Source organism: Coffea arabica, chromosome 6e (assembly GCF_036785885.1).
Source record: "Coffea arabica cultivar ET-39 chromosome 6e, Coffea Arabica ET-39 HiFi, whole genome shotgun sequence".
NCBI lineage: Eukaryota > Viridiplantae > Streptophyta > Magnoliopsida > Gentianales > Rubiaceae > Coffea > Coffea arabica.
The window spans coordinates 54,022,102-54,094,190 of NC_092321.1; the positions used below are offsets into that span (position 1 = coordinate 54,022,102).

A 72,089-nucleotide genomic window follows, 5' to 3' on the forward strand; every position below is an offset into this window, starting at 1 on the left:
CTACTCCATTACCAACTCAACTGGCTAATTAAGCTGGTGCTCTCTTTTTTCTTTTTCTTTTTTCTAGTAGAGTAAGGGTGAGATTTAAGTAGGGAGGAAAAAGGGAAATTAGAACCCAAGATATCTAAATTCTGAGATCTCAATTTTAGTCATCAGACCAAAATCTCATCAAATCTCGTTTTCATTGATAGTTGAATACCAATGTCGAATGGGAATTTAAAAATGAGGATTCTAAAATATAAAAACGAAAAAAAAAAAAAAAGGACGAGGCGTTTCTGGGTAATGGCGACAGATGAAAGTGTAGATTAAGCTCTCAACCACGTTTGAATTGTCTTTGTTCCCTTTGGGGGAAGATTTCTGCACTTCTTCTATCATTATTGCTTGTTCATAAGATTTTTATTTTTTTTTCCCACTTGTTGAAATGGTGTTTCGGTTATTGCTTGAATTGGAAGAGGAATGATTCAAGCAACTATTATAAGGTGGAAAAGTGACGGATCCTTATGATTGCTCCATTTCAAGAACACGAACCTATTATTTCTGATACATGTTTGAGACAATATAGCAACTTCTTATGGTTGCATTTGATTTGAAGATTCGAGATTGAGACGCCGGTTTCTATCTAAAAACCACTTCAAGATAAATTAATCTATAAAACACAGTTAATTTAACATGATTAAATGAACTTTTAATGCCATGCAGTAACTTATATGGTAAATCCTTTTGGCATGTGTCCATCACTCCTAATTCCTCTTGGTTTTGAAGGAAATTGCTTTAATCGAGAGAAGATGCTTAGCAACACATTTAAGCTGTGTTTGATAATGATCAAACTATCCATTTATGATTTGATAAGTGGCATCCACATGGGGAAGGAACGAGTTGGGTAATTCAAGAAACGAAATGTAAAAGAGATATCCTGAATTTGGGTCTTCCTACTTACACTTAAAAAAAAAAAAAAAAAAAAAAGTGGCATCCACGTAGCCCTTTAATTGATTACTGTGGAATTGATATTCGTCAATAATTTGGTAATACTATGAATGCAAGATTAGTATCACCAGTGATGGTGATTGGATCTGGCCTCGAGGAAGGAGGAGGTCTCAAAAGGTTGAGGGTTGACACATTCCCTTTCTGTTACTTGTCTACCTTTACCTCATGTACATGACTCTTTTTACTGGATGTTGATTAAAAAAGATAGTTTCACAAGTATTTAGAGGTTCCATGGTTCTAGTTAGTGAGGCTCAAAGGATACATTCTCATGCATGCATTGATAGTCTAGTTGGTATGTAAAAATAGATTAGCAACAAAGGACAAATTAATGAAATGGGGAATAGTAGTGGATGGATGGTGTGCATTATGTTCAAGAGCAAATGAATCAATGGGCATCTCTTTCACTTGTGATTATACTACTTGTCTTTGGGGAAGAATACAGTAGTAGTCTTTTTTTGTATAGGAGAATATATGGGCGGTCTAATGAACTTCAATGGCAGATTCAATATATTCAGCAAGACACTTTAATTAGCATAGTGCGCAAGCGTGCTTTTACAATAACAATTTATTCGTTGTGGAGAGAAAGGAATAGAAGGATTTTTTATTTTTTTTTTTGGCAAAATGGCTACTATTGAATTGCTAATTCAATCCGTTGTGTAGAATATCTAAAGCATTGTTGCTAGGTGGAGAAAAGTTGATAGAACCAAACAAATTGGAAATTTTGTTTAGAGTGAAATTTTGCTCCTGAAATTTTTTCTGTTAGCTAGAGTGATTAGTAGTATAGTATTAGTTATATGTAGTCAGAAAGCTATGTACAGTGGATTACTTTTTTTTTTTTAAATGTAAGCAGGAGGACTCGAACCCGAAATCTCTTGCTTACACTCCCTCCCTCCGTACCGCCCAATCCAACCCTTCCCCTATGTACGGTGGATTACTTTGTGTACTCTTCATGCTTTATTCTTAAATAAAATTTTTAGTTTATTTGCAAACCAAAAAAACACATATATGGTAATTTAGCTGAATTGAACAGAACCAAATTGGGAGATGAATTTTTCCAACGAGTGGACACCCATTAACACACCTAATATTCACTTAACCTACTATATATATACACACATACTAGCAATTATTATTTTCTCTTGCATTTATATATTTTTTCTATTTATTCTTGTCTACCCTCCCTTATATTTATTTACATTTCCTATTTAATCTTATATTTCTAAAAATATATCACCTGAAATATATCTTAAAAGAATTTCAAAAAATGTTATCCAATTGCTTGTTTAGCACATGCCAGATAATACCATTTCTACTCCTTATAGTATCCAAAAATAGGAGCTACGAGAAAAATGCGGACATAGAGGGCAAAAATGAAAACCATATAACACTGAAAATTTTCCAATAATTCTAGATTTGAATCCTCCACTCATTTATGTGTACCCAGTAATAAGTACACCAGAAAAAAAAAATTATGATCAAGCTACCCTTGGAAACTCTTAACAGTTAACGGGATGGTAGTAATTCCATCTGTTATAAACCGCAACTTTGCTGGACAAAATGACAAGGAACTCACAGGACCTACTATAACAAATCGAATTGTTGAGTCCGCGTAACTCGCTATTCTCCGCGTTTAGGGCATTCCTTGCTCTCAACACCATTGAGTCCCAGTTTATTTTGAAAAGTCTTAGCAACATTCCATCAACCCAGAGCCAGCATTGCTCTTCGCTGCCGGTTTTGTTAAAATATCCCACTTAAATCTCCGTCATTAATATGTCGAAAAAGAAAGTCTCCACCAGTTGCCGAGCTAATGGGATAAGAGTAGTATTCAGACAGAGAGCCCTCCATGGATGATGCATACTAATATCTTCTCATATTTTATTGGAAACTTCAACCAAAAAGCACAAAAACTCCCAAAAATTTCAAAATCTCAAGGCAAATAAAAGAATATTTAATGTTTGATGGCCTAAAATTAAAAAAGAATAAGTTCATTTGGATGTAAAGAAGCGGGAAAAAAAATGCAGCTAAGCTATTGGACATCACTAGAGACTACTACCTCTTGACCATGGTTTGAAATTAGACGCAACAAGCAAATAAATAGAAGATAGGAAGGCAGGAACTGACCGCAAAAACCACTTCTTTAAAGATATCTTACGTCAATCTGATACAGGACTTCTGGCAGCTTATAAATTAGACTCTTGATTCAATGCTCTACAGGAAGTTTCTTTGAAATGATCCTGAGGAAAACCTAGAAGACAAACCCTGAGCCATGTTTTCAGCATCCAATTTCACACTTTGCCGTCCCGCTGTCAAATCCTTCTCACGATCCCATGGTCTCCATGGATGCTTTCCCTCCCATTCTTCTTTAACTGGTTCCTGCTTGGATTTTTTCTTTGATCGATTTTGAGCTAGCTCTTGATGCTTGTCTACTAGTGACTTTGACCGCTTCGATTTGTTGTATTCATCTACCAAATGTGCATCTGAATTGGATCGTTTTCTTTCTTGCTCATTTGAAGCAAGTGCTGAAGCCTCATTATAGGCTTCCAAATAACTGCAATTGCAAAAGTGCATTAGTACCAAATGTCCAAGACCTCCAAGTCCAAGAGCATCATTTTCATCAGAATTCATACATACTTCATTTTTGCTTTCTGGGCTCGGTCTGATGGTGTGTCAGTCCAGACACTAGTATCCCCGCGCCCCTCCTTGGAGCTTCTGCTGAATTTTGTTGATTGCATGGTCATCCCAGGCTGAGAAAGACAAACAAACAGCAGATTTTAAGCGCAACAACCCACACTAAGAATGATCGAAGATAAGGGTCAAGTTCCAAGCTAGAATATAGTGTTTAAGGAAGCACCAAACAACGATCAACAGCTGTCAATTCTACGGGTATTACATATGGTAACAGACTTCAATGATGTATACTTGGATCATTGATAAGGTATCCTTTAAAAGCCCAGACCATCATGGCCAAAAGCCATTTCAAATTACCAGCAAAAAAAATAATGCCATCCATAGAAACCCCATGCCATGGTCACATTGACTTATTTAGAGGCAGAGTGGGGGTAACATTTTGATTACTACTTAAATCAGTCTATGGTATCTTTTTTTTCAAAAAAACAATTATCTCAAGTAGTAAGTTCATATGTAATTACACCAAGGTATACCTTTTTTTAACAAATTACAATTTTATATCCACCTAATATCAATCAACATTCTCATCCTAAATCACATTTGTACTCCACAGCCTGCATTCCATTTATCAGAATTCAGGTCAAGTCAGTCATGGAAAATAACTAGACAAATAAGCATAAACCCAGTGCCAGAGCACTAGTCCACTACCGGCATTAGCCCTTTCAGTGTAAAAGCCCAAGTCATCTATTGTTCAGCTTATTTTATCATTATTCGCACTAACACGTTATTCTATTAAACTGAAACTGGTTTGAGCTCTATTTCCAATATGAGGACTTCAACATGCATCAGAAGCTGTCTTTGGCCTGCTTAGTGATTTCTCTATTATAAGGCGTCTATTTATTAAGCAGGTACAGCATTATTCGTGATTCTTATCTTCTCCACCTTTTCATAAATTCAAAGTGAGAACATATTCAACCGGAATGATGCTAATAATATAAAGAGGGAAGAAAAAGGTCCTTACTTTTCTTTCAGGAGGTAGTGTTGTCATCCATTCATCTCTTTTAGGTTCCACCTTAGCCTCCATGTCAGCTAAAAGTATATCATCACCCTCCATTGATATACCTGCAGTTTAAGTGCTCTAAGAATTCAGTGTGCAATGATAAACAAATATTTTGTTTCTTGGATATATGAAGTTTTCATGCACAAAATCAGCCCAGTGTGCCTCCTTTCAGCAACAAGAAGCAGGCTAGTATTACAAACTAATTTCCTTCAAAATATACTGTGAAAGGCTTTAATCCAACTCTCCATCCCATCAATAGCTTAACGATGAGACAAGCAAGACAGTAACCAAACAAATATCCACAGTAACTAGATTTACAACAAAATAATCAACAATCATTCTCAAATTTGGTCAACACAGTGAAAAACAAACAACTAGAAGTAACTGCGACATAATAATTGCACATCTGAAGCATAAAAGAAGAGAAAATACTCTTGTATCAGTCTTCAGCTAATGCTAAAACATTTTAGCCTTGTGAAAGATGAGTCACAGCGTAAAAAGGCCCTTTTAGGGTGCATTTCCTTTTCACGACCATAACATAATTGCATACAGAAGACATACAGCAGGAAATACTAGGGTGAAAAATGTACAATAAAATCGATCCACCACATGTCCTGAGTCTTCAGCTTTCTCTCGAACATTTTATGCTTCTAAAAGATGGAAAGCCATACTATAAAGAGGCTACATGGCGGCAAATAGACTATGTGAAAGTGTAAGTAGAACAAAATTCAATTGTAATTATATGGAAAAAATGTCTGTGCAAAGATAGCTCAGCCATAAATAAGCTTTAGTCTTCAGCTTTTAGTCACACATCTTAGAATCGTGCAAGATGAGACAGGGCATAGAGAGCCTTAGAAGCAAGCTCCATCCTTGTGTACCATAACTTGATTTTAGACAATATAAAGTATCAACTACTAGTACTGGAAAAACTAGAGTCAACGAAACGTAGCGCAGCCTCAATTAATCTTAAGTGCAAGGAAATTCAGAATCAGTAATGTCTCACTAGTCCAATTATTCTTAAATGATTTTTCTAAAGCATTATCACTCCCCAACTGTCCCTCCATTAGGCAGGAATATGGTAGCCCAAACAAAAGTTTGGGATCCAATTTGGAGTTCTTTAATTATAAAAAAAAAAAGTGTTATTTGTTGCATTTAATCATCCTTTGAGCCAGTGATCCTTCAGTCAGACAAAGCAAAGCACATTGGTTCTCTTGCCCTGATGAAATATGTAGTTCTGGACATAAACCCAATATATTCAAATTCTGGAATGGATTGAAATTATCATCTTTTCTTGTTGTAATAGTAAAGGCACCACAAGTGTGAGGCGACCAAATATGCATGTCAGAGAGAAAGAGAGGCAGACAGCACATTTTCTTATGCGACCAAAAAGAACAGTGATCATAATATTCCCCAAAAAACAAAAAAAATAAAAAACACTTACCTTGCAAACGTCTCCAGTGTGCAGCTTCTTTCATTGCTTTCAATTCCGCCTGTATTGATAATAACCTTTCTATCAATAATACGATTGGAAAGGAGAAAGTACATTGACATTGCCAAGATCACTGCAAAAAATGTACCTTGAATTCCTCTTGTTCCTCTTTGAGCTTTATTTTCTCATCCAATGCTTTTCGCTATAAAAAAGATGATGAAGTGGAAACAAAAGACAATATCAAATCTTCTTCACGTAAAGTTACATGCAGTAGAAAATACAAAGTCCTGAAACTACATCAGATAAAAAGATATAAATACACGCAAGGTTCTTCTCAAAAATAATTCGCACAACTTATGAAACACAGTAGAAGCAACCAGTGACGTTTATCAGCTATCTCATCCCTATTACTGTCAATGAAATTTTCACTCATTGGCAAAGGCGCTTAGTTAGATGTATTCAACAAAATGACAGACTGAAAAAATCAAAACTTCTAGCAAGTAAAAGAGTGTTACAAGGTGCAAGAAAAAAAAAGTTAAGTTTCGTAATAGTTCCCCTTATTTTTCCTTCAACGAAAACTTTGGGCCAAATGCTCCATCAAAACCACATCACTGAAAAATCATCACATAGCTAAAGTAGAACGCCATGGAGAGCAAGAGTGAGAGGAAAAGACAGAGATCGTGTAGAATGTACCAAAAAGTAAGTAATAGAATAAAATTCTCTTGAAGCACTACTATTGTACAACACTCACTTTATCTGGATCCTGCAAGTCTTTAAAAGCCTTGTTCAACTTCACAAATGCTTGGTGGGCCTGTGGATGAGAGCATTTGTCCGGATGTACCATGAGGGACAATTTCCAGTACCTACAAGGAGAAAAAGAAGACCAGTTGACATATAAAACAAGTCAAAACAATCAAATTTGTCAATCTCAGACATCTAGCAGTGGACAATCCAGCATGCATTTGCAGAAATGCAAACCAAGACCCCACCCCGCAACCCCTCCAACCCTCCCCGCCCGACAAAACAAAAAAAAAAAGAAAAAAAAAGTCAAGAGAACCTCCCATACCAAGATCTATACAAGAGGCATAATTATACTGCCTCGCAATACCATATTTTCTGCATAAAAGGATAAGTTCAACAAGGATAACTATCTCCACATCCTGAAAGTTGTTGTCTTGATGAGGCGGAAGCACAAAACAAATCAAAAAAATCAATCGTGTCAAAGTTATAGGTTTCTTAAGGGGGAAAAAAGCAGGGAGAAGGGGGGGGAGGGGAGTTCATGCCTAAGACAAACTTTATATGCCTGCTGGTTGAGTCATTCCCTTGTAAGCAAGAACTTTTTTTTTTGCCTAACAGATTGGAATTCTATTTGCAAGTAACTAAACGAAGGAAACTACTAACAAGACGATCAAGCACCAAACTAGAAAAGGAAATTTAACCCAAGTCCTGAAATTAAACTATAGCAACAGTCACATAACCAATCTACAGCACATGACCTGAAATTCTTTTGCATTTAGAAACAGAACCAACAGTAGATATCATGGTATATAGTCTCACAAATAGACTGGTTGAGTCCAAAAATGTTGTAGTTCATGGATTAAGACAATTTTTTACACCAAAAGTATTCTTGTAGACTTCATGTCTTTCTTGAGGATTGCATAATAAAATCATGCAGCAATGCCTAAAGTTTCCTAGAAGAGATTCCTAGAGTTCCTGAGTCGTTCTCATTATCAATCTTAAATTCTTGTGGTTTCTCTTTACTTTTCTATTCATGTCTTGTTGAACTCTATTCCTCAGTTTTTCTGCCAATGCATCTAAAATGACTGTCAGCCTACCAACAGTTTTCAATGCTGCTTCTTAACGATTATATCATTCACAGAAAATTGAACAGTCGCATTCCAATAGATCCAAACAACACATTTAAAGGTAAATTTTAAAAATACAGACAAGAAGGTACCTTTTCTTCATGTTTTCGGCTGACATATTCTTGTTCACTCCCAGAATATCATATGGACTATCCACCTCAGCTCCCATAATTCTTGTAATCTGGCAAATGGAAATAACAATTGAAATGAAGAGATAGCATCCCTGATTCAATGACAGCATGTAAGCAAATGCATTATGCCCTCAACACCCTCACTGTAAATATGTATCACCATTTTTATGGAGACTGGCCACGACAAAGATAAAATTCCTGCAAACATACATTCTACTATATTAAACCTATATCTTTGTTACATGCAATATGCAGCAGCTAAAGCATAAAAGAGCTGCACTATCCACATGACAATAAATTTTTGACTCTTTTCGCATTAAAAAAAGTCATACCAATAATGAATGCAGAGATAGAAAGGGAGACAGGGAGGGGGGAGAGAAAGAGAGAGAGAGAGAGAGAGATGGAGGGAGGAAGAGAGAGAGAGACTGCACTAAATATCTTTAGAAGCTCTTCAAGCTTTATAATGTGCTTAGAATACTTGCATATTAGTATTATTTTCAAGGTTCTGAAAAATGCAATGTGCAGGTACACTGTTCTTAGCCAAAACAGACACCATAAAGGGGAAACCAAAGGAAATCATCATTTGCAAAGCTTCCACAAGATGGACTAAAGAAAGACCCATATGTACATTTTCAATCAGCAGCTATCAATCTCTACATATATTCTACCATGCATTTTTTACACCCTGTGCAGTTAAGAGACTATAATTCAAGTTGTTGATAACAGAACCCTTTTCTGTTGGTAAAATATACTGTGACAAGTGCTTAAAAGCTCTATACTCAACCTACAAAAATAGATATGTGTAGTGGTCAACAAGTTTGACATACTCAATTTGATCATGGGTCATAAAAACTTATCGAACCTACGTAACATAGCAATGTTACAAAAAAACTCATGACATGAGGTAATGTTTATTGCATGGTATGATAATAAGAGCAACATGCATAAGAAACCTAAAAAAACAGCACAAGCGTGAAGAATTTGTATCCTTGTGATGGAACTAGCAAAAGGTCTTTAGAATGCCCTAAAACAGAAGCATACAAACCAAACAAAAACTGCCATAAAAAAAAGTACAAAATAAAGAGACTATGGGATGATGAAACAAGGGGAAGAATTAAAATCTGTTAATGGTGACAAATAAATATGTATATGGAGTGAAATATATAAAAAAAGGTATATGGAGTGAAATATATACAAAAAGGTACCTCTTCAAATCGTTCTGCTTCATTTGATGATTCAACTTCAGAAACAAAAGCGGCGGGAGGAGGCCCTATAAACAATTCAGAATCGTCCACTAACTCAGCCTCTCTAATTTCAACCATCAATAAACATAAATAAGTTAGCAATGTTAGTAGCTTCAGAAGTTCACCGTAAGATGGCAAAAAATGCCTAAAAGCTTGACTTCCACAAGGAAAATCCTTCTACAGAATACAAATGCAGCCATTAACTCTTAAAATTATAAAATTCAGCAATACCTCAACTCAGCTTCTGCTTCAGTTAATTTGGCTGCAGCTGCAAGTAGTTCAGCAGATGGCATTTCAGGGCCAATTACCCTAAAAGAACAAACAAATTTGAAAACAATGGATTCAGAAACTTAAAGAAACAAGAATTGTACCAAAAAGATGAAATTTATTTTGCACTTATAGAGAGTATGCTTTTCAAACTTTTCAATGCATATCAAAGCAGGCACACCAAACTGAAGGACAACTCAAAACAAAAAAGTTTTGAAAGTAACAATAATACAGCATAGTAAGTTAACATCACGCTGCATATAACATCACATAACTCAAAAAAAATATTTATTTGATTAAGCAAAGAAAATAGGACCATAACCATTTCCGAATGCTTGTTCAAATATACCAAGAAAGCAGCACATTGGATATGCTGCAGAATTTGTTACACAAAAATAAAAAGGAAAGTTGGATAGTTAAGATATATAGCAAGGATATCGAGATACCTTCGTCTAGGACCAATGGCACCTTCAGATGATTTAGTCATGTTGGCATCTGGTCCATTTCTGCCATCTGGTGATACCGAGAGCAATTCGTTCTCCAATGTACAATGATCAAGCTGCTGCTTTGAAGACTGTCCATAGCCATGAATGACAGGTCTACAAACCTCCAATGTAGGATGGCCCTCTGATTTCAGTAGAAAGATATTATCACCAGTTTCTTTAAGGTTCAGACATAGAAATAGCCTTCTCAGGTGCTTCACCAATGTTTTTTCTGACAATCCCCTTATATCAACTGCTTGACCATCATCTATCATGTGTAGAAGCTGGAAACACAGTATTTTGCAATAAATTTAGTATCATTCACTAGAACCTTTATCCTAACCCATTACATGAACATTTCTCAAAAGGGTGGCACTTCAACACAAAATAAAACTTTTCCAGTAAGCCATTATATGGAACACTTCCTAAGAGGGGGCGGTTCAACACAAAATTTACAAAACAGATGCGATTGTTTTAGCACAGATCAATCATAGTAAACAGCATTTGTACAAAACAAATGAAAAGGGTAAATTTGGCACATAAAGTAGTAGATGTTCACAATTGATACCGTTAACCAATACAAATTGCCCAAATATTCAACAGTTCAATATACAAATTTCAACAAAACTTCAACTAATAAGTAAACAAATAGATAACCGCTATACCTGTTCCAAATCTCTGGAGACAGCAGGAAACTCCTTCAAAATACATTTGACAACGTCCTCCGGATTCTCCAATCCAGAATCATCATCATCCCCATCTGACCTAGGCAACGACTCTGCCACTTCGGACTCATCCAAATAATATTTATCCTTCTTTCTCCTCTCATACTCCTTCGATTTGTGCTTACTTCTCCGTTCCTTTTCCTTTCTTTTCCTCCTACTGGATGATTTTCTGTCTTTCCTCGAAGAGGATTTCCTAGGACCCCTATCGTCGCCACGGCAGCATTTGTGGCTTCGCTTATTATCATCATCCTCTTCGGAAGAAGAGGATTGAGGTGATGATGTTGAAGCGTCGTCGTATTTCTCTTCATCTTCTTTTGTATGGCGCTTTCTTCTGCTACTGCTAGTAGATTTAGCCATGGATACTGGAAAGAACCGAAGAGTATCGAATGTGTAGTTTCGAAATTGGGACTCGAATGATAAACAGAGGACCTTAAATTTAGGAATATAAAATTAGGTTAATTACATTTACCTACCCTGTGGTTCAGCCAATCTATGAATCAGGCCTTAAAGTTTAATCAAATAACAAAAAGGATCCTTAAAACTCAAAATACTTTGGAAGAGAAATAATATGACTCAAAGGGGCAAGCTTATACAGATTGTCCTAATTAATGTCAGAAAATGGAAAAAAATTGGGCCAGCCACAGAGTAGAAGTGTCTGATACATCTGCACATAATTAAAAAATAACTAGAACTTGTCCAGTTTATTGATTTGACGCATCCAGTGATCTACTCATGGTAAAGAAGAACACGTGCAGCAAATGCTGAAGATCTCAAAAACTTGTGCAGACCCACCAGATTGTGCACAACAAAATCCAATGCATCTATCTCTCTAGGTACATGTGGCAAATAGTAGCCAAAGAAGCCCAGAATAGATATCTCTCAAACACAAGTAGAATCTATTAAAAAAAATATATTCCAGTAGAAATTTAGGGTATCAGCAACTAACCATGAATTAGCAAAAAGCTAGGTCACTCAAACACCAGCCTATTTTCTTTTGGTACGTGGACCAGTTATTAAATAGTAATCTAACTTTAATCTTCCAAAAAATTTTGTTCATTCTTTCATCAATAACAGGGCTCAGGAGCGCCCACAATATCCTCAATTATTGAGGAGCCATTTAAGATTTCAACATTGATATTGGACACACAAATGAAGCAAAAGCAAATTACAGACGCCACAAGGGTGCAAAAGTCCAGAATGCTGCAAATTAAGCTTCAGCTATTCCACAAGACTTTCCACCTTAAGAAAAGGTGATAAAAGGACTCTTTTACATATTGTTCATCACAGTGGCCGACACAAACATTCATAGTGAGATGCCTGTCCTAAAAACAAAACCCAATTTTGTGCATGATCTGATAGTCATATTCAAGCAAACTTTTCTTTTGTTCCTTCCCAAGAAACACAATGTCATACCAAAAAAAAAACCAAAAAAATGAAATTCAAGGCAAGTTCCTCCTGCAAAATTTTCTTCGATGTCGATACTCCCACCAAATAATTCCAGAATTTAGGTAGGGGGAAATGCCAATCAACAGTATCTTCCACTCAACAATCAGTTTATCATCACAAACCTTGTATGCAAAATCTTGAGTTTCAGTGTCACAAAATTTCAATACAGATGGAATGACATCATCCTCAACAAACTACCAGCTTCCGAAAGACATAATGACACATGCAAAACCTGATCACAGAAAACCATAATTGTTTGGCCTATAACCAATTCATTTTTCAAACACATTTGCTCAGATTTTGAGTACATTTTTAACTGCCATTTCCTATTTCTAGAATTAGAAACAAGTATCAATACAATAAAGGTAACATAAGCACTAATCCAACTCAAACTACAGCAATCACAACATCAGAATATGGAGATTATAACATAATAAACAGCACCTTTCAACCATCAGATACAAGATTAAACTTTCTGACAGCAATGCTTTACAATCCAAATTCATTCACGAAAAAAGAAGCATTCTTCTCGGAGTCAAAAAGATACAGGACAAAGAACATAACAAATGAAAATCTGAATCACAATATGCTAGCTCCTCACAACTGACCGTGCGGGATTAGAATATGCTCCTGATAGCCCAAAGATCAATTAAAGTGCCCCATGAACGTGTCACAACACCAATTGCCTAATTATTTACACTCTCCCCTTCCCAAAGAGGGAAATCCATAACTTCTGCCGTAAGACTAAAACAAAAGGGCTAAGATAATCAAACCTTGATCAGATATTTTTCACAATCCAAAGAAGCAAAATCCATAACTTTTCCCCCAGGCACAGGAAAGAGCATTTCCCTATATGTCTTAATAAGTGAAACCCAAAAAGGAAAAGCAACAAATGACCAATAAATAAGTCGCCTTTTAGAATCAATCAAAACAACCCAAAGATGTAAAAATCAAAATTAGGCACCTCCACCCAAAAAATAAATAAAACTAATTTTGAAAAACCCACCAAGGTAGTACCTTGCGGAAGGAATCACTAGAAATTATGGTAATAACAGTAGAAATAAGACTCGAGTCACCGCCGCCGTCAGCTAAACTGTTCCTGGTCGTGCTCAAAGGGACAGACCGCATGTGCTGACCGCCGCAACCACTTTTCCGAACAACAACAATCCTCCGATGATGACTCTCACCTTCCCTCTGTTGCCTCCCATGCATAATAACATTCGACTTGCATTTTCCCCAATAATACCATTAATACGAAGAAGGGTGCAAGACTTCTATAATTTAGATATAAGACTTCTGTAATTTAGATACAAGGCTGTAAAAACAAGGAAAATTAATTAAAAGAAGAGAGACACAGAAAAAAAAAAGGAGCAAAAATGAACGAAAATTACAGGTATTGAACAAAGAGTATGCTTATTTGTTAAGAGTGCGGCCACCTCACGACACGGATCTCGCATAAAGACAACGAAAATGACCCTGCAATTGACTCCAACATGAAAACGGCGCCTGAGCTCATCTTAACGGCCTTATTTGTTTTCCCACATCAGAAACAGAGAATTGGATTGATCACGCTTTTTTTAACTGAAGCCCGTCTCAAACATCCGCACCCAAATATTGAATATGGTGTATACAAACACACACCCCAAAAAAAAAGAAATGTTAAAATAAAAAGTCCAATTCTCATCAAACTTTCATTCTAGAATCCAGAAGCCCAAAAAAAAGCCAATTTCTAACTATTTTGCACCTGTATATACGTATATATAAGTCGCTGTATCTATATACTCTTTGTATTTTTCTCAAAGTCGATTTTTGATTTGCCCTTTTCTTTTTCTTCATTTTTTTTTGTTTGTTTTATTTTAATCTAAATTTGATCAACCTTCTTTGTTGATTCTTTAATCACAGGTATTGAAAAATTAAAAAAAAAAATTACCTGTGATTGTGAGAAAGAAAGCCGGGCTGCTAGAAGGTGGAGAAAGAAGCCGGGTTTGGCTTCTTTGGATTTTGGGACTGCTGGAGAATGGAGATGGAGAGAGCGTCGCCAGAGATGGACTTCTTGGACCTCTGATATCCAACGCACTTCTGATGTCAGAGAGCGTCGCCGGAGATGGAGAGATGGGGCATCACAATGGAGATGGAAGAGCGGACTGGTCAGTGGAGAGGGCCAAAGGCAAAGCAAAAGAGAGACAGACTGAGGGGAAAACGGGGGCGGCGCGGCGGTGGGTGTGGGTATTAGGGTTCCACAGATTTTGGGAAGGGAAAATCGTTAATTTAGTCCCTAAACATTTTTACTAATATCAATTTGGTCCCTTAAAGTTTTTTACTATAAAATTAATCCTCAAAGTAAAATATATACGACAATTAAGGATTTGCGTCGCAGACCGCTCCAAACTTGTCTTTTATTGAAGTAGGCGGTGGTCCATTCAGGGGCTTTTTGGGCATTCGTGATCAAGAGTTACTTTTTTTTTTATCAAGCTTAGTCGTGATAAATATGAAGAGTTACTTAAGCTTTTTTTTTTATCAAGCAATACTTAAGCTTTTTATCAAGCTTACTCTTTCGCATTTGCAGCTTCTCAAGCATCAGAATTTGCTGCCTGTACACTGAAAATTTTCAAAAAATTCCTCAGTGAAAGGGTCACCAGCAGCCTTGAAGTTCTTCAACTCATCCAAAGTCCTATTGTACCTATTCCCTTCAACTCCATCCTCTTCAAATTGCAGCAAGAGTACTGATAACATGGTTTGTTCTAGCATGGAGACTTGTGTCAAAGGACTGCAAATCTTCATCCATCTTACAAGCAGCTTCATATGAATTAAGCTTAGTCGTGTATTGAATGTTGCCAATTGCACATGAACTTTCACCAAGCTTCTTACTCATATGACTTCCCATGGCCTCCAAATTCAGATCTAAGCAAAAACAAGGAAACCAACTTAAAATTCTTCCCTTATTTCCTTGTTCGAAAAATCCCTTCAATTGGATTGTTAAAAGCTAAGCAAATAGAAAGTTTAAATCTTTGCTACAATCTTCAGCACCCAAATTCTAAGAAGCTTTGATATATGGGATTGAAGATTAAGGAAATGATAGGCAGCCCAGATGCAACAACCTCCATGAAAATCAGCAAGCAGTCGTGAAAATGCAAGAGGGGAGAGGGTGAGGAAGAAACTTAACTAATGAGGGATTCTTACTTGATAGAAACTGTTGAAGAAATAGCAAATTGGGTACTGAATATACACGAAAGATCGAGTCTTTCTAGTTGTTTCGAGGTTGAAGACGACTAAGATAAGGTTTTGGAACAGTCTGCATTGTATCAGAGAGCAAATAGAGGACTTTTGAAGGATGTTTGAGTTGTCGGAAATGCAGGATTTCCTCTTATGGACTGGATACTAGTTCCATACATGAGGCAGAATCTTACTTGGACTCAGCATGCTCTCAACGAGAAGGTTGGAGAAGTTCAGAATATTGCCAAAGAATCATTTATGCGATTGAAAGCTCGATGGAGGTGCTTGCAGAAGAGAACAGAAGTTAAGCTCCAGGACTTGCCAATCGTGCTTGGGGCATGCTGTGTACTACATAACATATGTGAAATAAGGGATGAGGGAATGAGTCCAGAGCTGAGATTCGAATTGTTTGACGATGAAGTGGTACCTGAGAATCCTGTGAGAGGGATGAAGTAAAGTTAGCTAGCAGAAGATTCGAATTCCTGATAAGGGATGAAGCTTTTTTGCAGTCAAGCATGATGTCAAATTTCTGCCGTTTTGACTGAACGGAGATTTTCGTCATTGTGCTTCGTAGATGAAAACGCAGGATTGCCCAAAAAAAGGATTGCAGATGGAAAACCCCAAAAAGTTTCTAAGAATTCATGACAAGTGCCCAAAAAGTCCTTGAATGGACCGCCGTCTACTTCAATAAGAGACAAGTTTGGAGCGGCGCTGTGATGCAGGTCCTTAATTGACATATATATTTTATTTTGAGGACTAATTTCATAGTAAAAAACTTTAAGGGACCAAATTGGTGTTAGTGAAAATGTTTAGGGACCAAATTAGCGGTTTTCCCTTTTGGGAATGAAACTATGAAAGTGTATTATTGTGTACTGATATGAATAATTGATAGATAGGTATATATTTTTAATTACTCTCTCCGTCCCATTTTGATAGTCCTGTTTCTTTTTTCACACAATTTAAGAAAAAATAGTTAAATTTGTTGGAAAAGTAAATTTAGATTGCTATTTTCCTAAAATACCCTCACATTAAATATGGTACAACTTTATGGGAACTTGAATTGATGGTAAAAAAAGAATCAACTCTCATTAAATGGGGTAGGTTTATAGTAACAACTACTTTTATTGAATAAGGGTATTTTAGGAAAATTAAAATACAATTACATTCTTCAATTGGAAAGTGGACTACAATTTGGTACAGATGAAAAAGGAATACAGGACTATCAAAGTGGGACAGAGGGAGTATTAATTAATTAAAAGCGGGTTCGGATCGAATACGGGTCGGAATGGCATATTTCGTATTTGATCCGTAATTTTATTAGATAAAACGGTTCCGGATCCGGTTTTGGGTCGCGGGTCTATATCTCATCAACCTATATAGTAAAAGCGCGAATGAGATTGCTAAGGGTGGTGGTTGTTTTGCTGACATGGCTGGGTTTCATTGGCTGGAATTTGGTCGTCAATCACGTGGGACTCGCGTGCCAAAAAATTTGTTTTAGGGCTTCCCTTGTTTTCTTTCCCCTCATTCATCTCTGCCGCTTCGTTGCTTTCCAGAGCTCCTCTCCTCTCCCCTTCCATTTTTCTTTTCTTTTCTTTTCTTTGTTCCTTTGTTCCTTCTTGTTGTTTTTATTTGGTCCTTTTTTCTCTATTTTTCCTTCCCGTTTCCCCCCTCCCCCCTTTTCCCTTTCTTCTCTTTCCTTTTTTTTTTCAATTGTATGATTCTAACTGATTTTTTTCCCTTGTTAGAGTTAGTCTGGATATGAAGCTCCTAAACGCATGAGACACAGAAATCATCTTATCTTAATTGGTAAGCTCCAATATTTCCCTAAAGTTTTACAGTTTCCTTTATTTAAAAAAGAAAGACATTTTTCCTGCTAGGATTTGTTAATCTTTCGATTAATAACCCAGAGGTCTGAAATACTATTCTTCCATCTCCTTCTTTGAACAAACAAAGAAAGCCGTAGTAAAATCTTCATTCAAAAGCAGCGAAAGTCGGAAGTATTTATAGACCCAAAAATCTACTGTTTTTTATTTTCTTGTTGTGTATCTATTTTCTGTTTGTGGGAGAAAAAGCCTTGTTGATGTCTCCTTATTTGTCTTCTGTTAAGTGACTTTCAGTTTGGCAATGTCGGATCAATGCACAGTAATGTATGACATAATGATATGCTATTTTGTTTGTTATATTCGTGGTTGCTTCTCTACGAGATCAAACACTAACGAGCTGCAGCTTTTCTGGTCAGGTTTGGCATTCCACCCACTGGACGGCATATTGCAAGCAGTACCACATGTGGTAGCTCTCTTCCTACTGCCCCATGCATTTTACTACACACATAGCCCTCTTATTCATGGAGGTTGTATGGACTGCAAACATCCATGACTGCATAAATGGTAAAGCATGGCTGTGTTTTACTCTAGCCTTCAAATTTTTGTTTCCATTTTTTTTTGTAAGAAAAGTTTCTGATTTCAGATCTCTTGCTTAGTACTTTAGTTTTATTGCTGTTAAGGATCTCATTTCTGCTGTCTATTGGACAGATAGGGATCTCATTTTTCTTTTAATAAATTGAGGGAAAAATGGAAGAAAAGTCGATGGGAAGAAGGAAAAAAGATTCAACTTTTCAAGGTTCGAATTTTTCTGTAGTTTATTTTCCAACTATTTTTCTAATTTTACGCTAAACTGGACCTTCAAGTTTCCGCTTCATTCTTTTTTTTTTTTTGGCTTTTCCATTGAAGATTATATGTTTTAATTTCTTGTTTAGTTATTTAGTTTTGTTGCTGCTAATAGTCTTATTTTCCATTTATGTCATATTTTGATTTCTGTTTAGTAGATTGAGGAAAAACGCAAGAAATATCTACAAAAAGAGATAGATTTAACTTTTTAGGCTGTGATCTTTTTTTTTTCCCAATTATCTTTGCAGCTCACCTGAAATTCAGCTTTCAAGTTATATTCTATTCATTGGTTTCACAAAGTAGCTATAGGTATTATTTCTTAGTTTTGTCTTTTATCTTTACTATTGCCTTCTTAACACGGATGGTTATGCATCCAAGTTATACATGGTACTGGGAGATCCTGTTTGAATTGTGCTTGGAATAGATGTCTTTGTCTTTACTTTTCCATTGCAGTAGTTGTGACTTTGTATTTAGAGTATGCATAGAGTGGTGTAGTTGCATTTACAAGTGTGGTTAACACTTATTGCTAAAATGCCTTGTAGGTGTCTGAGTTTTGCAGCGGAACCAAAAGTTTTTTTGCTGTAATTTGCTTCAGTCCAATATTGAGTTTTTGGTTGAGCTTACCATGTCTGGTGTATCAAATTCGAAGAAGTCCTTGCTCTACAAATTACATTTGTGCAGTGCAAGAAATTCTGATACACAATGAGGAAAAAGTGATTGCCAAAAGTGTGTATATTTGGCCATACTCTTAACTGTGATTATTTTATTTGGCTATCTCACCTTTTGTTCAATTTGTTGTATGGGTTCCAGATATTTCTTGGCTGTGAATTTTTCTTTTTGATTTTAAAAATTTTATGACTATTAGGTATCATTTGGTGATTATTTTATTTTTTGGTTTCTTTTGTGTGCATTATGACTGGTAAAGAAATAGAGGAGTTCACAAAGAGAACTACACGCAGTTGGTTTCTTCAGGTTGTTTATTGCTTGGTGTGGTTATACGGTAGTCTTTAAAAGATTTTTTTTGAGGGTTTTCTTGTCTAACTTTATATTTGTTGTGATATTGCAGGTTCAGATATGGAAAATCTTTTGCAATGTGTCTTGCCTACGGTTTTTCATATAAATACTCCGAGAAGATTATTCTCATTGCTTAAAGGGTTTGTTCTTTCCTCCCCTACCTAAACTTCTCTAGCCTTTTTTCCCTTTTTGTTCTCCGGTTTAGTTGTCTAACATTGTGGCTTGTTGTGGTTATTTTTCTCCCTTTGTAGGATAATAGGGTTGTTCTAGATCTTTTCTCTCTGCTTGATCGTCTTTAGCTCCAGAAGCAAGGAAATTTGCATAATCTATCTCCAAACTATCTGGTTCTTTGTTGCCTCTTAATCTTTATTTCCTTTCTGTATTTATTGGTTTTATTCCCCAAAAATTTTCACCTGGTTAATATCTAAATTTTGCCTATGTTGTTCCTTATTTCTTTATCCATACTTTCTCACAAAACAGATGCAGCCAAGAGAAGATCATCACCGAGAAACATTGCGGGCAATTTTGCTTCCTTGGGTTTCGTCCTTCTTCATCTCAGGTTTCCTCTATTTTATTTTTCATTTTTTTAACTTATGTACTCTTTTTTAAGTAGTTTCTATGTTACTTGTTTCTTTCTTTTGGGTCTCTAGAGCCCCATGTACAAACTTGTATGATATTTATTATTTATGGAAAAAATACTTGGTAGAGAAACTGAAGGAAAAGGTTGTCAAGAAAATCTGGAAAATGGATTTTTCATGGCTTATCTGATGGTTTTTTTTTTTCCGGGTTTGTTATGTGCAGGGGTATGTTCAATTATTGACTCACAAAGACGATCCATATGGTAACCAACCCAAAGTCTCCATTTGTGGAGATCAAATTTCATTTCAATGATTGTTAAAAACTTTAGTTATTTTTTTCGTGTCTTTATTTTTGAGAAAACTATTTTTCTTATTTTTTTCCCTTGTGAAGTTTTGGTTCTCATTTTCCGGATAGTGGATATGGTTTCTTTAAAACAAAAGAACAAAAAATATTTTTGTGTTTTCTTAGTTTTTTTTTTCAACAAACGTTGTGTTTTCTTAGTTGCTGATAAAAGCACTGGAACTGATCAAGGAGATACTCGTTTTAAGAAGAAATAATAAAATTACAGTCCTAAGCGATTGTTTTTTGGAGAAAAATTTGTGTGAGTTGCATCTATGGTTGCAGAATTAGTTATTAGAATGATTGAAAAATTGGATTTTGATCGACTCATTATAGATGGTAAGAGCTTGAAAGTAAAATTGGATTTCTACTATTGCTTTAGGTAGAATAATTTCAAATGTATTACACTGAATATGTCTGAAGATCCAAGTTTTATTTGATTTAACTGTTCCACTGATGATGCATTATCCTGTTGGGTTTAATTATTCTTGCTGGTTTTGGTTAAGATTGTCTTTGTTGCTTTTTCGGTTCTTGAGATATTCCTTTTCTTTTGTTTAGAACATTAAAAGTAGAAGTGTGAAGATGCTCATGGGTTATTTGCATTAATATCATCAAGAAATTTTGTCAGATCTCGTTGCTTTTGGTTTCTCCTGAGGTACTGTCTTGTCCTTTTACTTATTTATTTGCTTATTTTGACTTTCGGACTATTATTATAGGTTGGTATAAATTGCTTCTTCTTTTTTTTCCCAAAATTTGATGTTTCTGATCAGAATTAAGTGTTCCATAGAAATTTAAATTCCTATGATATTTTCTTGAGGATTTTTTTGTTCAAATGTTTGGTAATCGGGTTTATGACATTGCTTCTTGTCTGTAGCTTTTAACTTGGAGTTTTGTCTATAGAGAAGTTTTTTTAAACCCATCGTTCACTGCTGGATAGGTATTTGCTTTTAGCCTTTCACGGGAACGAGAGGAGAGTCTGAATGAAGCTGGAGCTCTCTGATGCTATTAGTCATTGAAAGTCTAGAATCATTTTGCTTGTGGCCAATTAGAAATACTTTTTTCTTTTCTTTGTCAATTTGTTCAATTGGCACTGGTATATGGTTTAGACTCGCTAAGTAGATTTTCTTTTTATACTGCATGTATATGCATTTTATTATTCATTTGAATAAACTGTAAAGGAAACTTATTGCTATTAAATATTCTTTTCTAGGAACTGACAACTTGATTTTTGGTTTTTATCAACTCACTTTGTGTATTTCTTCAAGCTATATTTTTTCCCCTTCTCTTCCATTGCATGTGTCTTTTTTTATTTCTATTTTCATTCTATGCAAAAGCAAGGAGCATCTTAATTCTCTTAGTAGTCTACTCATTGTATTGTCTTGTATTTCCTTGACAAATTATTCATATTCACTGCTTAATAAAACTACAAAAACAAAATGGCAAAGTTTTTGGTGTATTTTTTTGTAACTTTTCATACTTAATATTTGAATTTGAATCATTGGGCATTTCTGGGCAATCTTGAAAATTACACCGCGCATTGCGCGGTGTTCTCCTCCTAGTCTTATTAACATATCTAGTCTATTGGGGAATGCCATTGTTTTCAATTGGGTTGTGATTGCTAACGTGGCATGCTGCTATTGGCTGATTGGTGGTCGTCCGGCCGTGCGTATTTCCAATTGATGGTCGTCCGTTCCCACGCGTGAATTCTTTTGTTTGCTCAGACGTTTAGCAATCCTTTTGGCTTTTGTTTCTTTGTTTGTTGTTTGCCTGCCATTGGCCGATTGGTAGTCTTCTGGCTCGTGTCAATTCCCTCGTGTGAATTAGACGTCTATCGATTCTTTTGTTTCTTTGTTTGCTTGGAACTCTTCTACTAAAATTTGGTCCCACGTGGCTTTGATTTTTTTTTCTTTTTTCAATTGGATTGGAAGTGATTGTTAACATATTACCTGTGGGATTGTGTTAAAATTTTGCCCTTTCCCAACAATAAATTGTGTAGACAAAAAAATTGGTATCCCAATTATTTATTACAATTATCAGTGCTTTCTTTTGGTTGCCAAATAAATCGCAATTATTAATTATTGTTTTTTATTGTAATAATTGCATATGTTATGCTCTGGCTGTATTCATTATTATTATATTATCTTTTTCTTGTAATTGCTTTTGTTATGCTCCAATTGTGAAGAATTTACTCTTTATTTGATTTTCTTCCAGCGACAACCTAGCTAATCTCGTTGAAAAAATTTGTTGCTTTGTATTTTTGGTTTTTTTTTAATGAGACGGGAAGACGTTCAACTATTATTATCGAATTTTCACGACTATCTACGTAAACAATCAGCAATATGGTGCCCTTCCATTTGTGTCATTTATTATTAGGTCGCGCCACACACCGTGTTTAATTATTGATTCCCCGCTATTAATTGTTATTATTATTTATTTATTTATTTATTATTTTGGCTCCATTTTTTTTAACCCACTCAATCGCATTTACTTACCAATTTTTTACAGTTAATTGTTAATAACTAATTAATAGTGTCATTTTTTTACCCAACAAATCACGTTTAATTAATAACTTTATTGCAATTATTAACAAAAAATGAGTTTTTTTGTGCTTGTCCAAAAAATCACATTTAATTACCTTTTTTTCAAAATTTATTAAAAAATGTCCTCTTTTACTTTAGGTTGGCCAACAAATCAGGTTTAATTACAAATTTTTTGCAATTAATTTCACCGAAATTAAGTTATACTTTAGCAGTTTTATTGCTTGATAAATCACATTTAATTACCAGTTTTTATAATTATTAATATTTTTTTACCCAACAAATCACGTTTAATTACCAATTTTGTGTAGTTATTAGCTAGAATTTAGCCTCTTTTTTTCGCAGGCCAATCAAATCACATTTGGTTGTCCTTTTTAACAATTAATTGTTAATTAATTCATTAATAACGTTACTTTTTTGTTGCCTAACAAATCGCAATTAATTACCAATTTGTTGCAATTAATTAATTACAATTAATTACCAATATGTCTACCTTGCTCCAGCTTCAGAAAACGCTTCTCATTTGTCTTTTCTTCTTTGCTTTTGGTGGTCTTAATTAATTGATTCGTAATTAACTACTTTTCTAAATTAACATGCTTAATTACCAATTCTTTGCAATTGGTATTGTTTGGTTTTGCTGCATACTTTCTCGATTTCTTCATCCGCTGCTTCACACTTCTTGTCATCAGCCTCTTTTTGTTGACAGTTGATTGTACCTGAGCTGAATAATGCCTGCCTTATTTCACTATATTACCCATCCCTTCTGACTGCATTTATGCTTCCACTCAAAACCTCTTGTAGTCTTTTTGTCCTTTACTTGGGGTTATGTCTGTAAATCTGCAAAAAAAGTAACTTTTCCCCATTGTCAACCATCAGCTCTTTTGCTCCCGTTGATTGACATACTGTTTTGTGTTTTGCATTTGCACAATAGTTATGCAGTTTCTCTGGTTTTTCACACCAGATTTTCTACTGACCATCATCATGATCAGTGGTAACGGTGTATCTACTGCTTTCTTTTCACTATTCTATTGCTGTTGTTTCTTTGCTAAACAGAAAGACCTACCTCATAAGTCATAAGTATTATTCTTCATTTTTCTTTAGCTATTCTGAACCTTCCTTTTTCCCAATTTATTAGTTTGGTTTTAGTTTGCGCTGGTGTTGCCGTTACTGCTTCCTGGTGAGCATGTTGGTTTTACACTTCGCTTTCCTTTGTTTTTCTCTAATTCTTGAAATATTTCGAAATTGCTGTCATACTGCTTTGTTTCTTATTTCTTGCTTGCTGCTCTGTTTTCTCAAGCACTGGTTTGACCATTTTAATTTTTTTCTGTCCCTTCTAAATTATTATCACCGAATCAGCTTCTCTTTTCACTCTCCTGTTTTTTGTCACCTTTCTTATTATCTTTTACATGATCGTGGTTTCTTTGATAGCTTCTGCTATTATTCAGTTCTGCGCAGAAAATCAGAGTACCGGACGTCCGAAACTACCAACGGCTAGTTGACTCTCCAGCTACCTTCTATCCGTTGACAGCATTAATTGAAGAATTCTTTGGTCTCCTATAAATAGAGATTCGTCAACTCTTAAGAACTACTTTTACACATTAAGTCTACATCAGATCTTGAGTGATTCAAGTGCAAAAATACTCCAAAAAGAAGATTTGTACTCTTAGTTGTGTAATCTTCATTTAACTTTTCAAGTGTGATTCTATTTCTTCAATAGTATAGCTTTGTGAGGGTTATCCAAGTGATTGTAAAACTTCCTTACTTGATCGAGTGAGACTTGAGGCAAAGAGGAAGTGATCCTTCCTTTGTACACAAGAGATTGGTTGAAAGTTGATCAACTTAAAGAAGTTTGGTGTATAAAGTGATATTCAAACTTAGTCAAGTTTGAAACTTGGTTTGCCATTCCATTCCTTTATTTACTGCTTTGAAATATATATTGCTTACTTCTTTTACTCACATTTTACTTGTGCTAGTCCATTAATTGTTTCTCTGTGAGGCTCTTTAGAAAAAGAAAGCAAGTTCGAAAAAAAAGGTGACTCATATCTTGGCTAGTTTTTTTTTTAATTTACCTAATTCACCCCCCTCTTAGGTTGTCTTCGATCCATACACGTAGTGTAAACAAATAAAACTAACATTTACTATTATCCACCATCTTAATAATAAAACGTGAGTAGACGTTTGGTATTAATAAAAAAGTGTCATTATTTGTTATTCAAAAAATATCATTCCAACATTTATCATTATCCACCATCATATAATGTGAAAAATCTTCCACTTTTACATAACTATCACGACTCTTAACTAATCCATCAATGAACATTGCATTACCTTCCAAAAATCTCTCTAAATAATTTTTATTCTATATCTTTTTTTATTATTTACATGTTTCTATATGTGTGCCTCATGCACTAGTATACATTAAAATTCTAAAAGTTTACACCAAATCTAATAAGAATTACATCAACCAAACAAAGTCCGACAAAACCCAACTAGACCCATCTCATCATGGTGGAGGTAAGGAATATGAAATTTTTCTTATTTATTGAGTTGCTCCATTATTATTTTGTCTTATCATTAAATTGATAGAAATATGTTAACATGTTCCAAATATATATTTAATGCCTTGTTCATATTATTAATTTTTTAATCCAACTAATTCAATTATTCCCCTAATTATGGTTAAAATTTGTAATTCAATACTTTTTATCTCTTTTATGAACCAATGCCTAATGATTGATCATACTATTTATTTAAGTTTTTGATGATTATCTATGAATATGTGCGTGTGTGTGTGAAAGAAAGAGAAAAAAAAATGCAAAAAGTAGAATATTGTTGCAATAGAAAATGCTTTGCAAAAGAAAACAAAGAGAGAGAGAGAGATATATAGATATATATATATATATATATATATATATATATATATATATATATATATAAAGAAGGTTATATTATATGTCATCATCTTGGCCATTTCTAATATTGTAATATTGGAGTTTGTATAACTTTCTTAGAACATTTGAAGTAGTGATAGAGTTTCCAGCTTTTTCATAAAATATTAATATTGCCACGAAAATTGTCATTTATAGTGAAAGCATTAAAAGAGAACAAAAACTAGTGTGATGATTGTAAAATAGAAGAGTTCTCAATGGACATTTTATTGCTAATTCTTTTTCAAATTGTAAGTAGAGAACTCAACGATAAATTTTATCGCAATATATAATGTAGATAGTTCCATGTTTTGATATTATGCAAACCCCCCCCCCACGAACTATATACCTAATTGTAGTTTACCCCCAAACTATAATAATAGGTATTTTGTTCCCTTAAATTATATGTTTGAACAATACTACCCTTATTATTTTAAATTTTTTTCTTTTTTCTCTAATCTTTTTTTTTTTCAATTTTTCCCTTTTCTCCCATTTCTATTTCCTTTTATTTTCTTCTTTTTTCTCCTTCTCTCATGGAACTAGCCAATGTTTCCCTCCAATGTTAAAAGACCTACATCAAAATTTTTAATATTTTTTGAACTATATTTTTAATTCATTTATTTGTTAAATTCATTCTTAATAATTCATCATAAATTCTTTGTTATTACAAAATATATATGTAGCTTATATCGTAAAGTATACTAATCCAGTAATTCAACAATTTAAGTACTTATAAACCAATTAGAATTTATAATTACTCAACTATTTATAACAAAAGTAACTTACTATGTATCACGTAAGAAAGAAAAGTTAACAATTGTTAATTGAAATGAAATAAAAAGATAAGAATAAATAACAATAGTAATTCATTTTTTATTTGTTATTAATACTATTAATAATTGATTAATCAATATCTCGATTTTGTTCTTATATATTTGAATAGTTCGATTTCTTAAATGATATTGACTTCAACATTTGGGGAAAAAAAAGTCTTCTATACCATAGATTTGTTTTATAAAATATTGACATGAGAAATTAAGAAATAAATAAAATTTGATTAATCTAGTATGCTAATTTAAACAATGCTTAAAGAAAATAAAGAGGAAGAATCTAAAACGAAAATGACAGGGAATAATGGAAAATAACATACTTAAGATAAAAGGGGCAGATTTGTCCAACTATGTCATGAAAGGGGGCAAAGCACCTACAAAAATAGTTTGGGGGGTAAACTACAACAAGGTTTACCGCTATATGATTAAAAGAACTAGAAGTAACTGCGACATAATAATTGCACATCCGAAGCATAAAAGAAGAGAAAATACTCTTGTATCAGTCTTCAGCTAATGCCAAAACATTTTAGCCTTGTGAAAGATGAGTCACAGTGTAAAAAGGCCCTTTTAGGGTGCACTTCCTTTTCACGACCATAACATAATTGCATACAGAAGACATACAATAGGAAATACTAGGGTGAAAAATGTACAATAAAATCGATCCACCACATGTCCTGAGTCTTCAGCTTTCTCTCGAACATTTTATGCTTCTGAAAGATGGAAAGCCATACTATAAAGAGGCTACATGGCGACAAATAGACTATGTGAAAGTGTATGTAGAACAAAATTCAACTATAATTATATGGAAAAAAATGTCTGTGCAAAGATAGCTCAGCCATAAATAAGCTTTAGTCTTCAGCTTTTAGTCACACATCTTAGCATCGTGCAAGATGAGACAGGGCATAGAGAGCCTTAGTAGCAAGCTCCATCGTTTTGTACCATAACTTGATTTTAGACAATATAAAGTATCAACTACTATTACTGGAAAAACTAGAGTCAACGAAACATAGCGCAGCCTCAATTAATCTTGAGTGCAAGGAAATTCAGAATCAGTAATGTCTCACTAGTCCAATTATTCTTAAATGATTTTTCTAAAGCATTATCACTCCCCAACTGTCCCTCCATTAGGCAGGAATCTGGTGGCCCAAACAAAAGTTTGGGATCCAATTTGGAGTTCTTTAATTGTAAAAGAAAAAAGTGTTATTTGTTGCATTTAATCATCCTTTGAGCCAGTGATCCTTCAGTCTGACAAAGCAAAGCACATTGGTTCCCTTGCCCTGATGAAATATGTAGTTCTGGACATAAACCCAATATATTCAAATTCTGGAATGGATTGAAATTATCATCTTTTCTTGTTGTAATAGTAAAGGCACCACAAGTGTGAGGTGACCAAATATGCATGTCAGAGAGAGAGAGAGAGGCAGACAGCACATTTTCTTATGCAACCAAAAAGAACAGTGATCACACTATTCCCCAGAAAACAAAAAAAAAATAAAAAACACTTACCTTGTAAACGTTTCCGGTGTGCAGCTTCTTTCATTGCTTTCAATTCCGCCTGTATTGATAATAACCTTTCTAGCAATAATACGATTGGAAAGGAGAAAGTACATTGAGATTGCCAAGATCACTGCAAAAAATGTACCTTGAATTCCTCTTGTTCCTCTTTGAGCTTTATTTTCTCATCCAATGCTTTTCGCTATAAAAAAGATGATGAAGTGGAAACAAAAGACAATATCAAATCTTCTTCACGTAAAGTTACATGCAGTAGAAAATACAAAGTCCTGAAACTACATCAGATAAAAAGATATATATATACACGTGCAAGGTTCTTCTCAAAAATAATTCGCACAACTTATGAAACACAGTAGAAGCAACCATTGACGTTTATCAGCTATCTCATCCCTATTACTGTCAATGAAATTTTCACTCATTGGCAAAGGCGCTTAGTTAGATGTATTCAAAAAAATGACAGATTGAAAAAATCAAAACTTCTAGCAAGTAAAAGAGTGTTACAAGGTGCAAGAAAAAAAAAGTTAAGTTTCGTAATAGTTCCCCTTATTTTTCCTTCAACGAAAACTTTGGGCCAAATGCTCCATCAAAACCACATCACTGAAAAATCATCACATAGCTGAAGCAGAACGCCATGGAGAGCAAGAGTGAGAGGAAAAGACAGAGATCGTGTAGAATGTAACAAAAAGTAAGTAATAGAATAAAATTCTCTTGAAGCACTACTATTGTACAACACTCACTTTATCTGGATCCTGCAAGTCTTTAAAAGCCTTGTTTAACTTCACAAATGCTTGGTGGGCCTGTGGATGAGAGCATTTGTCCGGATGTACCATGAGGGACAATTTCCAGTACCTACAAGGAGAAAAAAGAAGACCAGTTGACATATAAAACAAGTCAAAACAATCAAATTTGTCAATCTCAGACATCTAGGAGTGGACAATCCAGCATGCATTTGCAGAAATGCAAACCAAGACCCCATCCTGCAACCCCTCCAACCCTCCCCGCACCACAAAACAAAACAAAAAAGAAAAAAAAGTCAAGAGAACCTCCCATGCCAAGATCTATACAAGAGGCATAATTATACTGCCTCGCAATACCATATTTTCTGCATAAAAGGATAAGTTCAACAAGGATAACTATCTCCACATCATGAAAGTTGTTGTCTTGATGAGGCGGAAGCACAAAACAAATCAAAAAACTTCAATCGTGTCAAAGTTATAGGTTTCTTAAGGGAAAAAAAATGCAGGGAGAAGGGAGAGGGGAGGGAGTTCATGCCGAAGACAAACTTTATATGCCTGCTGTCCGGTCTAGTTGCGGTCAAATCTGCAACCTAACCCACAATCAAATCGTAGAGAGGGAAAAAGTGGAGGAGGAAAAGAGAGGAGAAGGAAGAGGGAGGAGGAGGAAGGGAGATAGTGGAGGTGGAGGAGTGAAAGGGGGGAATGGTGGCAGTAATGGCCAGTGGTGGTGGGTGGAAGAAAAAAGAGATGGTAGGGGTATTTATTTTATTTTGTTATTTTTTGGTTAGATGTATTTTGAAATTTTGTGTTTCTGGAGTTATTTTTGAAATTATTTTTAGAGTTTGTTATTGTAAACTTTACGGACAAAAATAATTTGTAGGAAAAACAATGAATCCATACACAACTGAAAGTTAAAAACACACAAAAAACAATGATGCCAAACACAGCCTTAAAAGCTTTTCAAGTTCCTTTAGATTGTGTGGATGATTTGAGAGGTCTTTGAATTTGTAATCTACCATGGTAGATTACAAATTCAAAGACCTCTCAAATCATCCAAACAACATAGACAAAATTTTTTAATGAATTTCACATTATTCTTGAAATCTCCCATCCAAATACAACCAAAAGTTAACTTTGTGGTCATGCGAATCTTTCATTCTTTCTCGACTCCTTTCTTCTAGAGACAAGTTTTGTGACGCAAGTAAAGAATCTTTATCCTAAGGTCACGTTCTTTTGGTAGCTCCCTTACATCATTGATTGAGGTTTCAAAAGTTCTCAAAGTCATTAGTTTGTCTTTTTGCAAATTTCGGCAGAAGAAAACTTTCCACGCTTTCATACTCGTAAGCAACTTTAATTGTTGACTAGAAAATGAAAGTAAATCTTAGCCAGACATCAGAGAACCTGTACATGCACCTGCCGAGAATCCAAAGAAGTGCAAATTGTGTTGAAAAGGACAATTGCCCAAGATTGAAAATGACTTAGATTACTGGCCAGAACATTCGAGTCTGTAAATTTGCTATACTTGTCTTTAAAAAAAAAAGAATAAAAGGAAAAATATGCTGTTTAGGAGCAGAAGTCTGCTGGATATATTTCCGTGATTGTTCTGGATGAAGGTGGGATGAGCTCGTTCATTTGGGATTCAATCATTTAGTTCCAGTCAAGAATGTCCATTACTACATACAATTATTCTGGGTAATTTCCCCGCCACACTAAGATAATTACATGGGACTCGTAGTCTCAGTTAAAATTCACACCAAATATGATATAGTACTCAAGATATATTGGATATTTTCATTTATCAAGAACAAATAGAATTTTGCCCGTACCTTGGCACAGTCTTTTTTTTTTATTTATTGTGAATTTATATAAATATGAATAATTTAAATACAAAAATTAACAATAATCCTACATGTTCGGTCATATTAACTTAAAAAATTAATATATTCTAAATGTTCAATTATTTATTAATTTTAAAAAGTTTGTTTATATATTTTCACTATAATATGAAAGTATACATCAAATGATGTACCCCATATAAAAAACTTGGTAGATATGCTTTTTTTTATAAATATTCTTTTAGATAATTTAAATTCTTATAATGACCATAAACTTAGAACTATAGATTCATATTTAATTAAGTAGAAAAGGTCCAGCAATCCATTTTTTTTCATTAATAAATATTCAGTTTCCAACAATCTTGGTAAATCTGTCAGTGTAATAGTTAATTCTCTTTTTTACACTAAGTTAATTCAAAATTAAGGAAAAAGATGATGAACAATTTGAATACTAATTAACGATATAGTGGTGAAAGGAAGTAATTTATGCGATATATAAGATTTCAATAACTGTGATTTGAAAAAGGTTTTACTATAGTTATATGTAATAATTTGATAGAAAGCAGATATTATTAAGATAAGATTAGTTATTTTTTAAAGTTATTTTAAAATTAGAGATAATTTTTAAATATATAATACAACCCAAATAGGATTCAACATGAGTGAAATCTAAGTAACCCATAATCCGTCGTACAAACTAACCCTATTAGTAATAGGATGAACACTAACATATAGTTAGACAAATCAAATATTAACTGACTGCAACACAATGTTATTGCAAACTAACCTATAAATGATGAAATGAACACTGACAAACAAATGAATGAAACACATACATAATGAAATTTGAATCTAAGATCTTTAATTCATAATGCCTCAACCTTAGTTAAGTGAGGAACTCTTAATTAAATGCTCATATTAAGAGCATAATTCCTGTTACTTTAAGCCATAGTTATTAAATATGACCCGATAAAGAATCTAGCAAAGGATTGGATCAATGGGTCACTGGTTGAATTGATGGGTACTAATTTAATATTTATAAATACAAAATAGTAATTTTAGTACACATAAAATAGCTAATAAAGTGCTTTTAGTTATTAGTTATTATATTTAGAAAGATATGTAATGAACATATAAATATTAATAGAAGATTTAATTTCATTTTGTCATACTTTTACATAAATAAATAATATAGTGAAATACAAACAAAATTTTTCACTTGTTTCCAAAGATATAGCATTACTTTTTATTATTTTATTTTTGTTTAAAAATAAAATAATTCTTTAACTACTCAAATATGTCAGTTTGAAATTTAAAAAGAATTAATTGTATAGTAAAGAAGTAAACAAGTTTATTTAAAAAATACTTAGTTATCAAATAAAAATTAAGCAAGTGATAAAGTATGATGCACATTTAAATGAAGATCCAACATATAAATATTGTCAAAACCATATACACACTTTATTTCAAAAACAAAGACCCAGTTATTTAAAAGAAAAATCGAGTCAACTAAAAAATTGAATGGAATTTCAATTCGACCAGCGAGTCAAATGAGTTTGATTGGGTTTGAGTGGGCCACCTCCTTGTGCAATAAAACTAGAGACCCAATCCGACCTGATGCTAGAGTTATCACTTATAAGGCTGATCCGTTCGACCATTGGGTCGGATCGAGTTTAATAACTATGATTTAAACTGTGTGTCTTCTTTGTGAGGATCTCAAAATTGCATTAATTTCAGAAAATTAAAATCAAAATATTATTCAAATGTTGAAATTATTAAATAATATGTATTTATATTTAATAATGCGTATTTATATTATTAATGATGTTTTCACTTATATAAATGTTACATTTTAAATTACATGAATTTTTAAAAATTTATTTGACAGTTCGCGTTCGGCTAAGCATTAGGGTGAATATTTGCGCACTGACGCGCAATATAGCCCTAAGTTGAAATGTAGGGTATGTAGAGGTTATAAAAATGTACAACTAAGTTGAGGAAATGTTAAATGGGGAATTCCTACCAGTAGATAAAATTCTCGCGCGTAAACGCGATTCAATTCAAAATTTCCCCACCCTTAATAGCAGGCCCAAAAGTCAACAAACCTATACCTTTAGCTTACCTTCATTTTCAACCCATCTTATCCCAACTTTCATGTTCATATCTGCCCTCCAAATTCTGATCTTCGGGTGCAAGAAAGAAACAGGAGCCGCTGCTCTTCCACAGCTTCCACCGATCCTCCATCTTCACCAACCTTCAACTCCTACCTTCACCTTCCATTTCCAGCATCAACCTTCACTCTTTGCTGTTGCCTCGATCGAGCAAGAGGAAGGAGAAGATCGTTGTTGCTACTGCTACTCTCGCTGCTCCTGCCGCTGCTACTACTGCTGGGTTGTTCGGACCAGGGTGAAGGAGAAAAAAATAGCTTCCTTTTTTCTTCCTTCCACCAACCACAGAACCACCCCAAGCTCACCAAAAACCCCAGAACCCCAGCCCTCTTCATCTTCGGTCGTTGCTGTGCTGCTGTGGTGACAGGTCAGACAAGCGGAAAAACAGAGTGCAAGGGTGCCGACTGACTTCTTTGATTCTAAGAGCAAACTTGGGGAACTAGGCACTTCATTTAGCAAGAAAACAACCACCTGAAGATAACCCAAAAACTTCCGCCTAGCACTTAGCAGGATTTCAGATTTTTGTAGCTTTTGGTTCTTGAAATTTTAGCTTGCGTTGGTGAAACTTGTTGGGTTGCTGATCCTCTAAGCTAATGATTGATGAAGCTAGAGGTGTTTTATGTGTTTATATGTGTGTTTTGTGGTGGTTAAATGTTGGGGAAATTTTTAAGAATGAAAATGGGGTGCTGGCCGGATGAGGAAGCAATTTTCCAGCTTTGTTACCAGTTGTTGTTTTGCAATTTTTACTTAGGTAATGAACTCGATTGCTTGTTGGGAGGATAGACTAATTAGTTGTGATTGTTATGGACTTAAAGTATGAGTTATAAGTTCAGAATGGTTGAGCAAATTTCTGCTCTGCTATAGCCGCACAAACAGGCTTGATTTTCTTCCATTTTTACCCGAATTTTTGAGCTGGATTTTGTGAAGTTATTGAGCTATTTAAATCATGTATATGTTCACCTATATGTGTAGAGTAGTTTTGGTGAAAATGCAGCTTTGGTACAATGGGAAATTTCATTGAAAATCAAAGAGAAAAATGCCCTTGAGCTGTCCGAAAAAATTCTGGAAATTTCCAGATTTTTGGGCGAATTTTGGGGTTTGATTTTGACAAGTTTTTGAACCATTTGAGCTGTAAACATGTTAACCTATATGTGAAGTATTGTTTGGGTAAAAATGTAGCTTTTGTGTAGTTGAAAAAAATTTTGGACAAATTGAAGAGAAAATGGACTACTTTGTACCGAATGCACTTGGAAATTTGTCCAGCTTTGCATGAGACATGTTGAATGATTTTCACGTTAACATGAACCCAATTTGACTTGTGTTTAGTTAAGGGGTGTGTATAGCTCTATTTGGGACAAAAATCTAGTAGAGTTTACGCCCAAAAAGTGGACCAAAATTTTATTCTTCACGAGGCTACCCAAAACAGAAATTTTGTTTGAAATTAGAAATGATTTTGACGTTTGGATTTCGTTTTAGTTAAATGTGGACTAAATTTGTCCCGAAAATGTTTTCTATCATTAACCTTTGTTACTAGGTCCACTTCGAGTTAATAACCTTGAATTTTATTAGACCAAATGCCCTATTTCGAGAAATATGCCAAATTTGAAAATTTTCTTGAAAACTCAAGTTTTTGCATTCATGAAAATCCTTGAACCAAGTTGGTCAATGGAATTTGGCAAACTTAAGGAGTTTCTATTTTATAGAAATTCCAACGACTAGTTTTACTTGGTTTAGATGATTTCCTCTTAAAGGAATTTCCCAAGATATTTTTGGGGAAAATTAGAAGGGAAAATTCCTCTAAATGGTTAAACGTGATTTTTCTCAACTTGTGACACCAAAGTGGTGTTAATTGCTTATATGACTCTAGAACTTGGTCATTGGAATATTTGACGAATTTAGCAAGTTTTTGGTTTTAAAGAAACCTCAAAATTTAATTTCACTCGAAATTTGTGGATTTCACTTTGAGAGAACAATTAATGCTAGTTTGGGATTTTTGAGTGAAATTAAATGCTAGTTGACTCGTGTTAAATTCGCCAACTCAAAAGTAGAAATTTATGTGAATTATTTGTATGATTTTAGGAGTTGGTGAAGAGCACAATCTCGATCAAAGTTTGGAATTCTAGACTCTTCACTTGAGGTGAGTGTCTCTTGCATGAATCATGTTTAACTGCTAGTTGAACTACTTGTTAAAAGTACTTGTTAGAGATATCATGAAATATTATATGCTATGTGATTGCGTGAAATGCCATAAGTACAAGTGTTGCAAGGTCGATTGGAGCGTGGTCTCGTCGACTAAATAAACCAAATAGATGCACGTACCACGCTCTATAAGAGTGGGAGGTACCTCTCTGCAGTCTTGGTAAAAGTGCTTGCAAAATTCGTGTTGGAGTCGGGCCCGAAAATAAGGGGGAAGTCGTTGCTAGGAGACGTGTAGATTAGGGAAAATGTCTACATGGAGATTAGGTAGTGAAAGTCGACGGAATGTCAACTACTATAAATTACCTGATCAAGCGCGAGGACTTTGGCTCCTGAGAGCCCCGTATCCTTTTCTTGTCATGTTATTTCGTTTTCCTAAATTGTTAATTGCTTACTTGTCCATTTGTACTTGTTAAATTGCCCTATGTGAATTGCATGTTACGAGGCACCACTGACCTATTGGCTCATCCCTTCCAATTTGTTTTCCTTGACAGGTTCTAAAATGCATGAAATCTTGGAGAACTAGAAAAGAAATGTTATATTTTGAATGCCCACTTTTGTAATTGTACTTTGGGAGATACTTTAATATCTTTTGGATGATTTTTTTTTTTCTTTTTTTGTGCCTTTGGGAAAATGTGAATCCTGAGATGCTTCTGTGCCCTGGATTAGGAACTGTAAATTGTAAATTAAGTATTTTAAGCTCAACATTTTCGTGGGTACTTGGAATTGTATTTTTGGGCTGTATAAGTTGAATTGTATGATTTATTTAAGTACCTAGCTTACTCGAGAAGTAAGGTTTATTTTCGATTTATGTTTGGTGAAATTAGTTGCTAGAGTGAGTGAGTCCTGACGAGAGTTAGGCAGGCGACCCACCAACCCTTTGGTTCGTCTTAGGGGAAAGTGGGGCCGCCACAGGTGGTATTAGAGCGTTAGGTTAGAATGTATTTGGGAGAATTGTTAGGTATTTTATTTCTAGGAATAGGAATGAGATATTTAGGTGTCTTTAAGTGTAATTGATTAGGTTAATGGTGCTAAGGTCTAACTTTAAAAGTTTTGACTGTTTTGTAGGTATGGAGAACCCTAACAGGAATGGACATGCTGCTAATGGTAACGAGCACGCGAATGGTCACGCGCCGCCTCTTAGGCCTATTTCTTACCGAGTTCTGGGTGGTGGAGCTTGCCTCCAGTACTCGCCCGTCACCCGAGTCCCTAGGTGTGACTGTAGGTTGACTTTCTCCTACCCCAACCGCTTAGTTCTGACTATAGACGATGAGCGTCGCCAGTTGGTGAATTTCAACCTGACTCTGATTTAGGACATGGATGAGTTAGGTGCCATGGTGACTCATCTGCAGAATAGGGTAACAGAGCTGACTGGACGGGTGATAGAGGAGAGAGCTAGGGCTGAGGCAGACCGTGAGGAGCTGCAGAGAGCGAGGGACAGCCTGGCTAGGATGAGAGACATGGTTCGTGAGCGAGCCTCTGGGATACTAGCGGATGCTACCATGCTGGTGGATGAGGTGATGGACGAGGTCTTAGAGGTAGCTCCTAATACTGAGGAGGATCCAGAGGAGGACTCGGAGGAGGATCCAGAAGAGGATCCTGATGAGGGGAATCCATCTGATGGTCCCGCTGAGGACTAGGCTTAGTTAAACTTTCTTTTGACTTGTAATCTATAAACATTGGTTGGGATGGTGCTAACTCTTGGGCCATTGTATTTTTGTAACTGTATGGCTTGCTTTTTATGGTGTTGCACTTCTTTTGATTATGAATGACTGGTTGCACCTTGTAGCACCTTTGTGCTATATTTTTGTAAAATCCCAACGAAATGCTAATTGTAGGAATTTCGAATATTAATATATGTGTTAGTTGTGGTTATTTTTATCGCCCTCAAGTTGATCTTCATTTGGCATGATTTTCTGCTTTGTTTCTCAATTTTTTATAATTTTCCTGCTTTGCTCTTTAAACTTTGCGTAAATTTCTGCATACTTACTTCTTCTCTTGCATTAGGCATAACTAGGTATGGATCCACGTGGTAGAGGCCGAGGCTGAAGTCGAGGTCGACGTCGAGGGAGACGGGCTGAACCCCGTCGTGATCAAGGCGGCGATAGAGCGTCGGAAGTGAACCAAAATCGGGGACACGAGGGCGGGGGCGGAGATCAAATGGCCACCGCTATTAATAGGATAATCGAAGTGCTAGAGCGTTTGACGGACCGTCAAGGTCCTGGACCAGTGCATCAACAATCTGGTGGGCAGGTAGATACTGAAAATAGGGCCTTGAAGAGGTTCCTGAAGTTTGGGCCACCTAAGTTTCAAGGTGGGCCAGAGCCTGAAATAGCTGAGGGATGGTGAGAGAGAATATCTGATATTTCTGCCACCTTGGATTACACTGAGACGCAGAAGGTGACTTTTGCGTCATTTCAATTTGAGGGAGCTACACGCTCTTGGTGGAATCTAATTAAGGATAAGTGGGATAGAGATCGTACCCCTAGTACTTGGACAAATTTCACTCGTGAGTTTAATGCCAAATTTCTTCCACCTCTAGTACAAGAGAAAAGGGAGGATGACTTTATTAAGTGCAAACAAGGGGTCATGAGTGTAGCAGAGTATGAGACCAACTTCACTAAATTAACCCGATATGCCACTGACCTGATAGCCACTGAGCAGAGACGCATTAGGAGATTTGTGCAAGGGCTCAATATGGAGATTCAAGAGGGGCTAGCAACTGCTCAAATTAACACGTATAGTGATGCCGTTGAGAAAGCTCAGAGGTTTGAGACGGCTAGAGCCCAATCTAGGTCATTCTTTGCTAGGAAAAGGAATGCCCCTAGTGGTAACAAGGACCCAATTTCTACAAGTGCCCCACCGTCCAAGATGGGTAGAGGAACTGGGGTAGTGAATATCCCTAGTGCATCGAGAGGTGCTTTAACAAGGGGTGCTGGAGCTAGAGGCTCTGGGGCGAGAGTATCTGGAGTGAGAGGAGGTCAAAGTGGAAGGGGACCCCCTAGGAGTGCTCCACAAGGTGTACAAGTGTCAACCCCTCAGATAACCTGTGGTTACTGTGAAAAAGCCAATCATACTACAAATGAGTGCTGGAGAAAGGATGACAAGTGCCTCAAGTGTGGAAGTACTGAGTACCAAACTGCTAATTGTTCTAGGATTTCCGAGAATGGGGAAAGCTAAGGAGGTGCCATAAGTTCTAGGCAAACTACTTCTGGAGGGAGTCGGCCAAAGGTTCCGGCCAGGGTTTATGCCCTAGATAGTCAACTTGTACCTGACCCTTCGAAGGTAGTCGAAGGTGCACTTCCAATCTTTCATCGATTAGCTAAGGTTTTAATTGATGCCGGTGCGACTCATTCGTTTGTTAATCATGCTTTTATCTTAGGAATTAAAGTTAAGAGACATAATGGGGGCTATTCTTTAAGTCAATCTCATTATGTTGAGAAAGTTTTGAACAAGTATCAACATTTGAAGATAAAAGAAGTAAGCACTCCTTATGATCCTAACTTTAAGTTGTTTGAAAATTCTGGAAAGCCAATTGCTCAATTAGAGTATGCTAGTGCAATTGGTAGCCTAATGTATGCTACACATTGTACTAGGCCAGAAGGATGGAGCACACGGCCAGTAAAAGTGCTAAAATCATTTCGTGAACTATTCTCCGAAAAGGTATAATCTTGTGTGTGCTATTTCTGTTTTAACTTTAAAGTTATGGTTTAAGCAATGTAGCCACCATAACTTGTTAGAACAAGTGAAATATTTACACTAAGAGAAGGGTTTAAGTTCACAAACACCTTTCTCTATGCAAGATAATATGAGTGCTGATTTGATTTCATTACAAACTAAGTGGGGGATTGTTGGTAATAGTTTGTAATGAGTATGTTGAAATCCATTGTCCCACATTGAAAGAGGATAAAGTGCATGTTGCCTATATATGAGTCATTGTCCTATTCCTTTACAAACTTGTTCCAAGATAATAGTTTGGAGGGAAAGTTTGGTGGGAAACTTATTTCAAGATATATAAAATCTTGACAAGGGCACTTGGGCACTTGGGGCACCTTGGGGCTTTCTGAAAGGGTGTCAATCAGAGGTAGTTAATGGCGGTTGGCGGTTACATTTTGCAGACATATCTGTTAATTGGCTAACTACCCAAACGCCTATTCAATAAAGATTGCATCCTCTGATAGTGCCTTGAATAGGTGCTTCAATCCTTTTAAATAGTAGGATTTCGACAGAATTAAATCACTTTTACTTTTCATTTGATAGTTCTTAGACTTTGTTGTATCCTAGAGGTAATTTGTCTAATAGAGGCAAATAACACCTTAAGGAAAGTGCTTTCACGCCTCAAAGTCTCTGTATTTGTCTAGTATAGTTTTGTTCTTTACTACAGTTTTCTAACAATCTTAAGGTGTTATTATCAACAATGGAGTCAAGTTCTGAATCTGCGTTCAAAGTGATGAATCAGGACTTCGTGAAGTTGGACAGATTCGACGGCACTAACTTCTCCCGTTGGAAGGATAAGATGATGTTTTTCCTGACGGCTTTGAAGATTGCTTACGTTTTGGATCCTTCTCTTCCTGAAATTCCAGAACCTAAAGATGGTGATTCTGATGAAGTCAAGGCACAACACAGGAAACGCGCAGAGGACGAGTTGCTGTGCAGAGGACACATCATGAACACTCTTTCTGACCGCTTGTATGATCTATATACTGCAGTCAAGTCGCCAAAGGAAATCTGGAATGCGCTGGAATACAAGTATAATACGATGAAACAAGGTGCGGATAAATTTCTGATTATGCAATATTTTGATTTTCGTATCATTGAGAATTCTTCTCTTATGGATCAGATTCATGATCTCCAAGTGATTGTGTCTAAGTTACATGATCTGAAAGTGGAGATATCTGAATCCTTGCAAGTTGGAGCAATTATAGCCAAACTTCCAACTAGTTGGAATGACTATAAGAAAAAGTTGCTCCATACTACTGAATCATTCACTACAGATCAGATTTTAAAACATTTGCGTATTGAAGAAGATACCAGAAATCTTCAAAAGAAGCAAATAGAATCTGATGTCAAAGTGAATGCTTTAAGTGAGAAGAATTCACAGAATTTTTCTGGTTCCAAAAGAAAGTCTCCAGATGCAAGTACATCTAAGGACAAGAAGAAGAATAGAATCTGCTATAAGTGCGGCAAGAAGGGACATTACAAGCGTGAGTGCAAAGCAGATAGCAACAAAAAGCAAAAGAAAGACAATGCCAAAAATGCAAATCTGGTTGAACAAGATGTTGCTGAGATTGTTGCAATGATTTCGCATTGGAACATTGGCATGATTTCTGAGTTGCATGTGGCTGCTGCAACCAAATCGTGTGACTGGTGGTATGATTCTGGTGCCACCGTGCATGTTTGTAATGATAAGTCCCAATTCAAGACTTATGAAGAAGTTCCTGATGGTCATAAAGTATTGATGGGAAACCATGATACAGCAAAGGTCATTGGCATAGGAAGTGTAGACTTGCAGTTTACTTCCGGAAAGAAACTTATACTGGCCAATGTACTTCATGTTCCAGAAATTAGGAAAAATCTTGTGTCGGCTGATGCCTTAAACAAAAAGGGGCTAAAGGCTGTAATAGAGTCTAATAAGCTTATCTTCTCTTTGAATGGTGTATTTGTAGGCAAGGGATACTCTTGTGATGGAATGTTCAAGTTATGTATCAATAAAAATAATGTTTCTGTGTATATTGTTGATGCTTCATATTCTCTTTGGCATGGTAGATTAGCGCATACTAATCATAAAACTTTGCAGTTTATGTCTAAACATGGGCTAATTTCGTTCAAAGATAATGTTGAAAAAAGGTGTGAAACATGCATACAAGCAAAAATGACCAGATTACCTTTTCCTAAAGCAGAAAGAAACAATGAATTGTTGGATCTTGTTCATTCTGACGTTTGTGAATTTAATGGGTTTCTAACAAGAGGAGGAAATAAGTATTTCATCACATTCATTGATGATTATTCAAGATATGTGTATGTTTACTTGATGAAAACGAAAGATGAGTCATTTCATATGTTTAAGTGTTACAAAAATCTGGTGAAAAATCAACTAGGAAAGAAGGTTAAAATTTTGAGGAGTGATAGAGGTGGGGAATATCTCCCTGCTGATTTTTCTCAATTTTGTGAAGAAAATGGAATTATACACCAAACTAGTGCACCTTATACTCCGCAACAAAATGGTTTGGCAGAAAGGAAAAATAGAACTTTAGGAAATATGGTAAATGCCATGATTATAAGTTCTGGACTGCCTAAAAATTTGTGGGGAGAGGCCTTACTGGCTGCTTGTCACATACATAATCGAGTAACTTCGCTTAAATCGAAGGTATCACCATATGAATTATGGAAAGGTAGAAAACCAAACTTGAAGTATTTTCGAGTTTGGGGTTGTATAGCCTTTTATAGAGTCCCTGATCATAAAAGGACAAAATTGGGACCTCGAGCACTTAAAAGTGTGTTTGTAGGCTATGCTGAAAATTCAAAAGCATATCGGTTGCTAGATTTAGATTCTAACGTCATTGTGGAATCTAGAGATGTCGAATTTTTAGAAGATAAATTTCTTTATAATTCGACAATGAGTACAGATCCAAGCCAAGAGCCACCGCCTGTTTCCAATGCTAGACCCTCCAATAATAATAAAAGGAATGCAGGGGACATTCCAAGTGAGTTAAGGAGGAGTCAAAGGCAACGGAAAGAAAAACATTTATCCTCTGATTTTATAGATTCACAAGCTATTGTTTTCCTAGTTGAAGGCGATAGACAGTTTCTACTTGACAAGATTCCTATCTTGTTAACTGTAGAAGATGACCCTAAAACTTTTAGTGAAGCTATGAAATCGAGAGATGCATCGTTTTGGAGAGAGGCAATTAATGATGAAATGGATTCATTATTAAGTAATAATACTTGGATCCTAGTTGATTTGCCTCCGGGTTCTAAACCAATTGGCTGTAAGTGGGTATTTCGAAAGAAATATGCTACTGATGGATCTGTACAAACTTTCAAGGCAAGATTAGTAGCAAAAGGATTTAGGCAAAAGGAGGGAATCGATTATTTTGATACTTATGCACCAGTGGCTAGAATTACATCTATAAGAGTACTATTAGCATTGGCTTCAATGTTTGATTTGTGTGTACATCAGATGGATGTGAAAACGGCCTTTTTAAATGGTGACTTAAATGAAGAGGTGTATATGGATCAACCAGAAGGTTTTGTTCTACCAGGGAATGAAAAGAAAGTTTGCAAACTAACAAGGTCTTTGTATGGTCTAAAACAAGCGCCTAAACAGTGGCATCAAAAGTTTGAATCTGCTATACTCTCTAATGGTTTTAAATATAATAATGCTGATAAGTGTATTTATTCCAAGTTTACTAGAGAGTATGGTGTGATAATCTGTCTATATGTAGATGACATGCTAATTATTGGTACTAATTACAAAGGCGTTGAAGAAACTAAGAAGTATTTGTCTTCTATATTCAAGATGAAAGATCTTGGAGAAGTAGATACTATCTTAGGAATTAAAGTTAAGAGACATAGTGGGGGCTATTCTTTAAGTCAATCTCATTATGTTGAGAAAGTTTTGAACAAGTATCAACATTTGAAGATAAAAGAAGTAAGCACTCCTTATGATCCTAACTTTAAGTTGTTTGAAAATTCTGGAAAGCCAATTGCTCAATTAGAGTATGCTAGTGCAATTGGTAGCCTAATGTATGCTACACATTGTACTAGGCCAGATATTTCATATGCAGTTTGTAGACTCGCTAGATACACTAAGAATCCTGGTATAGAGCATTGGAAAGCTATAGGTAGAGTGCTTCGATATCTTAAAAGGACAAAAGATTTAGAGCTTTCCTATAACAAATTTCCGGTTGTACTTGAAGGTTATTCCGATGCAAGTTGGGTAACCAGTGTATGTGACAAAGTGTCTACTTCTGGATGGATTTTTATGTTGGGTGGAGGAGCTGTTTCTTGGGCATCAAAGAAACAAACAGTCATAACTCATTCCACCATGGAGGCTGAGTTTGTAGCCTTAGCAGCTGCATGCAAAGAGGCCGAATGGCTAAGAAACTTACTGTTAGACATCGAGTTGTGGCCAAACCCGATGCCAGCCATTTCTTTGCATTGTGATAGCGAAGCCACTATGTCTAGAGCGTTAAATAGAATATATAACGGCAAATCTAGACATATAAGTCTAAGACATGAATATGTCAGACAATTATTGAATGATGGCATAGTCACAGTAGTGTATGTTAGATCATTCAACAATTTGGCGGATCCATTCACTAAAGCTCTCTCAAGAGATGTAGTGAAAGCAACGTCATTGGGAATGGGGTTAAAACCCATTGTCTAAAACCACTAGTAATGGTAACCCAACCTCTCTTCTAGCACTAACACTAGGTGAAAGGTTTAAAGGGTAATAACAAGTTACTAATAAGTGGTTGTGAGCACTAGAAATTGTATCATACCATTCCAAGGTACTAGTGCAGTTTGATACATAAGAGGCTGAGTATCATACTCTTAATGAAGTTAAATATGGTTTCATAGTGCCTTGGTAATAAAGGCTAGAAATGTACTTCACCTATATGATCATGGGAGTGGTGCCGCTCCCAGCAAAAGTGGGGGTTTTCTTTTGTAAATGATCATGAATCTAGGATGGAGCACACGGCCAGTAAAAGTGCTAAAATCATTTCGTGAACTATTCTCCGAAAAGGTATAATCTTGTGTGTGCTATTTCTGTTTTAACTTTAAAGTTATGGTTTAAGCAATGTAGCCACCATAACTTGTTAGAACAAGTGAAATATTTACACTAAGAGAAGGGTTTAAGTTCACAAACACCTTTCTCTATGCAAGATAATATGAGTGCTGATTTGATTTCATTACAAACTAAGTGGGGGATTGTTGGTAATAGTTTGTAATGAGTATGTTGAAATCCATTGTCCCACATTGAAAGAGGATAAAGTGCATGTTGCCTATATATGAGTCATTGTCCTATTCCTTTACAAACTTGTTCCAAGATAATAGTTTGGAGGGAAAGTTTGGTGGGAAACTTATTTCAAGATATATAAAATCTTGACAAGGGCACTTGGGCACTTGGGGCACCTTGGGGCTTTCTGAAAGGGTGTCAATCAGAGGTAGTTAATGGCGGTTGGCGGTTACATTTTGCAGACATATCTGTTAATTGGCTAACTACCCAAACGCCTATTCAATAAAGATTGCATCCTCTGATAGTGCCTTGAATAGGTGCTTCAATCCTTTTAAATAGTAGGATTTCGACAGAATTAAATCACTTTTACTTTTCATTTGATAGTTCTTAGACTTTGTTGTATCCTAGAGGTAATTTGTCTAATAGAGGCAAATAACACCTTAAGGAAAGTGCTTTCACGCCTCAAAGTCTCTGTATTTGTCTAGTATAGTTTTGTTCTTTACTACAGTTTTCTAACAATCTTAAGGTGTTATTATCAACAATGGAGTCAAGTTCTGAATCTGCGTTCAAAGTGATGAATCAGGACTTCGTGAAGTTGGACAGATTCGACGGCACTAACTTCTCCCGTTGGAAGGATAAGATGATGTTTTTCCTGACGGCTTTGAAGATTGCTTACGTTTTGGATCCTTCTCTTCCTGAAATTCCAGAACCTAAAGATGGTGATTCTGATGAAGTCAAGGCACAACACAGGAAACGCGCAGAGGACGAGTTGCTGTGCAGAGGACACATCATGAACACTCTTTCTGACCGCTTGTATGATCTATATACTGCAGTCAAGTCGCCAAAGGAAATCTGGAATGCGCTGGAATACAAGTATAATACGATGAAACAAGGTGCGGATAAATTTCTGATTATGCAATATTTTGATTTTCGTATCATTGAGAATTCTTCTCTTATGGATCAGATTCATGATCTCCAAGTGATTGTGTCTAAGTTACATGATCTGAAAGTGGAGATATCTGAATCCTTGCAAGTTGGAGCAATTATAGCCAAACTTCCAACTAGTTGGAATGACTATAAGAAAAAGTTGCTCCATACTACTGAATCATTCACTACAGATCAGATTTTAAAACATTTGCGTATTGAAGAAGATACCAGAAATCTTCAAAAGAAGCAAATAGAATCTGATGTCAAAGTGAATGCTTTAAGTGAGAAGAATTCACAGAATTTTTCTGGTTCCAAAAGAAAGTCTCCAGATGCAAGTACATCTAAGGACAAGAAGAAGAATAGAATCTGCTATAAGTGCGGCAAGAAGGGACATTACAAGCGTGAGTGCAAAGCAGATAGCAACAAAAAGCAAAAGAAAGACAATGCCAAAAATGCAAATCTGGTTGAACAAGATGTTGCTGAGATTGTTGCAATGATTTCGCATTGGAACATTGGCATGATTTCTGAGTTGCATGTGGCTGCTGCAACCAAATCGTGTGACTGGTGGTATGATTCTGGTGCCACCGTGCATGTTTGTAATGATAAGTCCCAATTCAAGACTTATGAAGAAGTTCCTGATGGTCATAAAGTATTGATGGGAAACCATGATACAGCAAAGGTCATTGGCATAGGAAGTGTAGACTTGCAGTTTACTTCCGGAAAGAAACTTATACTGGCCAATGTACTTCATGTTCCAGAAATTAGGAAAAATCTTGTGTCGGCTGATGCCTTAAACAAAAAGGGGCTAAAGGCTGTAATAGAGTCTAATAAGCTTATCTTCTCTTTGAATGGTGTATTTGTAGGCAAGGGATACTCTTGTGATGGAATGTTCAAGTTATGTATCAATAAAAATAATGTTTCTGTGTATATTGTTGATGCTTCATATTCTCTTTGGCATGGTAGATTAGCGCATACTAATCATAAAACTTTGCAGTTTATGTCTAAACATGGGCTAATTTCGTTCAAAGATAATGTTGAAAAAAGGTGTGAAACATGCATACAAGCAAAAATGACCAGATTACCTTTTCCTAAAGCAGAAAGAAACAATGAATTGTTGGATCTTGTTCATTCTGACGTTTGTGAATTTAATGGGTTTCTAACAAGAGGAGGAAATAAGTATTTCATCACATTCATTGATGATTATTCAAGATATGTGTATGTTTACTTGATGAAAACGAAAGATGAGTCATTTCATATGTTTAAGTGTTACAAAAATCTGGTGAAAAATCAACTAGGAAAGAAGGTTAAAATTTTGAGGAGTGATAGAGGTGGGGAATATCTCCCTGCTGATTTTTCTCAATTTTGTGAAGAAAATGGAATTATACACCAAACTAGTGCACCTTATACTCCGCAACAAAATGGTTTGGCAGAAAGGAAAAATAGAACTTTAGGAAATATGGTAAATGCCATGATTATAAGTTCTGGACTGCCTAAAAATTTGTGGGGAGAGGCCTTACTGGCTGCTTGTCACATACATAATCGAGTAACTTCGCTTAAATCGAAGGTATCACCATATGAATTATGGAAAGGTAGAAAACCAAACTTGAAGTATTTTCGAGTTTGGGGTTGTATAGCCTTTTATAGAGTCCCTGATCATAAAAGGACAAAATTGGGACCTCGAGCACTTAAAAGTGTGTTTGTAGGCTATGCTGAAAATTCAAAAGCATATCGGTTGCTAGATTTAGATTCTAACGTCATTGTGGAATCTAGAGATGTCGAATTTTTAGAAGATAAATTTATTCAAGATGAAAGATCTTGGAGAAGTAGATACTATCTTAGGAATTAAAGTTAAGAGACATAGTGGGGGCTATTCTTTAAGTCAATCTCATTATGTTGAGAAAGTTTTGAACAAGTATCAACATTTGAAGATAAAAGAAGTAAGCACTCCTTATGATCCTAACTTTAAGTTGTTTGAAAATTCTGGAAAGCCAATTGCTCAATTAGAGTATGCTAGTGCAATTGGTAGCCTAATGTATGCTACACATTGTACTAGGCCAGATATTTCATATGCAGTTTGTAGACTCGCTAGATACACTAAGAATCCTGGTATAGAGCATTGGAAAGCTATAGGTAGAGTGCTTCGATATCTTAAAAGGACAAAAGATTTAGAGCTTTCCTATAACAAATTTCCGGTTGTACTTGAAGGTTATTCCGATGCAAGTTGGGTAACCAGTGTATGTGACAAAGTGTCTACTTCTGGATGGATTTTTATGTTGGGTGGAGGAGCTGTTTCTTGGGCATCAAAGAAACAAACAGTCATAACTCATTCCACCATGGAGGCTGAGTTTGTAGCCTTAGCAGCTGCATGCAAAGAGGCCGAATGGCTAAGAAACTTACTGTTAGACATCGAGTTGTGGCCAAACCCGATGCCAGCCATTTCTTTGCATTGTGATAGCGAAGCCACTATGTCTAGAGCGTTAAATAGAATATATAACGGCAAATCTAGACATATAAGTCTAAGACATGAATATGTCAGACAATTATTGAATGATGGCATAGTCACAGTAGTGTATGTTAGATCATTCAACAATTTGGCGGATCCATTCACTAAAGCTCTCTCAAGAGATGTAGTGAAAGCAACGTCATTGGGAATGGGGTTAAAACCCATTGTCTAAAACCACTAGTAATGGTAACCCAACCTCTCTTCTAGCACTAACACTAGGTGAAAGGTTTAAAGGGTAATAACAAGTTACTAATAAGTGGTTGTGAGCACTAGAAATTGTATCATACCATTCCAAGGTACTAGTGCAGTTTGATACATAAGAGGCTGAGTATCATACTCTTAATGAAGTTAAATATGGTTTCATAGTGCCTTGGTAATAAAGGCTAGAAATGTACTTCACCTATATGATCATGGGAGTGGTGCCGCTCCCAGCAAAAGTGGGGGTTTTCTTTTGTAAATGATCATGAATCTAGGATGGAGCACACGGCCAGTAAAAGTGCTAAAATCATTTCGTGAACTATTCTCCGAAAAGGTATAATCTTGTGTGTGCTATTTCTGTTTTAACTTTAAAGTTATGGTTTAAGCAATGTAGCCACCATAACTTGTTAGAACAAGTGAAATATTTACACTAAGAGAAGGGTTTAAGTTCACAAACACCTTTCTCTATGCAAGATAATATGAGTGCTGATTTGATTTCATTACAAACTAAGTGGGGGATTGTTGGTAATAGTTTGTAATGAGTATGTTGAAATCCATTGTCCCACATTGAAAGAGGATAAAGTGCATGTTGCCTATATATGAGTCATTGTCCTATTCCTTTACAAACTTGTTCCAAGATAATAGTTTGGAGGGAAAGTTTGGTGGGAAACTTATTTCAAGATATATAAAATCTTGACAAGGGCACTTGGGCACTTGGGGCACCTTGGGGCTTTCTGAAAGGGTGTCAATCAGAGGTAGTTAATGGCGGTTGGCGGTTACATTTTGCAGACATATCTGTTAATTGGCTAACTACCCAAACGCCTATTCAATAAAGATTGCATCCTCTGATAGTGCCTTGAATAGGTGCTTCAATCCTTTTAAATAGTAGGATTTCGACAGAATTAAATCACTTTTACTTTTCATTTGATAGTTCTTAGACTTTGTTGTATCCTAGAGGTAATTTGTCTAATAGAGGCAAATAACACCTTAAGGAAAGTGCTTTCACGCCTCAAAGTCTCTGTATTTGTCTAGTATAGTTTTGTTCTTTACTACAGTTTTCTAACAATCTTAAGGTGTTATTATCAACAATGGAGTCAAGTTCTGAATCTGCGTTCAAAGTGATGAATCAGGACTTCGTGAAGTTGGACAGATTCGACGGCACTAACTTCTCCCGTTGGAAGGATAAGATGATGTTTTTCCTGACGGCTTTGAAGATTGCTTACGTTTTGGATCCTTCTCTTCCTGAAATTCCAGAACCTAAAGATGGTGATTCTGATGAAGTCAAGGCACAACACAGGAAACGCGCAGAGGACGAGTTGCTGTGCAGAGGACACATCATGAACACTCTTTCTGACCGCTTGTATGATCTATATACTGCAGTCAAGTCGCCAAAGGAAATCTGGAATGCGCTGGAATACAAGTATAATACGATGAAACAAGGTGCGGATAAATTTCTGATTATGCAATATTTTGATTTTCGTATCATTGAGAATTCTTCTCTTATGGATCAGATTCATGATCTCCAAGTGATTGTGTCTAAGTTACATGATCTGAAAGTGGAGATATCTGAATCCTTGCAAGTTGGAGCAATTATAGCCAAACTTCCAACTAGTTGGAATGACTATAAGAAAAAGTTGCTCCATACTACTGAATCATTCACTACAGATCAGATTTTAAAACATTTGCGTATTGAAGAAGATACCAGAAATCTTCAAAAGAAGCAAATAGAATCTGATGTCAAAGTGAATGCTTTAAGTGAGAAGAATTCACAGAATTTTTCTGGTTCCAAAAGAAAGTCTCCAGATGCAAGTACATCTAAGGACAAGAAGAAGAATAGAATCTGCTATAAGTGCGGCAAGAAGGGACATTACAAGCGTGAGTGCAAAGCAGATAGCAACAAAAAGCAAAAGAAAGACAATGCCAAAAATGCAAATCTGGTTGAACAAGATGTTGCTGAGATTGTTGCAATGATTTCGCATTGGAACATTGGCATGATTTCTGAGTTGCATGTGGCTGCTGCAACCAAATCGTGTGACTGGTGGTATGATTCTGGTGCCACCGTGCATGTTTGTAATGATAAGTCCCAATTCAAGACTTATGAAGAAGTTCCTGATGGTCATAAAGTATTGATGGGAAACCATGATACAGCAAAGGTCATTGGCATAGGAAGTGTAGACTTGCAGTTTACTTCCGGAAAGAAACTTATACTGGCCAATGTACTTCATGTTCCAGAAATTAGGAAAAATCTTGTGTCGGCTGATGCCTTAAACAAAAAGGGGCTAAAGGCTGTAATAGAGTCTAATAAGCTTATCTTCTCTTTGAATGGTGTATTTGTAGGCAAGGGATACTCTTGTGATGGAATGTTCAAGTTATGTATCAATAAAAATAATGTTTCTGTGTATATTGTTGATGCTTCATATTCTCTTTGGCATGGTAGATTAGCGCATACTAATCATAAAACTTTGCAGTTTATGTCTAAACATGGGCTAATTTCGTTCAAAGATAATGTTGAAAAAAGGTGTGAAACATGCATACAAGCAAAAATGACCAGATTACCTTTTCCTAAAGCAGAAAGAAACAATGAATTGTTGGATCTTGTTCATTCTGACGTTTGTGAATTTAATGGGTTTCTAACAAGAGGAGGAAATAAGTATTTCATCACATTCATTGATGATTATTCAAGATATGTGTATGTTTACTTGATGAAAACGAAAGATGAGTCATTTCATATGTTTAAGTGTTACAAAAATCTGGTGAAAAATCAACTAGGAAAGAAGGTTAAAATTTTGAGGAGTGATAGAGGTGGGGAATATCTCCCTGCTGATTTTTCTCAATTTTGTGAAGAAAATGGAATTATACACCAAACTAGTGCACCTTATACTCCGCAACAAAATGGTTTGGCAGAAAGGAAAAATAGAACTTTAGGAAATATGGTAAATGCCATGATTATAAGTTCTGGACTGCCTAAAAATTTGTGGGGAGAGGCCTTACTGGCTGCTTGTCACATACATAATCGAGTAACTTCGCTTAAATCGAAGGTATCACCATATGAATTATGGAAAGGTAGAAAACCAAACTTGAAGTATTTTCGAGTTTGGGGTTGTATAGCCTTTTATAGAGTCCCTGATCATAAAAGGACAAAATTGGGACCTCGAGCACTTAAAAGTGTGTTTGTAGGCTATGCTGAAAATTCAAAAGCATATCGGTTGCTAGATTTAGATTCTAACGTCATTGTGGAATCTAGAGATGTCGAATTTTTAGAAGATAAATTTCTTTATAATTCGACAATGAGTACAGATCCAAGCCAAGAGCCACCGCCTGTTTCCAATGCTAGACCCTCCAATAATAATAAAAGGAATGCAGGGGACATTCCAAGTGAGTTAAGGAGGAGTCAAAGGCAACGGAAAGAAAAACATTTATCCTCTGATTTTATAGATTCACAAGCTATTGTTTTCCTAGTTGAAGGCGATAGACAGTTTCTACTTGACAAGATTCCTATCTTGTTAACTGTAGAAGATGACCCTAAAACTTTTAGTGAAGCTATGAAATCGAGAGATGCATCGTTTTGGAGAGAGGCAATTAATGATGAAATGGATTCATTATTAAGTAATAATACTTGGATCCTAGTTGATTTGCCTCCGGGTTCTAAACCAATTGGCTGTAAGTGGGTATTTCGAAAGAAATATGCTACTGATGGATCTGTACAAACTTTCAAGGCAAGATTAGTAGCAAAAGGATTTAGGCAAAAGGAGGGAATCGATTATTTTGATACTTATGCACCAGTGGCTAGAATTACATCTATAAGAGTACTATTAGCATTGGCTTCAATGTTTGATTTGTGTGTACATCAGATGGATGTGAAAACGGCCTTTTTAAATGGTGACTTAAATGAAGAGGTGTATATGGATCAACCAGAAGGTTTTGTTCTACCAGGGAATGAAAAGAAAGTTTGCAAACTAACAAGGTCTTTGTATGGTCTAAAACAAGCGCCTAAACAGTGGCATCAAAAGTTTGAATCTGCTATACTCTCTAATGGTTTTAAATATAATAATGCTGATAAGTGTATTTATTCCAAGTTTACTAGAGAGTATGGTGTGATAATCTGTCTATATGTAGATGACATGCTAATTATTGGTACTAATTACAAAGGCGTTGAAGAAACTAAGAAGTATTTGTCTTCTATATTCAAGATGAAAGATCTTGGAGAAGTAGATACTATCTTAGGAATTAAAGTTAAGAGACATAGTGGGGGCTATTCTTTAAGTCAATCTCATTATGTTGAGAAAGTTTTGAACAAGTATCAACATTTGAAGATAAAAGAAGTAAGCACTCCTTATGATCCTAACTTTAAGTTGTTTGAAAATTCTGGAAAGCCAATTGCTCAATTAGAGTATGCTAGTGCAATTGGTAGCCTAATGTATGCTACACATTGTACTAGGCCAGATATTTCATATGCAGTTTGTAGACTCGCTAGATACACTAAGAATCCTGGTATAGAGCATTGGAAAGCTATAGGTAGAGTGCTTCGATATCTTAAAAGGACAAAAGATTTAGAGCTTTCCTATAACAAATTTCCGGTTGTACTTGAAGGTTATTCCGATGCAAGTTGGGTAACCAGTGTATGTGACAAAGTGTCTACTTCTGGATGGATTTTTATGTTGGGTGGAGGAGCTGTTTCTTGGGCATCAAAGAAACAAACAGTCATAACTCATTCCACCATGGAGGCTGAGTTTGTAGCCTTAGCAGCTGCATGCAAAGAGGCCGAATGGCTAAGAAACTTACTGTTAGACATCGAGTTGTGGCCAAACCCGATGCCAGCCATTTCTTTGCATTGTGATAGCGAAGCCACTATGTCTAGAGCGTTAAATAGAATATATAACGGCAAATCTAGACATATAAGTCTAAGACATGAATATGTCAGACAATTATTGAATGATGGCATAGTCACAGTAGTGTATGTTAGATCATTCAACAATTTGGCGGATCCATTCACTAAAGCTCTCTCAAGAGATGTAGTGAAAGCAACGTCATTGGGAATGGGGTTAAAACCCATTGTCTAAAACCACTAGTAATGGTAACCCAACCTCTCTTCTAGCACTAACACTAGGTGAAAGGTTTAAAGGGTAATAACAAGTTACTAATAAGTGGTTGTGAGCACTAGAAATTGTATCATACCATTCCAAGGTACTAGTGCAGTTTGATACATAAGAGGCTGAGTATCATACTCTTAATGAAGTTAAATATGGTTTCATAGTGCCTTGGTAATAAAGGCTAGAAATGTACTTCACCTATATGATCATGGGAGTGGTGCCGCTCCCAGCAAAAGTGGGGGTTTTCTTTTGTAAATGATCATGAATCTAGGATGGAGCACACGGCCAGTAAAAGTGCTAAAATCATTTCGTGAACTATTCTCCGAAAAGGTATAATCTTGTGTGTGCTATTTCTGTTTTAACTTTAAAGTTATGGTTTAAGCAATGTAGCCACCATAACTTGTTAGAACAAGTGAAATATTTACACTAAGAGAAGGGTTTAAGTTCACAAACACCTTTCTCTATGCAAGATAATATGAGTGCTGATTTGATTTCATTACAAACTAAGTGGGGGATTGTTGGTAATAGTTTGTAATGAGTATGTTGAAATCCATTGTCCCACATTGAAAGAGGATAAAGTGCATGTTGCCTATATATGAGTCATTGTCCTATTCCTTTACAAACTTGTTCCAAGATAATAGTTTGGAGGGAAAGTTTGGTGGGAAACTTATTTCAAGATATATAAAATCTTGACAAGGGCACTTGGGCACTTGGGGCACCTTGGGGCTTTCTGAAAGGGTGTCAATCAGAGGTAGTTAATGGCGGTTGGCGGTTACATTTTGCAGACATATCTGTTAATTGGCTAACTACCCAAACGCCTATTCAATAAAGATTGCATCCTCTGATAGTGCCTTGAATAGGTGCTTCAATCCTTTTAAATAGTAGGATTTCGACAGAATTAAATCACTTTTACTTTTCATTTGATAGTTCTTAGACTTTGTTGTATCCTAGAGGTAATTTGTCTAATAGAGGCAAATAACACCTTAAGGAAAGTGCTTTCACGCCTCAAAGTCTCTGTATTTGTCTAGTATAGTTTTGTTCTTTACTACAGTTTTCTAACAATCTTAAGGTGTTATTATCAACAATGGAGTCAAGTTCTGAATCTGCGTTCAAAGTGATGAATCAGGACTTCGTGAAGTTGGACAGATTCGACGGCACTAACTTCTCCCGTTGGAAGGATAAGATGATGTTTTTCCTGACGGCTTTGAAGATTGCTTACGTTTTGGATCCTTCTCTTCCTGAAATTCCAGAACCTAAAGATGGTGATTCTGATGAAGTCAAGGCACAACACAGGAAACGCGCAGAGGACGAGTTGCTGTGCAGAGGACACATCATGAACACTCTTTCTGACCGCTTGTATGATCTATATACTGCAGTCAAGTCGCCAAAGGAAATCTGGAATGCGCTGGAATACAAGTATAATACGATGAAACAAGGTGCGGATAAATTTCTGATTATGCAATATTTTGATTTTCGTATCATTGAGAATTCTTCTCTTATGGATCAGATTCATGATCTCCAAGTGATTGTGTCTAAGTTACATGATCTGAAAGTGGAGATATCTGAATCCTTGCAAGTTGGAGCAATTATAGCCAAACTTCCAACTAGTTGGAATGACTATAAGAAAAAGTTGCTCCATACTACTGAATCATTCACTACAGATCAGATTTTAAAACATTTGCGTATTGAAGAAGATACCAGAAATCTTCAAAAGAAGCAAATAGAATCTGATGTCAAAGTGAATGCTTTAAGTGAGAAGAATTCACAGAATTTTTCTGGTTCCAAAAGAAAGTCTCCAGATGCAAGTACATCTAAGGACAAGAAGAAGAATAGAATCTGCTATAAGTGCGGCAAGAAGGGACATTACAAGCGTGAGTGCAAAGCAGATAGCAACAAAAAGCAAAAGAAAGACAATGCCAAAAATGCAAATCTGGTTGAACAAGATGTTGCTGAGATTGTTGCAATGATTTCGCATTGGAACATTGGCATGATTTCTGAGTTGCATGTGGCTGCTGCAACCAAATCGTGTGACTGGTGGTATGATTCTGGTGCCACCGTGCATGTTTGTAATGATAAGTCCCAATTCAAGACTTATGAAGAAGTTCCTGATGGTCATAAAGTATTGATGGGAAACCATGATACAGCAAAGGTCATTGGCATAGGAAGTGTAGACTTGCAGTTTACTTCCGGAAAGAAACTTATACTGGCCAATGTACTTCATGTTCCAGAAATTAGGAAAAATCTTGTGTCGGCTGATGCCTTAAACAAAAAGGGGCTAAAGGCTGTAATAGAGTCTAATAAGCTTATCTTCTCTTTGAATGGTGTATTTGTAGGCAAGGGATACTCTTGTGATGGAATGTTCAAGTTATGTATCAATAAAAATAATGTTTCTGTGTATATTGTTGATGCTTCATATTCTCTTTGGCATGGTAGATTAGCGCATACTAATCATAAAACTTTGCAGTTTATGTCTAAACATGGGCTAATTTCGTTCAAAGATAATGTTGAAAAAAGGTGTGAAACATGCATACAAGCAAAAATGACCAGATTACCTTTTCCTAAAGCAGAAAGAAACAATGAATTGTTGGATCTTGTTCATTCTGACGTTTGTGAATTTAATGGGTTTCTAACAAGAGGAGGAAATAAGTATTTCATCACATTCATTGATGATTATTCAAGATATGTGTATGTTTACTTGATGAAAACGAAAGATGAGTCATTTCATATGTTTAAGTGTTACAAAAATCTGGTGAAAAATCAACTAGGAAAGAAGGTTAAAATTTTGAGGAGTGATAGAGGTGGGGAATATCTCCCTGCTGATTTTTCTCAATTTTGTGAAGAAAATGGAATTATACACCAAACTAGTGCACCTTATACTCCGCAACAAAATGGTTTGGCAGAAAGGAAAAATAGAACTTTAGGAAATATGGTAAATGCCATGATTATAAGTTCTGGACTGCCTAAAAATTTGTGGGGAGAGGCCTTACTGGCTGCTTGTCACATACATAATCGAGTAACTTCGCTTAAATCGAAGGTATCACCATATGAATTATGGAAAGGTAGAAAACCAAACTTGAAGTATTTTCGAGTTTGGGGTTGTATAGCCTTTTATAGAGTCCCTGATCATAAAAGGACAAAATTGGGACCTCGAGCACTTAAAAGTGTGTTTGTAGGCTATGCTGAAAATTCAAAAGCATATCGGTTGCTAGATTTAGATTCTAACGTCATTGTGGAATCTAGAGATGTCGAATTTTTAGAAGATAAATTTCTTTATAATTCGACAATGAGTACAGATCCAAGCCAAGAGCCACCGCCTGTTTCCAATGCTAGACCCTCCAATAATAATAAAAGGAATGCAGGGGACATTCCAAGTGAGTTAAGGAGGAGTCAAAGGCAACGGAAAGAAAAACATTTATCCTCTGATTTTATAGATTCACAAGCTATTGTTTTCCTAGTTGAAGGCGATAGACAGTTTCTACTTGACAAGATTCCTATCTTGTTAACTGTAGAAGATGACCCTAAAACTTTTAGTGAAGCTATGAAATCGAGAGATGCATCGTTTTGGAGAGAGGCAATTAATGATGAAATGGATTCATTATTAAGTAATAATACTTGGATCCTAGTTGATTTGCCTCCGGGTTCTAAACCAATTGGCTGTAAGTGGGTATTTCGAAAGAAATATGCTACTGATGGATCTGTACAAACTTTCAAGGCAAGATTAGTAGCAAAAGGATTTAGGCAAAAGGAGGGAATCGATTATTTTGATACTTATGCACCAGTGGCTAGAATTACATCTATAAGAGTACTATTAGCATTGGCTTCAATGTTTGATTTGTGTGTACATCAGATGGATGTGAAAACGGCCTTTTTAAATGGTGACTTAAATGAAGAGGTGTATATGGATCAACCAGAAGGTTTTGTTCTACCAGGGAATGAAAAGAAAGTTTGCAAACTAACAAGGTCTTTGTATGGTCTAAAACAAGCGCCTAAACAGTGGCATCAAAAGTTTGAATCTGCTATACTCTCTAATGGTTTTAAATATAATAATGCTGATAAGTGTATTTATTCCAAGTTTACTAGAGAGTATGGTGTGATAATCTGTCTATATGTAGATGACATGCTAATTATTGGTACTAATTACAAAGGCGTTGAAGAAACTAAGAAGTATTTGTCTTCTATATTCAAGATGAAAGATCTTGGAGAAGTAGATACTATCTTAGGAATTAAAGTTAAGAGACATAGTGGGGGCTATTCTTTAAGTCAATCTCATTATGTTGAGAAAGTTTTGAACAAGTATCAACATTTGAAGATAAAAGAAGTAAGCACTCCTTATGATCCTAACTTTAAGTTGTTTGAAAATTCTGGAAAGCCAATTGCTCAATTAGAGTATGCTAGTGCAATTGGTAGCCTAATGTATGCTACACATTGTACTAGGCCAGATATTTCATATGCAGTTTGTAGACTCGCTAGATACACTAAGAATCCTGGTATAGAGCATTGGAAAGCTATAGGTAGAGTGCTTCGATATCTTAAAAGGACAAAAGATTTAGAGCTTTCCTATAACAAATTTCCGGTTGTACTTGAAGGTTATTCCGATGCAAGTTGGGTAACCAGTGTATGTGACAAAGTGTCTACTTCTGGATGGATTTTTATGTTGGGTGGAGGAGCTGTTTCTTGGGCATCAAAGAAACAAACAGTCATAACTCATTCCACCATGGAGGCTGAGTTTGTAGCCTTAGCAGCTGCATGCAAAGAGGCCGAATGGCTAAGAAACTTACTGTTAGACATCGAGTTGTGGCCAAACCCGATGCCAGCCATTTCTTTGCATTGTGATAGCGAAGCCACTATGTCTAGAGCGTTAAATAGAATATATAACGGCAAATCTAGACATATAAGTCTAAGACATGAATATGTCAGACAATTATTGAATGATGGCATAGTCACAGTAGTGTATGTTAGATCATTCAACAATTTGGCGGATCACACTAGGTGAAAGGTTTAAAGGGTAATAACAAGTTACTAATAAGTGGTTGTGAGCACTAGAAATTGTATCATACCATTCCAAGGTACTAGTGCAGTTTGATACATAAGAGGCTGAGTATCATACTCTTAATGAAGTTAAATATGGTTTCATAGTGCCTTGGTAATAAAGGCTAGAAATGTACTTCACCTATATGATCATGGGAGTGGTGCCGCTCCCAGCAAAAGTGGGGGTTTTCTTTTGTAAATGATCATGAATCTAGGATGGAGCACACGGCCAGTAAAAGTGCTAAAATCATTTCGTGAACTATTCTCCGAAAAGGTATAATCTTGTGTGTGCTATTTCTGTTTTAACTTTAAAGTTATGGTTTAAGCAATGTAGCCACCATAACTTGTTAGAACAAGTGAAATATTTACACTAAGAGAAGGGTTTAAGTTCACAAACACCTTTCTCTATGCAAGATAATATGAGTGCTGATTTGATTTCATTACAAACTAAGTGGGGGATTGTTGGTAATAGTTTGTAATGAGTATGTTGAAATCCATTGTCCCACATTGAAAGAGGATAAAGTGCATGTTGCCTATATATGAGTCATTGTCCTATTCCTTTACAAACTTGTTCCAAGATAATAGTTTGGAGGGAAAGTTTGGTGGGAAACTTATTTCAAGATATATAAAATCTTGACAAGGGCACTTGGGCACTTGGGGCACCTTGGGGCTTTCTGAAAGGGTGTCAATCAGAGGTAGTTAATGGCGGTTGGCGGTTACATTTTGCAGACATATCTGTTAATTGGCTAACTACCCAAACGCCTATTCAATAAAGATTGCATCCTCTGATAGTGCCTTGAATAGGTGCTTCAATCCTTTTAAATAGTAGGATTTCGACAGAATTAAATCACTTTTACTTTTCATTTGATAGTTCTTAGACTTTGTTGTATCCTAGAGGTAATTTGTCTAATAGAGGCAAATAACACCTTAAGGAAAGTGCTTTCACGCCTCAAAGTCTCTGTATTTGTCTAGTATAGTTTTGTTCTTTACTACAGTTTTCTAACACTATCTATCCTCATAATTTTGAAAAAAGAATGGTTATTGTACAAAGAAGCCTGAAATTCCAAGCATCACATGAGAAACAAAATCTGTACTTCAACTCAATCATATCTGCACAATTTTTTTTTCTTTTTTTTTTTTTGAGAAAAAGTCTACCTATCCGATCTATTAACGTATCCAAATACTGTCAATCGTGCGAGCCACGGTCCCAATCAGTCTGATATTTTCATGGAAATCATTATCGTTGTAGCTTTTTTGGAGCAAACCGAGCCAGTCGACAATAAACTCATCAGTTTCGTCTGTATGCATGTGATTGCTATCCTTTCTAATTGTCGTCGTTGCCGTCTTATTCATCAGTCAAAGCCTTAATGTCTGGTTTTTCCTTTTTTGTTTACTTTTGATCTTTGGAGATGCTCCTTTTGCCTACAATTTTTCAATTTCTTCATTCAAAGTATTACCCGTTATTTGCTGAGGCAAATCTTTATCTCTATATGTTAATTCTTTCAGGCTTGATTTAGATTGAAAAATTTGATGAAAGATTTGAAATTCATTAAAATCGATCTAGTTGTTTAAATTATTTAAGAAAATTTGAGTTTATAATTCGCTAATTATCTTTTTTTTTTAAATGTAAGCAGAAGGACTCGAACTCGAGATCTCTTACTTACACCCCCTCCCCCAATACCACCCAACCCATCCCTCCCCTCCTATAATTCGCTAATTATCAAAATACATTTTAAACACTATAATAATTTGTAATTTTGCAATTTCAAATATCTCTTACATAATTTAAACAATTAGAAAGATTTGAGAGAATTTCAAAACTTTATTTTATCAAATCTCTCAATCCAAACACAACCTTGGATACTCTAAACCCAAGAGAAGTAATGATTTCAGTGTTTATAGGATTTTGCAGTCCCTTTAGGTGTCATATCTTTATGTTAAATTTACTGTTCAACAGTGTAATAAGTATTTTTTACCCTTTTGAGAAATACAAATTAAAGGAATAATTCCCCGAAGGTGCCATAAAGTTTTTCATTTTTTTACTATTTTGTCCTTTCATTTTTTATTTTATAATAACTTTCAACCATCTAATTAAATTTTATTTAACTGGACTAAAATCTTGAATCCACCATGAAATAATCATAAACTAAAATGAAAAATATTGGGACGGTTGTTAAGTATACAAGTAATTCAAACCTTCTAATAATGTTTAACGTCATTCTAGCACAATTTTTCTCGTTTTCCACGTTCTTGAGTGGTTAGGATACAATAAATTTGGTTGATTATGATACAAGGATGTCGATCTGGCAATCATGTTGCCTGTTGTCAAAGTAGGTGGCTAAATTAGTTTCTTTTTTTTTTCCTTTTTGAGATACGGTAGCTGAATTATAATTTGAGACCTAAATCATCATTGCATTCCCAATTCGGGCTTACCCAATTTTATTTTGCAATGAAAATTAAATTTCAGGTATAATTGATATGTACATTGGTAAGCCTATAAAGTGTAGAGGAAAAAAATACATTATACATCTTAAACATTCACCATGTTTATGTGAATTGCGAAGTTAAAAAATGATACAATATTCCATGTGTACTTGACTACTAGTTTTGAAAACTTCCGATTGATTCTTCGAGGTCCTGGATCTGGAAAAACAAATATAAGGTACAAAATACTGGGTTGAAAGAATCCGAAAATGGCTTAACAGACCCCATTTCTTATCTTCTCCTGAAAAATGAATAGAACGTGAATAATGACGTTTGTACTCTTGGATACAATCGATCAATCTTTATATGGATGTTTCCAAACTGGAAAGGAAGTACTCAAAGTGATTGTACAAGGGGTATACTACCTGCAATCTTTAAAAAAGGGAAAATCGTTCACAACATCCATGACATTTCGTGAAATGAATTTTTTTCGTAATTTACTTTCAAAATATTAACTTTACGTTTCTTACAAATTTAATTTCCCTTTTAAAAACAACCCAGTTATCAATTTTCATTTTAAATTAACCTGCAATTCAACACCCCTCTCCTTGGTCAAAAGCCTTAATTAAGTCTGCAAAAGTGAAAAGTCTCAATTAAGACCTCCATAGTTGGAGTATGGTTCCAATTAAATGCTCTAATCTGACACCATTAGATCAATAATGGTTTGCCCTATATTGGATTTATCAAAAAAGTTTTCAGTGAAAATATTTAGAGAACGTTTCACTAGAAACAAAAAAAAACCCTTCCCCCAAGATTCGTACTTTCTCAACCATCATCTCTCTTTACTTCAGTGTAACAAAAAGAATCATGCAGCACATATACATCAGTTATTAATTTTAACATTTGATGACCAAAACCCAAAAAAATACGGTCGGCTCTTTTTAGTCTCAGTACATCCCCCCTGCCTAAATCCTCCAACCAATTAATGGCAGCATTTTGAACTTTTCGCGTGGACAAAAACGATGAGAAGTTCGTTTTTAATTATTTGTGGTTTGAATTTTGCGTATGAGTTGAGAAAACTATTCCATTTCCTTTTTGGTTTTGTTAATCTTTCCATTAGAAGGTTCATGAACCGTGTTTCTTGTGGAATATGGGCATAGCCATGTCATTATGAATTCTTCCATTTCCATCTTTTATTAGAAGCTTGGTTGAGACTTGAGAGTGAGGGATGAAGACAATTTGTTGAATGCATGATCCAGACTAGTACAAGAAAATGATGTGCCTTTTTCTTCCGTTGTCCTCATGAGAATTACAGCGAGAATAAGCTAGTTGAGTGAAGATTTAGAATCTGGACATATCCGTGGTTCCATTCTTTTCAAAAAGAAGAAAACAGTGGGACTACGGTTGAGGTATTAGAACATAGAAGTCCTGAGTTTTTCCTTTCCCTATTTTTAAAATTTCACTCTTCCCCTATTGAAAAAAGAAATTAAAAAAAGGGACTATGAAAAATGTAACGATCTATTGACCCACAAACAATTGAGGACTGTAAATAGATCTCAAGATCAGAGGTCAAACTTATCGTAGTCAAGCACCAAAGGCAAACTTATCCCTTGTACCTCTTGCTTTGGTTTTAATCTTCTTGGCAACAAGCAGCTACACATCAAAGAAAAGAAATAGTTCTCGCACTCCTCCATCTTGCAGCGTTATCCGGAACATTAGAGATGACACTCCAAAAGCATATGATATACGGTCAAATCCATTACACGATGGTTCTACATATTAACACTTCTGGCCTAACTAAATTCTCGTAGCTTTTGTTTGTTATACTGCCGCTGCTGCATATCCTTGTTTTGTTGGTATAAAACATTCACAAATTTTAGCATTCCTTCCAATTTAGAGAATTCTATGCAAGGCTGCTCCAATGTTTTATTTGGGAATATTGTTAGGTTAGTTGATCAATTGATCTAGAAGACTTGCAATATTTATTATGTTTTCTAGGGTCTCAGGTGAATTCCCAATCACCTTTTTCATTTCTCTGCTAGACATATTTAATATGCTAAACAATAGATTTGTACCCTCTTGGTATCGTGCCTACTGGAATGATTTGTTTTGTTGCCCATGGTAATGTTATCACTTGCAATGATTATTATGACACTTGGAAATTGAGTACAATACGTCCAATATTGAAGTGTGAAGATACATGCATTAATTGCTTTCAAAGGTGTAGTAGGGGTGTCTGAGACGCGCCATGCGGCCCAAGACAGGGCGAAGCCGAAGCGCTTCAGGCTTTCAAGTGAGGCGCAACTCCTGATGGGCGAACGCTCGATGACACTGACAGCCAGCAGATCTCGGGTATCTCCCAGTGCCTGAAAGGCACGCGCCTGAGGGATGCCATGTCATTGAAAGAACAAAAATTTGAAAACCAGGAAAAAGTATTTATGATATAAAGAAAGTAGAGGTTCTAAGTTTAAATCTCTCTGTCCTCTTCTTGTTTCTTAAATTTCACTACTTCTAGGGATGTTCATTGGCCGGTATTCGAGAATTCAATAAAAAAAAAATTTTGAAAATTCTTGATCACCGTTCAAACTTTAGTTTGGTAGATTGAACTAGACTTCTCTTCAGTAATTTTCTCTCCATTTTCCGAGGGTTTGGATTACTCAAACTTAAAATAATCTTCTCTATTTTCAAAGGGTTAGGATTAATCAAACTTAAAATGATCTTGTACCTTCCTAGTAAATGAAGACACATTTCATGCAACCAGATGTATATTGTGAGAAATAGGAAGAGAATCCACTAGAGAGGAACTAAATCCGTAAACCAATACTAAACTCAGTAGTCTAACTAATATTTATAGTAAAAATTTCAGGAATTCGGCTAGTAATCGGTGATTGGGTAATGTATTTTTAATATTCGTTTCTGAACCATTTTATCAAATATTTAAATTGGATATATTTTGATTTTACTGAAATTCAAAATCCAATCTAGATTGAATTGACGAGTTTTTGTTTTTTTTCGAAATTTGAACACTCGTAATTCCTCCCTGTTGGTATTTTTTTTTAAATGTAGACAGTGACAACAAATTAGAAGATAGAAGCAGAAAAATGGAGGAGCCGTGGACTAATTGAGAAGGATAGCACAAGAAAAGAATAAGTGAAAAGGAACTGAGTTGGCTTGGGCCGGAGAAGGAAATGAGAAAGTGAAGAATTATTGAAGAAAGAAACAGGGCAAGAACTTAACAAGATGACAGCATAGCACGTTAGTGATGCACAATAATAGTTTTTTTAATTACTAGGTGGTGGTCACCGCACAGTGCGCGGTGATATATATGCCCAGTTAATGTTTAGTTAGTAATGTTTGTGAGAATGAAAATTAGTGAAATGGAGTACAATCAAATGGAACCATAAAATGGAACTATATTATACAGGCATATTAGCGAAAATTAGTAATGTTGGAAAGAAGTTTTAATTATACAGGCATTCTAAATATGAAAATCAAACAAGTTTAATTTTAATCTTGAATGTTTAGGTTGTGGAAGTTGAGCTAATGAACGCCTAGAAGATCATCCGAAAAGTACGAAGTTATAATGTTGAACGTAGTTGCTTGAGACAGCCTGAATGTTGAAGGAAAAGGTTGAATGTAGCAAATAAGCGTTCTTCCGTGCAATTTTGGTGCAATGAGACTGACAATATTAAGATTCTGTTTGACAGTCAAAGAAGAATGAATAATGTTAATCCTTAGAACGAAAAAGGAGGGGTAAAAATTTTGTGTGCAAATAAAGGGAATAAAAAATTACTTGTTGGCTTGCATGATAAAGTTCACTTGTTAAATATCCAACCCATTTTTCAGCTTCAATATCCATGGCGGTTGCATATAGCGAACCAGTTCAATTAGAAAGTGAAATCGAAATACATGCTCCGCAAAGGGAAAAGTGATAATATTTAGAGAAAGATGAAATTGCTTGGAGAATAAATTGCATGATTTATGAATAATGCAAGAGGTTGTAAAGAACCTGGGCAATAGTTGAACACCGTGTTCACAATGCTGACAAAATGTTAGCGTTGTATGCGTAGAGTAATGAGGCTCTTCACAATTAGGACATGTCATACAATACATTCTATTATCTCTATAGTTTATCTCAGCAGAACCTCTAATCCATGCTGTGCCATCTTCCTATCAAGCAAACATAGGAATGGCGAAAAATGTAACTATTCTTGAATTAAATCTAGACACTATAGCATTGAATAAAAAAGGAGTCTGGAGTCTTACAATTTGTTTTGCAGCAATAATATCCATGATTTGATTATTATTGGGAGGCGGAAGAAAGACATTGGGATCAGTATAACTTGTGTTGGTTAGTAGTTGTGTTGATTGGTTAGAATTAGCATAAAACCTGATTCATATATAGAAAAATTAGCTAGGAATTTCAATAATAAAAGTAGATGATAGAAAATTGGAATTGGTACCAATTATGTAGGTCCCCTGCTTCTTGAATGTCTGGATTTATGAGGATCACAGATGATGGTTGAGTTGAGAAGCTAAGATCTGGTGTTATGCAAAAAAATTGCTGTGTGAAATGAAAACTTATAAAAATATTTGCGAAAAAGAGAAATATGTATGCTTACAGTTTTTCGTTGTGACTTTGATCCTAATAGCAATAAGAACTGGACAGGGTTCATGCTGGGAAGCAATAATAGGTCCATGGGCCTCTTCAATTTGATCGGAGAGAGTGAGAAGTAATGGCCGCAGACTTTAGAAGTATCAAGAAAGAGAATGATAATTGTTATTCTATAGTATCGGTCAAAGGTATTGCGAAAGTGTCAATAGTAAAAAATGGATTGTAACCTCTTATCAGCAATTACATAATCTCTACTGATAGTCAGTTTTCCTCGCACACTTGTTTCTTTTATAGGTCGGACATGCAGCACTATTCCCATGATATCTAATGCAGTTATATATAAGAAACAATTAAAAATATTTGATAAAACAAGTTTTATTTTGTGCGGGAAAAATTAAATAAATAAAAGGGCACTGGTCTGTGTACTTATCAAATGATTTGTATTAGCAATTGTGTCCAACATGGCAAAGGGGTGCAACTGGAAAGAAAGTGGAAGAGAAGGTTGTTGTAGTTCTTGTATTCGTTGAAAGTGTGTCTTTTTGTGGGAACCCAATAGTACGAGCATTCTCTGGCAGGGATATCAGCAAGAGATGGACGCACAATTGCATTAGATATGTAGTATGTCTTAAAAGGTAAAAGCAGGCTGGCAAATTGTTGAAAATAGTCTGCAGGTACATGCATATTGACCGTAACTCTCCGTATTTTAGCATTGTTAGTTGTTGTTAAAAGGTAAATGAAGAACAAAAGAATAATTTGAAAAAGTAAAATTGTCAAACCTGTGGATCAGCAAGTGCATATTGTTGATAATGAGTTTGAGGTCCACCAAAACGTATGACATGTGTTATTTCAATAACTTGGACAATTGCTATCCAATTTAGTAGATTTGGATCAATGGTTGATAGCGGAACGATAGTATTTTCCATGAGGGCAAAAACTGCAGTAAAATGATGTCATTAATCTGAGCAGCTGGTAAATTTTGAATTATCTGAAGCTATGAATAATTAGCATTAATTTATAAGTATTTAGTGTGTATGAAAGCGAAACAGTGTATAGAATATATTAATGGAATAGAAAATATTAAATAAAAGCAATTTATTAATTCACTATATAGAAAAGCGAAATAAGCACGTATAGGATTAAATATAGCTAATAGTAGAGAAAATATAAGGGAAACAGATGTATAGGAATTTTTTGTTGAATTTTGATTAGTGAATTCATTGGAGAGTTATCATTAAGATGTATATATTAAAATATTACAAAGAAAGTAAAGATCAAACAATTTGATAAGCATACAGATTCTTTCGGCAAGTACATGGAGAAAGGTAAAAAAAAAGATAGGAAAAGTAGAAGAAGAATAATTTGAAGGGAAGAAATTAACAGATATGGTATCAAAAAGTGCAAGAGGATAGGAAAATGAAAAAGAAGAAAGAAGAGGAGAAGGAAGATTACCTAAAGAGCAAGGGCGGTGCGGTGGTAAGAAGAAAGTTGGGCCAAAAAAAGTTGTCTGTGAAATGAGTCTCTAAAACAGTTGGAAAGAGAAGAAATTTATGAATTGGGTTCCAAAGTGATTGACAGAGATGTAGCGTGGTATAGGAGACAACTAAGATAGGGTGTGAGGTGTCAGGCTTTACAGTAAGGGAGTCATACATTGGGAACGGATAAATACTGGTGTTGTGTTTTGTATAGGATTTGCCCATGTGATTTCTTTAAATAGGAAGTTTGTGTGCTAAATTTTTTATGCATATATTCTTTCGATAATCATATATTTTATGGAACCGTAAATTATTACTAATATAATGTATCCTGGATGAAGATAAGTATTGTATAATATATTAGATTTGGTATGCAGTGGTTGTTTCAGATTAAAGGAAGACAGGCGAAAAAAGATTTTGAAGAGGAAGTGGAATCAACAGAATGCTGTATGGACAAATAGTTGATTGTGTATTCAGGAAACTAAACATAGAAAATTAAACAGCTTCTCTTGACTTTAAGCAAAAATATTGTCTGTCAATCGTGTCTTGTATAGTGGAAAAAGTTTTAGATTTAACTTAGGACGTTGGGCACTCCTACGGGTAAATGACTCCGGAGTTCTTTAGACAAAGACAAATATAGAACATATATAGGCGGATACAAAAGAAGGATAAAAGAGTTTTTGCAAGCGGACGCATCAAACTAGGAGTGTTGTCTCAAATTCATATGATTGAAGCACCGTCCTTGTGTCTTCGGCAGTGTATTTCTTGCTTCCGTTTTCAGCACAGATGATGACTTGATAGCTGAGCATTTCTGTTGGGAGGAAGAATAAGAGTTCATTGGGTTTTGCATGAATTTGGTCCAGAAATTCCATCCAGCCTTCCGTAAGACAGTTGTTAGTGCATTGTAGGTGAGCATGGATTTTTTGTCGATGTAGATGAATGACTAAAGTGCGGTTCTTTTGCCGATCAAGCGTGTTAATTTTAAAGGGCAGCTTCTATGAAAATATAATATAAGTTAGGCTCTTTGGATAATAATTTATGATAGCAATAGTATAAAGATAAAAGATACCAGCTAAAGAGCATCTTTAAGAGTCACACGGAGGAAAAATGCCGGAAAAGTTAACTCCTGTGTGAAGCTATCTAATAAGCTGGTGATAACTTGTTGATAAACACAGTTAGCCTTATCAAAGTGCATTTGTAAGAATGGATCTAACTGTGATTTTTGTGTTAGTTGTGTAGTCCAAGGAAACGTTTGATGTTGATAGTTTTTTGTAAAGATGGCTATGTTGAACTCCATGTTTCCTAAATGTTTAAACAGAATGATGTCACCTATGTAAAGCTTATGGTCTACTGCAAAGTCATTCCAGCCTTGACCAAATTGAAGTTAAGGTGATCACCCAATGTGCATCTCTTGCTTTGACAGTCAGGAATGGCTGTCTACACTATTGTATCACTAGAATAAGGCCATGTGGAACATGCTGTCCAATTAACAATATCTTTAGCTATGGTTGTTACAATTTTGTGTAGAAAAAAAACGATTAGCATGCATCAGAGAAGTACCAGTCGTTTATTTTTTGTAAAACGAATCGTAAAATGGCATGGTTGTGGGCCATAGACATTAGGTATAACCTCAGGAAGAGCAGCATCTGGAATAAGAGTGATTGAAATAGCAGCTAGTCAGAAAAATAGCATTTTTGTAAAACAAGGATCAAATGATGTGAATTTACAATTACCTGGTGGATATGGAGAAACAAACATTAGGACACATTCTAACCACTTAGGAATGGAAATGGTATTCTTAAGTTCAAGAATTCCAACATCTTCAATTAGGGTCGAATGTTGTTTAATGAACGCATCATCGTATTTTTAGGTATAGTGTTTGGCATCTCGCTGTAAAACTGTAGCAGCGAGCGTTTTATGGCCAGTGGGAGTTAGTTAACTAAATAGTATTTGTATAATTTTTGTCTTTGTGGTGTAATCTGGGCGGTTAGTGTCCATGAAAGAAACACATCATTGTCCATGTAACTGTAGAGAATTTAAGTTGTTAGTGTAAAGTGGTAAAATGGTGATATGTAATTAAGCATAATATTGGTTTAAGTATAACTGATTATGTAATGATATATGTTATATTTGATTACATATGCTATATATTTAGAAGGATGAGCTACTAAGGGATATAAGTTGGGTTTGATAAATGGTTGCAGAAAATAGCAATGTGAATTTTCTGGAAGGGTTAAATCTGAACATTCAATATGTTAAAGAAGCAAAAAGCTGTGCATGATGCGGAGAAATGGCTGTGGAAACAATCAAAGGATTGGATATTTTGCAAGTAAAATGTTCATCTATTAGTGAAAAACTATTAGAGATTTATGGAAGGTTACCTGATGTTCATGCGAAGGAGGAAACTATGCTGCGTTTTCACCGCTGGGAAGCTTTTCACTGGTCAAAGATTGAAGAGGATGGTGAGAGTAAATGTTCAAGCGGGGGAAGGTGATATATGTTCCAGTAAGTGGGGGTTGGTGGAGGGCTTTAATGAGTATTTATTTTGAACAGTGAATGAGACAAAGTGGACCGTCTGAGCATTCAGTGGAGCGGTCCCTAGTTTGGGCCACTGTTAAATATCATCCACGTTTCATTGTCAAGGGTAATTTATAATTGCATGATTATTATTATATGGTAATCTGTAAATGTTATAGGGAGCATATTTTAGGCGTATATAATATAATTTAGGAGAAAAATTGTTTACGTTTTGTTTAGTACTGCAAACGATTACTGAATATAAATATTAATAAATTCTATTAAGCATGAGTTGTATAAATAAAAAAGAAATTTTTCGATTTCTTTGTATGATGATCAATGTTTAATACAAGATATATATGTTTTTTATCGATGATATAACAGTATGAAAGCATGTAGGGCCTATAAATTATCATAGATTTTAACAAAGTACGGTATGTTCTATTTTATGAACAGAGGTAATTTTATGATGCAGTGGTATATATTACTTAGAAGCATAGTTGTCAAAATCGCGATCCGGATCGTAGGATCGTACGATCCTACGATCTGGATAACCAAAATCGATCCGGATCGTATGCAGAGTCGCATATCATATTAATTTTTTGCAGGATCGTATAGAATCGTAGCAGGATCGTGTAGGATCGTGCAGGATCGTTCAGGATCGTATAGGATCGTAGGATCGTAGGATCGTACGATCCTACAATTTTTTGTAAATTTGTGAAATACGAAGCTCCATTTTGCAAATAAATGAAAATATTTGTGGTATATTTGTAATTTATCAAAGAATTGCAACCTTTAATTGCAATTAAGAGCTTTTGGTAGGATCTTACGATTCTACGATCCGATCCTACGATCCGATCCTGTGAAACTAAAATCGATCCTACGTAGGATCCCGATTTTACAAACCTTGCTTAGAAGTTTGAATCTGAAAAAATTTAGCAGTTTGGATTATGTATAAAGAATAATAAAATTATTTACTATTTAGCATTATATTATGTTTAAAAGTTATAGCAGGTGGAAGGATTTGTACATCAAAGAAATGTGGCTTGCTGCATAGATGCACCTTTGAGTAGTTACATGTGGCTGTTTAAAAGCGGCAAAGAAAACAGTGTAGCGGGTGCAATAACAATTGGAAGTGACAGAGGCAGGTAGTAGCAACGAGAGCTGAACGTGCCTGATAGGATTGACATGATGGCTATTTTGGTGAGGGTTACAATTTATTTTGAAATTTATCGAAGAATAAATAATGTATTATTACTATTTAGAAATGTATAATAAATAAAATTAAAATGTCTGTTAACTGCAGCATTGTTAAATTAGTCTATAGTCTATATAAGTTTAAACTTTTTTCATTTTATATTTGAGCTAGAATTATATCTGATATAAGTTGTCATTAAAGTAGGAAGAAGAGATTATCAATAACATTTGGATCGATATCTGAATATATTTTACAGAATGTACATCAAAGACAAGAATGTACATAGCCATTATGGTACCATGGAAAATTTTTTCGACTCCGTCTTTCTTGTAGATCTGCACGGTAAATGAATTAATTGTCTCTGGTATGAAGACTAACTTTTCCTTGAGCTGCAAATCATGTTGTTGAACAAATGTTTGCCAATTGTCGGTGAGCGCCCATCCGTTTATCTTTATTTGAAAAACTCTATATCCAGCTCTGAGAGTGATCACCGGCGTTGCTGTTTCATTTAGGAATACGCTAAAACTTTGGTATTTTCTAATATGGAAGAAAAACGGTAATATTAATAATGCGTAATAAAAATATACAAACAAAAAATATAGAAGAATGATACTCACAAATTTATCTCTGTTCTTTTCATTGTAAATCTGGTAAAAAGAGATGGAATTCATAATATCATGAGTTATATCTGGTTTGATGGAAGAGCATATATGCTGATATAGAATATATGTAGGCTTGACATCACCTGAGATGAAGACCAGCGAGTAAAAAAGCGAGAACAAATTTCTAGGCAGTTTGGGTAGAAAAAAACATACTATTTTTACTGACCATGAACATTTACAGAATACTGCAATTGGAGAACATTAGCAAGAGGAACTGTACAGCTAAGATAAGTATGCATTTTAAGTTCTGTAAACTGAATAACATCAAATTTTAAGTTTTCGATTGTTGCGCCCCATTTTTAAATGAAAATAAACGTGTTTATGAATTTTTTATTAATTTTGGAAAAAATGAATTTTTAATTAAAAAAGAAATAAAGAAATGAATTGAAAAAATTTGAGTGTGAAGGTTGAAAAAAAGACTTGTATGTTAAAGCTAAACGGGAAAAAATTGAAATTTTTTTGTAATGTATACTGCAAATTAAATAAAGAATGTTTTGTCACATTTAACATGAGGATGTTTCATTTATATATATGAGTATTTAATTAAATAAAGATGATATATTCCAAGGTAAGTGAAATCACAGTAATTATTGAACGAGAAAATTAATGCTGTCTGGGAGTTGAGAAACATATGATGTCTTTTGAAAGCAATATAATAGGGCATAGCAAAAGGCGTGATAATGCATAGAAGCAGCATGAAAGTATCAGCTAAGCATCAATGATTAAAATATAACAAGTTAACATCTAATCAGAGGCAATTAAATACAGTTCTAACAAAAGCAGAGTGCCAAGAGAGGTTCAACATGTAACGGACCATCTCCAGTCTAAAACAAAACAAGCAGCATCATTGATAAGTGACTAATTTACGTAATAATTGTATGACATTTTATATTATTTTTAGTCATTTTGGTCATATTATTGGAAGAAAATGAATCATTTTGGCTATAATTAGTGAAAAATGCTTTTAAGTGATTAAATGAGGTTTTTATCACTTTTTACTTGGATTTTGTGTATTTTGACAGTTTTGACACATTTTCGTATTTCGGCTATAACTTGAGTTACAGTGATCGGATTAAGATGATTGAAGATAAGAAATAAATCTACAACTTTGGTGAAAACATTTGAATCCAGTTTGAAGGTTTTCCAAGTCAAAAAGCCGAAGTACAGTAGCCAATTTCATTTGGTCGAAGCTGAAACAGGGCAATGAGCAGTCAAGGGTATTTTGGTCATTTCTCAGTCTACACAGTTCTAAATGAGGTGATTCTTAATGCATTCGAAAGCTAACTCAAAGGGCTACAAGTTTCATGTTTTGGTCAAGAGTTAAATCATCTTTTATCATCAAGAAAAGTTCAGTTGAAGTTGACGCAAAATCGGAGCAGAGCTGGAAATTGAACAAAAATGCACCAAAATATCACTGTATCAATCTGGCCAGAACTTGGCCGGATTCCTGGCCGGATTGTGGTCAGAAAAGGCTGCTATGTACGCTTAAAACTCAATTTCACCTCTACCAACTCACATGTGATGCTAGACATATGAGAAACATTTCTAGCTGTAAAAGGGAGGTGTAAACCTCAAGTCTTGATCAATCTTTCATCTTTATATAGCCAAATTCATTGCTAAATTGAGAGAATAGAGGGAGATACGGGAGAAAGTTTGGAGTGCAGAAATGTAGCTCTTAC

At 35.4% G+C, this 72,089-nt stretch overlaps 3 protein-coding genes and 1 long non-coding RNA gene across 16 annotated transcripts; 2 read left to right on the forward strand and 2 right to left on the reverse strand.

Annotated features, from left to right (window-relative positions):
• Positions 1-2,344: 2,344 nt before the first annotated feature.
• On the reverse strand, positions 2,345-14,576 carry LOC113695294 (uncharacterized). Of its 9 annotated transcripts, XR_011817161.1 has the most exons (15): positions 14,192-14,576; positions 13,698-13,842; positions 13,279-13,576; positions 10,756-11,244; positions 10,055-10,374; positions 9,573-9,650; positions 9,303-9,405; positions 8,055-8,147; positions 6,853-6,960; positions 6,250-6,303; positions 6,114-6,162; positions 4,634-4,734; positions 3,616-3,728; positions 3,106-3,532; positions 2,345-2,788 (listed from the first exon to the last, which is right to left on the reverse strand). XR_011817161.1 is itself a non-coding variant. In XM_072055823.1 (14 exons), the coding sequence occupies exons 3-14, from the start codon at positions 13,471-13,473 to the stop codon at positions 3,193-3,195; spliced, it is 2,043 nt and encodes a 680-aa protein (XP_071911924.1). In that variant the 5' UTR covers positions 13,474-13,576; positions 13,698-13,842; positions 14,192-14,576; the 3' UTR covers positions 3,102-3,192. The 9 variants fall into 9 exon arrangements, 8 of the variants coding, with proteins under 8 accessions (XP_071911924.1, XP_071911925.1, XP_071911928.1 ...); XM_072055823.1 differs by lacking the exon at positions 2,345-2,788 and having other exon boundaries at positions 3,102-3,532; XM_072055824.1 differs by lacking the exon at positions 2,345-2,788 and having other exon boundaries at positions 3,102-3,532; positions 13,653-13,842.
• A 2,402-nt stretch (positions 14,577-16,978) lies between these two features.
• On the forward strand, positions 16,979-21,285 carry LOC113695524 (uncharacterized). Of its 5 annotated transcripts, XR_011817163.1 has the most exons (12): positions 16,979-17,280; positions 17,714-17,861; positions 18,006-18,093; positions 18,389-18,449; positions 18,683-18,866; positions 19,066-19,112; positions 19,207-19,294; positions 19,406-19,498; positions 19,635-19,713; positions 19,956-19,995; positions 20,631-20,727; positions 21,010-21,285. It is a non-coding gene; the product is annotated as an uncharacterized lncRNA (long non-coding RNA). The 5 variants fall into 5 exon arrangements; XR_011817162.1 differs by lacking the exon at positions 18,389-18,449 and having other exon boundaries at positions 16,980-17,280; XR_011817164.1 differs by lacking the exons at positions 18,389-18,449; positions 18,683-18,866 and having other exon boundaries at positions 16,981-17,280.
• Positions 21,286-26,840: 5,555 nt separating this feature from the next.
• LOC113697469 (uncharacterized) lies at positions 26,841-29,333 on the reverse strand. Its single transcript, XM_027217100.2, has 4 exons — positions 28,616-29,333; positions 28,009-28,062; positions 27,873-27,921; positions 26,841-27,076 (listed from the first exon to the last, which is right to left on the reverse strand). Exons 1-4 carry the CDS (start codon positions 28,799-28,801, stop codon positions 27,069-27,071), a joined length of 297 nt encoding a protein of 98 aa, XP_027072901.1. The 5' UTR covers positions 28,802-29,333; the 3' UTR covers positions 26,841-27,068.
• Positions 29,334-44,317: 14,984 nt separating this feature from the next.
• LOC140009933 (uncharacterized) lies at positions 44,318-47,378 on the forward strand. The gene is made up of 2 exons (XM_072056279.1): positions 44,318-45,838; positions 46,491-47,378. Exons 1-2 carry the CDS (start codon positions 44,318-44,320, stop codon positions 47,376-47,378), a joined length of 2,409 nt encoding a protein of 802 aa, XP_071912380.1.
• Positions 47,379-72,089: the final 24,711 nt, after the last annotated feature.

Coding starts and splice junctions, on each gene's coding strand:
- LOC113695294 (XM_072055826.1), bottom strand. CDS start 13,473: ATGCATGGGAGGCAACAGAGGGAAGGTGAGAGTCATCATCGGAGGATT. Junction 9,651..10,054: donor GCCATTGGTCCTAGACGAAG/GTATCTCGATAT, acceptor TTGTTCTTTTAG/GGTAATTGGCCCTGAAATGC. Junction 9,406..9,572: donor GAAGCAGAAGCTGAGTTGAG/GTATTGCTGAAT, acceptor GGTTGAAATTAG/AGAGGCTGAGTTAGTGGACG.
- LOC113697469 (XM_027217100.2), bottom strand. CDS start 28,801: ATGTCTGAGATTGACAAATTTGATTGTTTTGACTTGTTTTATATGTCA. Junction 28,063..28,615: donor ACTTGCAGGATCCAGATAAA/GTGAGTGTTGTA, acceptor TCTTTTTTATAG/CGAAAAGCATTGGATGAGAA. Junction 27,922..28,008: donor AGGAACAAGAGGAATTCAAG/GTACATTTTTTG, acceptor TTATCAATACAG/GCGGAATTGAAAGCAATGAA.
- LOC140009933 (XM_072056279.1), top strand. CDS start 44,318: ATGGAGTCAAGTTCTGAATCTGCGTTCAAAGTGATGAATCAGGACTTC. Junction 45,839..46,490: donor TGGATCTTGTTCATTCTGAC/GTTTGTGAATTT, acceptor TCGAATTTTTAG/AAGATAAATTTATTCAAGAT.